This window comes from Ylistrum balloti, unplaced genomic scaffold, assembly GCF_031769215.1.
Source record: "Ylistrum balloti isolate Yb309-2 unplaced genomic scaffold, AGI_CSIRO_Ybal_v1 Utg369758, whole genome shotgun sequence".
NCBI lineage: Eukaryota > Metazoa > Mollusca > Bivalvia > Pectinida > Pectinidae > Ylistrum > Ylistrum balloti.
The window spans coordinates 826,629-898,717 of NW_026781958.1; the positions used below are offsets into that span (position 1 = coordinate 826,629).

General features: G+C 36.7%; 2 protein-coding genes across 2 annotated transcripts; both read left to right on the forward strand.

The window, feature by feature from the left end:
• The first annotated feature begins 26,595 nt into the window (after nt 1–26,595).
• LOC132543519 (cdc42 homolog) lies at nt 26,596–44,522 on the forward strand. The gene is made up of 3 exons (XM_060207030.1): nt 26,596–26,952; nt 29,477–29,535; nt 39,999–44,522. The coding sequence occupies exons 1-3, from the start codon at nt 26,766–26,768 to the stop codon at nt 40,488–40,490; spliced, it is 738 nt and encodes a 245-aa protein (XP_060063013.1). The 5' UTR covers nt 26,596–26,765; the 3' UTR covers nt 40,491–44,522.
• Nucleotides 44,523–54,895: 10,373 nt separating this feature from the next.
• On the forward strand, nt 54,896–56,353 carry LOC132543566 (putative protein FAM47C). The gene has a single exon (XM_060207081.1). It carries the CDS (start codon nt 54,896–54,898, stop codon nt 56,351–56,353), a length of 1,458 nt encoding a protein of 485 aa, XP_060063064.1.
• The last annotated feature ends 15,736 nt before the right edge of the window (nt 56,354–72,089 follow it).

Sequence of the window (72,089 nt, forward strand, 5' to 3'; positions counted from 1 at the left end):
CACACCTGTCTATATAACAAATACCTGTTTATCAAGGTCACCTGTCTATATAACAAATACCTGTCTATCAAGGTCACCTGTCTATATAACAAATACCTGTTTATCAAGGTCACCTGTCTATATAACAAATACCTGTCTATCAAGGTCACCTGTCTATATAACAAATACCTGTCTATCAAGCACACCTGTCTATATAACAAATACCTGTCTATATAACAAGTTCCTGTCTATCAAGGTCACCTGTCTATATAACAAATACCTGTCTATCAAGCACACCTGTCTATATAACAAATACCTGTCTATCAAGGCCACCTGTCTATATAACAAATACCTGTCTATCAAGGTCACCTGTCTATATAACAAATACCTGTCTATCAAGGCCACCTGTCTATATAACAAATACCTGTCTATCAAGGCCACCTGTCTATATAACAAATACCTGTCTATCAAGCACACCTGTCTATATAACAAATACCTGTCTATCAAGGCCACCTGTCTATATAACAAATACCTGTCTATCAAGGCCACCTGTCTATATAACAAATACCTGTCTATCAAGGCCACCTGTCTATATAACAAATACCTGTCTATCAAGACCACCTGTGTATATAACAAATACCTGTTTATCAAGGCCACCTGTCTATATAACAAATACCTGTCTATCAAGGCCACCTGTCTATATAACAAATACCTGTCTATCAAGGCCACCTGTCTATATAACAAATACCTGTCTATCAAGCACACCTGTCTATATAACAAATACCTGTCTATCAAGGCCACCTGTCTATATAACAAATACCTGTTTATCAAGGCCACCTGTCTATATAACAAATACCTGTCTATCAAGGCCACCTGTCTATATAACAAATACCTGTCTATCAAGACCACCTGTGTATATAACAAATACCTGTTTATCAAGGCCACCTGTCTATATAACAAATACCTGTCTATCAAGGCCACCTGTCTATATAACAAATACCTGTCTATCAAGGTCACCTGTCTATATAACAAATACCTGTTTATCAAGGTCACCTGTCTATATAACAAATACCTGTCTATCAAGGTCACCTGTCTATATAACAAATACATATCTATCAAGACCACCTGTCTATATAACAAATACCTGTCTATCAAGGTCACCTGTCTATATAACAAATACATATCTATCAAGACCACCTGTCTATATAACAAATACCTGTCTATCAAGACCACCTGTGTATATAACAAATACCTGTTTATCAAGGCCACCTGTCTATATAACAAATACCTGTCTATCAAGACCACCTGTCTATATAACAAATACCTGTCTATCAAGGTCACCTGTCTATATAACAAATACATATCTGTCAAGACCACCTGTCTATATAACAAATACCTGTCTATCAAGGTCACCTGTCTATATAACAAATACCTGTCTATCAAGGCCACCTGTCTATATAACAAATACCTGTCTATCAAGACCACCTGTCTATATAACAAATACCTGTCTATCAAGGCCTCCTATCTCTGTAATGAAATACCTGTCTATGAAGGCCACCAATCTCTGTAAAAAAAACCTGTTTATCAAGGCCACCTGTCTATATAACAAATACCTGTCTATCAAGGCCACCTGTCTATATAACAAATACCTGTCTATCAAGGACACCTGTCTATATAACAAATACCTGTCTATCAAGGCCACCTGTCTATATAACAAATACCTGTCTATCAAGGCCACCTGTCTATATAACAAATACCTGTCTATCAAGACCACCTGTCTATATAACAAATACCTGTTTATCAAGGCCACCTGTCTATATAACAAATACCTGTCTATCAAGGCCACCTGTCTATATAACAAATACATATCTGTCAAGACCACCTGTCTATATAACAAATACCTGTCTATCAAGGCCACCTGTCTATATAACAAATACCTGTCTATCAAGGTCACCTGTCTATATAACAAATAAATCCACCTGTCTATATAACAAATACCTGTCTATCAAGCACACCTGTCTATATAACAAATACCTGTCTATCAAGACCACCTGTCTATATAACAAATACCTGTCTATCAAGACCACCTGTCTATATAACAAATACCTGTCTATCAAGACCACCTGTCTATATAACAAATACATATCTATCAAGACCACCTGTCTATATAACAAATACCTGTCTATCAAGGTCACCTGTCTATATAACAAATACCTGTCTATCAAGCACACCTGTCTATATAACAAATAATACCTGTCTATATAACCAATACCTGTCTATCAAGACCACCTGTCTATATAACAAATACCTGTTTATCAAGGCCACCTGTCTATATAACCAATACCTGTCTATCAAGACCACCTGTCTATATAACCAATACCTGTCTATCAAGACCACCTGTCTATATAACAAATACCTGTTTATCAAGGCCACCTGTCTATATAACCAATACCTGTCTATCAAGACCACCTGTCTATCAAGACCACCTGTCTATATAACAAATACTGTCTATCAAGACCACCTGTCTATATAACCAATACCTGTCTATCAAGGCCACCTGTCTATATAACAATACCTGTCTATCAAGACCACCTGTCTATATAACAAATACCTGTCTATCAAGGCCACCTGTCTATATAACAAATACCTGTCTATCAAGGTCACCTGTCTATATAACAAATACTTGTCTATCAAGGCCACCTGTCAATATAACAAATACCTGTCTATCAAGACCACCTGTCTATATAACCAATACCTGTCTATCAAGGCCACCTGTCTATATAACAATACCTGTCTATCAAGACCACCTGTCTATATAACAAATACCTGTCTATCAAGACCACCTGTCTATATAACCAATACCTGTCTATCAAGGCCACCTGTCTATATAACAAATACCTGTCTATCAAGACCACCTGTCTATATAACAAATACCTGTCTATCAAGACCACCTGTCTATATAACAAATACCTGTCTATCAAGGCCACCTGTCTATATAACAAATACCTGTCTATCAAGACCACCTGTCTATATAACCAATACCTGTCTATCAAGACCACCTGTCTATATAACAAATACCTGTCTATCAAGACCACCTGTCTATATAACCAATACCTGTCTATCAAGACCACCTGTCTATATAACAAATACCTGTCTATCAAGACCACCTGTCTATATAACCAATACCTGTCTATCAAGGCCACCTGTCTATATAACAAATACCTGTCTATCAAGACCACCTGTCTATATAACAATACCTGTCTATCAAGACCACCTGTCTATATAACAAATACCTGTCTATCAAGACCACCTGTCTATATAACAAATACCTGTCTATCAAGGTCACCTGTCTATATAACAAATACATGTCTATCAAGACCACCTGTCTATATAACAAATACCTGTCTATCAAGTCCACCTGTCTATATAACAAATACCTGTCTATCAAGGTCACCTGTCTATATAACAAATACCTGTCTATCAAGACCACCTGTCTATATAACAAATACCTGTCTATCAAGACCACCTGTCTATATAACCAATACCTGTCTATCAAGGCCACCTGTCTATATAACAAATACCTGTCTATCAAGGCCACCTGTCTATATAACAATACCTGTCTATCAAGACCACCTGTCTATATAACCAATACCTGTCTATCAAGGCCACCTGTCTATATAACAATACCTGTCTATCAAGACCACCTGTCTATATAACAAATACCTGTCTATCAAGGCCACCTGTCTATATAACAATAATACCTGTCTATATAACAAAAGGCCACCTGTCTATATAACAAATACCTGTCTATCAAGGCCATCTATCTCTGTAACAAATACCTGTCTATCAAGGCCACCTATCTCTGTAACAAATACCTGTCTATCAAGGCCACCTATCTCTGTAACAAATACCTGTCTATCAAGGCCACCTATCTCTGTAACAAATACCTGTCTATCAAGGCCACCTATCTCTGTAACAAATACCTGTCTATCAAGGCCACCTATCTCTGTAACAAATACCTGTCTATCAAGGCCACCTATCTCTGTAACAAATACCTGTCTATCAAGGCCACCTATCTCTGTAACAAATACCTGTCTATCAAGGCCACCTATCTCTGTAACAAATACCTGTCTATCAAGGCCACCTATCTCTGTAACAAATACCTGTCTATCAAGGCCACCTATCTCTGTAACAAATACCTGTCTATCAAGGCCACCTATCTCTGTAACAAATACCTGTCTATCAAGGCCACCTATCTCTGTAACAAATACCTGTCTATCAAGGCCACCTATCTCTGTAACAAATACCTGTCTATCAAGGCCACCTATCTCTGTAACAAATACCTGTCTATCAAGGCCACCTATCTCTGTAACAAATACCTGTCTATCAAGGCCACCTATCTCTGTAACAAATACCTGTCTATCAAGGCCACCTATCTCTGTAACAAATACCTGTCTATCAAGGCCACCTATCTCTGTAACAAATACCTGTCTATCAAGGCCACCTATCTCTGTAACAAATACCTGTCTATCAAGGCCACCTATCTCTGTAACAAATACCTGTCTATCAAGGCCACCTATCTCTGTAACAAATACCTGTCTATCAAGGCCACCTATCTCTGTAACAAATACCTGTCTATCAAGGCCACCTATCTCTGTAACAAATACCTGTCTATCAAGGCCACCTATCTCTGTAACAAATACCTGTCTATCAAGGCCACCTATCTCTGTAACAAATACCTGTCTATCAAGGCCACCTATCTCTGTAACAAATACCTGTCTATCAAGGCCACCTATCTCTGTAACAAATACCTGTCTATCAAGGCCACCTATCTCTGTAACAAATACCTGTCTATCAAGGCCACCTATCTCTGTAACAAATACCTGTCTATCAAGGCCACCTATCTCTGTAACAAATACCTGTCTATCAAGGCCACCTATCTCTGTAACAAATACCTGTCTATCAAGGCCACCTATCTCTGCCCCTATCTCTGTAACAAATACCTGTCTATCAAGGCCACCTATCTCTGTAACAAATACCTGTCTATCAAGGCCACCTATCTCTGTAACAAATACCTGTCTATCAAGGCCACCTATCTCTGTAACAAATACCTGTCTATCAAGGCCACCTATCTCTGTAACAAATACCTGTCTATCAAGGCCACCTATCTCTGTAACAAATACCTGTCTATCAAGGCCATCTATCTCTGTAACAAATACCTGTCTTACTAGGCCACCTATCTCTGTAACAAATACCTGTCTATCAAGGCCACCTATCTCTGTAACAAATACCTGTCTATCAAGGCCTCCTATCTCTGTAATGAAATACCTGTCTATGAAGGCCACCTATCTCTGTAACAAATACCTGTCTATCAAGGCCACCTATCTCTGTAACAAATACCTGTCTATCAAGGCCACCTATCTCTGTAACAAATACCTGTCTATCAAGGCCACCTATCTCTGTAACAAATACCTGTCTATCAAGGCCACCTATCTCTGTAACAAATACCTGTCTATCAAGGCCACCTATCTCTGTAACAAATACCTGTCTATCAAGGCCACCTATCTCTGTAACAAATACCTGTCTACCAAGGCCACCTGTCTCTGTAACAAATACCTGTCCAGGTCATCTGTCTCTGTATCAAATACCTGTCTATGAATAAAGAGGCCATTTGTATATACCAAAAACCTGTCTGTAAAGGTCACTTGTATATAACAAATACCTATGAAGTTCACCTGTATTAACATATACCTGTCTACTGTCTGTAAAGGTCACCTAAATAACATATACCTGTCCACAAAGGTCATAAAGAATACCTAAATAAATAAATAAAAGTCACCTGTACATATAGTAAATACCTGTTTATAAGGACCACTATTATAAGGTTAAAATACATTAATTTATGGTATTTGTACTTTGAAGTCTGTATGAAGGTGACCTTTCTATAAAGACCACATTTCTCTGCTCCATTGAGTGGTCTTTTTAGACAGGTTTAACTTTTTATTTTAGATAAAGCTATTATTGCAGAATTTAATAGGTGATCAAACTGCAGAAAGAAGGGTTGTTTACCATTATATAGGATGTAGTTGGTAATTCATTACGTAATAATCTTAATATATTTTAATTAAGGAAGTTTGTATTGAAGTGACATAAATTAATGTATAGGATCTTAGAATACAAACAGCGACAAGATAAAGTGAAGGATTTGAAGTAATTACAGATATATCTTCTTGTGGATAAAATACTTAATGAGTCACTATTGACTGGTACAGCTATATACTGTAAAGTCACATGAAGTTATGTCACTAGAATTGAATACTGTTGTAAAGCTGGAAATATTCATTCCACCTTAGAAAAACCGAGACGTTTTCAAACATGAGTCATGTGGATGACTCAAGTAGAGCCTAACTGACAGTATTGTCTTCAAGGTGAAGAAAATATTGGTAGTTATGGTCTTAATCTAGGACAAATCAAGAGATTACTTAACCTGACTAATATTCATTGAATCAACTTTTAAATAATGCATTGAATTTAAAAAAAAATACCCCTACTTCCTCAATGACCTGTTGAAATCATAGGCTTTTGAGAACCAGAACACCAGATTCTATGCAGCTATTGGTTATTTTTTCGAATATTGAGGGATTTTTTTTATCTATATTTTTGTCAGGGAAAGAATTAAGTGACTGGAATCAATTAGATTAAGTATGTAGTTACATTTATCTCTACAGAAACATTGCCACTGAGTAAAGTTTTCCAATTCACAAAGCCCTGTTGTATAGTGTGAGTAATGCACAAACAGTTAAAATACATTATCAAAGAACCTTGCATCTCTCCGTTCAAACTAAACGTGATAAGGAGTAGTGCTGGCCATCAATGACAGCGTTCATTTATGTATAGATACAACACCTGAAAGATAAACCCGAAAATGAACGTTTTCCTGCATTAACTTACCATTAAAAACAACACAGGGGGCAATTGTCATTTGAGCTGCAGTGCATTGTGGATCTTTCAGAGAAAGATAAGTGGGACCGGTCTTTTTTTTTAAATTAATCTTAATTTCGTTCCATTTCAGATTGCCTTATAATCATGAATGACTCGAATTTTTATTTATGTTAGAAAAAGGGGAACATATAGATATAGCTCATCTCATATTTTCAGACAAAACAAAAACCGTTATTTTTTTTAAACAAGTTTCTGAAGACGGAACTGTGTGAGTGATCAGTGTGAACACAGGGACCTGTGGACATTTGCGTAGATACTAGAAAACAGTCAGTAGTTTGGGAAAAAAATAGGCTACTCCTGAAACGGAATCAGAATTATTTTAACGAAACGTCTAAATTAGCATGCCCCTGTGACTGAGCACGACAACAACAGGAAGACAGAGATAAATAGACTATGTATACATGCCTAACAATAGCCAAGTAAACAACCCAGACGACAGTCAGATCAAATTCTTCTGTTCTACAATTTTAACCAATTTGCCGTAAAACCACAACAGACAACAACGACATCCCTGTGTGATGATGATGGACTTTCTATGTTAAAGACCCGCGTCTGTTACATACAATTAGTGTTTAATCAAATCCTTCCACAGCAAATGGTTTGTTTCTACTAAGGGGAGGATGTAAACTTCAACTCCAATTTCCTGTATGTTTTAAAAGGTTACGTTCAATAATAAAATGGCACATGAATTATGTTTACTTTGGCCAGACAGACGTGTGATTTAAGATGCATGATTAACGTCCACCACGTGACCAATATGACGTCAGTATCCGTCACTGGAATAGAAATGGGGACGTTTTACCGTCAAAATGATCGGCATTATACAGGAAGGTGCGAAGAGAATGTAAACTTACATATATAATCATTTGGAAGATGATGGTCGTGGGGTGTGAAATGATAGACTTGTTCATCTAACAATACAGTAGAGAGGTAGAGGAAGGTGGGGGTATTTGATCGACAAAGAGTTTCCCCTCGCTCCTACAGCCGACGTTACATTCTGACGGGACATATTTGGCGTGGACAACTTAAGTGTCTAACGTCTACTGTAGAAGACGGAGGAAACTCGGTCGAACCGGGTTTGATATATCATTCTTAAAAATAGCTGCACGTGGTTTTTTTAATTGTATTAAGAAAAACAAAGACAAAAGCACGTTAATTTATCTTGTCCTTGCCGTTACGTCACAGGGATCTGGTCCTCGTCCCTGCCGTTACGTCACAAGTATCTGGTCCTCGTCCCTGCCGTTACGTCACAAGGATCTAGTCTCCGTCCCTGTCGTTACGTCACAATGATATTGTCCTCGTCTCTGCCGTTACGTCACAGGGATCTGGTCCTCGCCCCTGCCGTAACGTCACAATTATCTGGCCCTCGTCCCTGCCGTTGCATCACAAGGATCTGGTCTTCGTCCCTGCCGTTGCATCACAATGATATTGTCCTCGTCCCTGCCGTTACGTCACAGGGATCTGGTCTTCGCCCTTGCCGTTACGTCACAAGTATCTGGTCCTCGTCCCTTCGTCCCTGCCTTTACGTCACAAGGATCTGGTCCTCGTCCCTGCCGTTACGTCACAAGGATCTAGTCTCCGTCCCTGCCGTTACGTCACAATGATATTGTCCTCGTCCCTGCCGTTACGTCACAAGGATCTGGTCCTCGCCCCTGCCGTTACGTCACAAGTATCTGGCCCTCGTCCCTGCCGTTACGTCACAAGGATCTGGTCTTCGTCCCTGCCGTTACGTCACAATGATATTGTCCTCGTCCCTGCCGTTACGTCACAAGGATCTGGTCCTCGTCCCGGACAGTAAGGAATTCTGACTATTTCTTTACAAGTAATCATTCTTCGTGTGAGATAGATATAAATTGCTTATGTATGTTTTTAGGCCATAGTGTTGAAGTTTAATTGTAGGTTTGGTGGTGTTGTGCTGTGTTCGCCTCTATAAGTGATAATGACACTTCCTCTGTCAACTCGTCTGGTCCTGGTACAAGTACAGGCCAGCTTTATCACTGAAATTTTAACATTTTATTAGTTATATTTCCTAGTTGTTTTGCCCTCTGCCTCACCCACTCCCCCCGAATATTTTTTTATGTTACTGTATGGTTATCATTAACCATCATTGTCACATTTTCTATAATCATATTGGAGTGTGACAGGGTTCTCTTTTTAGAGACCGACTGTTCCGCTCAAAAAGCATATTCTCCAAAGATAGAAAAGTTAATGATGGGTTGAATTATAACGGGATCATAAATCAGACCAATTTTTTTTCAGATGTCTGGACAAACAATAGTATATCCTACCGAATTTTAAAGTAAATTATGTGAACATTTCTGTTATGTATACGGAACCTAACATCTATTTTGAGTCCCTGCCTGTGTAAGGTAACTAAACGGTCGGAGTAACGCCTCCTGAGTTTTGCTGTTTTTGATGGTGTTTGTGTCCGCTTGTCACCGGCACCTGCCCGGCGATATCACCTTATTAAGGATTTGATTAAGTGTTCCAATCACCACCGTCTAGTCATGAATATTGATCCCTATGGTAGCTACGGGGATACACAAATATACACAGCAATTTACACCCTGTCTTCACCCCCAGATAAGAGAAGAACTTACTGCGCAGACGACAGATAAACGAAAACCATTTATTACATAATGTGTAGCAATAAACCTTGTTCGCCACCTCATTTAAAACATTATCATTCGACAACGGTTCCAGGATTTTGTGGTCATGTGTTATGTTTGTTGAATTACAAGTATATCTATAAAAAGAGAGGGGGGCTTTTTAAAAGAGATGATCAAAAATTTGGTATATTTATACGTGAGGATTAATTCAGGTGTGGAGATTACCCCCCTTAAAGCGGGGTTATTTGTAATGTATGAAGGACTGCCGTATATTCACATCGGGAGATGACATGACTTGCAAAATACCAAAAACCACTTCATACTTAAGGTCAATTGATTAGGGAAAAATCAATCACGTTTTATATCTCTGTATATAAATATCAACTATAAAACTTTTCAAACATTTCTTAAAATATAAACATCACGCAATGATTTTAAAATGTAAATGAAATGTAAACAGTTTTTAATGTAAGATTAGATTCAATCAAAACGTTATAATGCCCGTTGTTGCGGGTTATTCGGATTTCGTGTACTTTTAATAGATATTCCCATAGTAATATAAGAATGAAATGATCTGTGTTACTCTCGTCAAGTACCCTGTTTCGGTCTGTAATACGTCAATTAATCATTTTCCTGTGGGTAAAATATACACAATTTAATATTCGGGCCATAATGACAAGGGGCTTTCATCAAAGGAGTATTATTGACAGACCAACTTATCAAAGGTATCTATGGACTGATTGCCGTCTTATGACTAATGGAAATCTCCTAATTGTCTATTTTTATCTTTTAATAGCGATGTATTGTTTTGTGTCGTGTCTATTAGCGACTTTTGTTTTGTGTCGTGTCTATAAACGATCTCTTGTTTTGTGTCGTGTCTATAAACGATCTCTTGTTTTGTGTCGTGTCTATAAGCGACTTTTGTTTTGTGTCGTGTCTATAAACGATCTCTTGTTTTGTGTCGTGTCTATAAGCGATCTTTTGTTTTGTGTCGTGTTTATAAACGATATATTGTTTCGTGTCTTGTCTATAAGCGATCTTTTGTGTCGTATCTTGTCTATAAACGATCTCTTGTTTTGTGTTGTGTCTATTAGCCATCTTTTGTTTTGTGTCGTGTCTATAAACGATATTTTGTTTTGTGTCGTGTCTATAAACGATCTCTTGTTTTGTGTCGTGTCTATAAGCGATCTCTTGTTTTGTGTTGTGTCTATTAGCCATCTTTTGTTTTGTGTCGTGTCTATAAGCGATCTTTTCTTTTGTGTTGTGTCTATTAGCCATCTTTTGTTTTGTGTCGTGTCTATAAACGATATTTTGTTTTGTGTCGTGTCTATAAGTGATCTCTTGTTTTCTGTTGTGTCTATTAGCCATCTTTTGTTTTGTGTCGTGTTTATAAGTGATATTGTATCTTTTGTTTTGTGTCGTGTCTATAAACGATCTCTTGTTTTGTGTCGTGTCTATAAGTGATCTCTTGTTTTCTGTTGTGTCTATTAGCCATCTTTTGTTTTGTGTCGTGTCTATAAACGATATTTTGTTTTGTGTCGTGTCTATAAACGATCTCTTGTTTTGTGTCGTGTCTATAAACGATCTCTTGTTTTGTGTCGTGTCTATAAACGATCTCTTGTTTTGTGTCGTGTCTATAAACGATCTCTTGTTTTGTGTTGTGTCTATAAACGATCTCTTGTTACGTGTTGTGTCTATAAGCGATCTTTTCTTTTGTGTTGTGTCTATTAGCCATCTTTTGTTTTGTGTCGTGTCTATAAACGATATTTTGTTTTGTGTCGTGTCTATAAACAATCTCTTGTTTTGTGTCGTGTCTATAAACGATCTCTTGTTTTGTGTCGTGTCTATAAGTGATCTCTTGTTTTCTGTTGTGTCTATTAGCCATCTTTTGTTTTGTGTCGTGTCTATTAGCCATCTTTTGTTTTGTGTCGTGTTTATAAGTGATATTGTATCTTTTGTTTTGTGTCGTGTCTACAGGCGATCTTTCGTGTTGTGTCGTGTCTATAAACAATCTCTTGTTTTGTGTCGTGTCTATAAACGATCTCTTGTTTTGTGTCGTGATTATAAGCGATCTCTTGTTTTGTGTCGTGTCTATTAGCGATCTTTTGTTTTGTGTCGTGTCTATTAGCGATCTTTTGTTTTGTGTCGTGATTATAAGCGATCTTTTGTTTTGTATCTTGTCTATAAACGATCTTTTGTTTTGTGTCGTGTCTATAAACGATCTCTTGTTTTGTGTCGTGTCTATAAGCGATCTCTTGTTTTATGTCGTGTCTATAAACGATCTCTTGTTTTGTGTCGTGTCTATAAGAGATATTGTATCTTTTGTTTTGTGTCGTGTCTATAAGTGATCTCTTGTTTTGTGTCGTGTCTATAAACGATTTCTTGTTTTGTGTCGTGTCTATAAGTGATCTCTTGTTTTGTGTCGTGTCTATAAACGATCTCTTGTTTTGTGTCGTGTCTATAAGAGATATTGTATCTTTTGTTTTGTGTCGTGTCTATAAGTGATCTCTTGTTTTGTGTCGTGTCTATAAACGATCTTTTGTTTTGTGTCGTGTTTATAAACGATATATTGTTTCGTGTCTTGTCTATAAGTGATATTGTATCTTTTGTTTTGTGTCGTGTTTATAAGTGATTTTGTATTTTTTGTTTTGTGTCGTGTGTATAAGCGACATTCATTACACAGAGGGTTGGCTCCTCTACGCATCTGACCCCGGAATTCAAGATGTTTTCAACCGAGGAAATTTTATTATGGTAAAATTCCTTATGTTAATCTTATCTAGTATATACAATGGTTTTCTGTAACTAGTATAAACAAGCGTTTTCTGTAACTAGTATATACAATAGTTTTCTGTAACTAGTATACACAAGCGTTTTCTGTAACTAGTATACACAAGCGTTTTCTGTAACTAGTATATACAAGGGTTTTCTGTAACTAGTATATACAAGCGTTTTCTGTAACTAGTTTATACAATGGTTTTCTGTAACTAGTATATATAAGCGTTTTCTGTAACTAGTATATATAAGCGTTTTCTGTAACTAGCATACACAAGCGTTTTCTGTAACTAGTATATACAAGCGTTTTCTGTAACTAGTATACACAAGCGTTTTTATGTAACTAGTAAATACAACGGTTTTCTGTAACTAGTATATATAAGCGTTTTCTGTAACTAGTATATATAAGCGTTTTCTGTAACTAGTATACACAAGCGTTTTCTGTAACTAGTATATACAAGCGTTTTCTGTAACTAGTATACACAAGCGTTTTCTGTAACTAGTATATAAACGTTTTCTGTAACTAGTATACACAAGCGTTTTTATGTAACTAGTAAATACAAGGGTTTTCTGTAACTAGTAAATACAAGGGTTTTCTGTAACTAGTATACACAAGCGTTTTCTGTAACTATTATACACAAGCGTTTTCTGTAACTAGTATATACAAGGGTTTTATGTAACTAGTATACACAAGCGTTTTCTGTGACTAGTATATACAAGCGTTTTCTGTAACTAGTATACACAAGCGTTTTCTGTAACTAGTATACACAAGCGTTTTCTGTAACTAGTATACACAAGCGTTTTCTGTAACTAGTATACACAAGCGTTTTCTGTAACTAGTATATACAAGCGTTTTCTGTAACTGGTATATATAAGCGTTTTCTGTAACTAGTATATACAAGCGTTTTCTGTAACTAGTATATACAAGCGTTTTCTGTAACTAGTATATACAAGCGTTTTCTGTAACTAGTATATACAAGCGTTTTCTGTAACTAGTATATACAATGGTTTTATGTAACTAGTATATACAATGGTTTTCTCTAACTAGTATATACAAGCGTTTTCTGTAACTAGTATAAACAAGCGTTTTCTGTAACTAGTATATATAAGCGTTTTCTGTAACTAGTATACACAAGCGTTTTCTGTAACTAGTATACACAAGCGTTTTCTTTGCTCGTAAATACAAGCGTTTTCTGTAACTAGTATATATAAGCGTTTTCTGTAACTAGTAAATACAAGCGTTTTCTGTAACTAGTATATACAAGCGTTTTCTGTAACTAGTATATACCAGAGTTTTATGTAACTAGTATATACAATGGTTTTCTGTAACTAGTATATATAAACGTTTTCTGTAACTAGTATATACAAGCGTTTTCTGTAACTAGTATATACAATGGTTTTATGTAACTAGTATATACAATGGTTTTATGTAACTAGTATATACAAACTTTTTCTGTAACTAGTATATACAAACGTTTTCAGTAACTAGTATACACAAGCGTTTTCTGTAACTAGTATACACAAGCGTTTTCTGTAACTAGTATATACAAACGTTTTCTGTAACTAGTATATACAAGGGTTTTCTGTAACTAGTATACACAAGCGTTTTTTGTAACTAGTATACACAAGCGTTTTCTGTAACTAGTATATACAAGCGTTTTCTGTAACTAGTATATACAAGCGTTTTCTGTAACTAGTATATACAAGGGTTTTCTGTAACTAGTATATACAAGGGTTTTCTGTAACTAGTATATACAAGCGTTTTCTTTGCTCGTAAATACAATCGGTTTCAGTAACAAGTATATATAAGCGTTTTCTGTAACTAGTATACACAAGGGTTTTATGTAACAAGTATATATAAGCGTTTTCTGTAACTAGTATATACAAGGGTTTTATGTAACAAGTATATATAAGCGTTTTCTGTAACTAGTATAAAGAGTTTTATGTAACTAGTATATACAAGCGTTTTCTGTAACTAGTATATACAAGGGTTTTCTTTGCTCGTAAATACAAGCGTTTTCTGTAACTAGTATATACAAGGGTTTTCTGTAACTAGTATAAACAAGCGTTTTCTGTAACTAGTATACACAAGGGTTTTATGTAACAAGTATATATAAGCGTTTTCTGTAACTAGTATATACAAGGGTTTTATGTAACTAGTATATATAAACGTTTTCTGTAACTAGTATGTACAAGCTTTTTCTGAAACTAAGTTATACAAGTGTTTTCTAAAGAGCTAGAATTTGTGTTAGAATTGATTGTAATGTACGCTTGTCAGCCGGGATGTACGTAAGTCTTGTATAAAAAAAAAATTTGCTCGTGACCCTGATTAAGATAACACAACGTCAGAAATGATATATATAATGCATGTGTGGTGGTAATGCTATTCTTGCTATATGTAATTAACCTTTTACTCCGCATTGTGTTCGTGTATAAGTAATAATTGATAGCCAACCACTGACTCGGGGAACAAGATGATAATATACAGCTGGCTTGCCGTCCACCCTCCCTCTCCTTTCCTTTCCCCTTATCAGTTCTCCGTCCTCCCTTTGCTTTTCCTCCCCATCATTAATTATCCTCCCTCCTCTTCTCCTTCTCCCCATTAGTTCTCCATCCTCCCTCCTCTTCTCCTTCTCCCTTTTGGTTCTCCATCCTCCCTCTTCTCTACTCCTCCTTATTAGTTCTCTGTCCTCCCTCCTCTTTCCCTCCCCTTTATTAATAATCAATCCTCGTCATTATCCCCTCCGCCTTATCAGTTCTTCATCCTCCCTCATCTTCTCCTCATCCCCCTACTTCTCCTCCTTCTTATTAATTCTCCTCCTATTTCCCTCTCCATTATTTATTATCCACCCTCCACCCTCGTTCCCTCCTCCTTATTAGTTCTCCCCCTCCCTCCTCGTTCCCTCTTCCTTATTCATTATCCACCCTCCACCCTCGTTCCCTCCTCCTTATTAGTTCTCCCCTTCCTCCTCGTTCCCTCTTCCTTATTCATCATCCACCCTCCACCCTCGTTCCCTCCTCCTTATTAGTTCTCTCCCTCCACCCTCGTCCCCTCCTCCTTATTAGTTCTCCCCCTCCCTCCTCGTTCCCTCCTCCTTATTAGTTCTCCCCCTCCCTCCTCGTTCCCCCTCCTTATTAGTGTTCCCCCTCCTTATTAGTTCTCCCCCTCCCTCCTCCTTCCCCCTCCTTATTAGTTCTCCCCCTCCCTCCTCGTTCCCCCTCCTTATTAGTTCTCCCCCTCCCTCCTCGTTCCCTCTTCCTTATTCATTATCCACCCTCCACCCTCGTTCCCTGTTCCCTCCTCCTTATTAGTTCTCCCCCTCCCTCCTCGTTCCCTCCTCCTTATTAGTTCTCCCCCTCCCTCCTCGTTCCCCCTCCTTATTAGTTCTCCTCCTCCCTCCTCGTTCTCCCTCCTTATTAGTTCTCCCCCTCCCTCCTCGTTCCCTCCTTCTTATTCATTATCCACTCCCCCTCTCATTCCCTCCTCGTTCCCTCCTCCTTATTAGTTCTCCCCCTCCCTCTTCGTTCCCCTTCCTTATTAGTTCTCCCCCTCCCTCCTCGTTCCCTCCTTCTTATACATTATCCACTCTCCCCCTCATTCCCTCCTCGTTCCCCCTCCTTATCAGTTCTCCACGTTCCTTCCCCTCTCCCCTTCCTTATTGATTATTTACATCGACTCTGCACCGCCTCAACAGTCCGTTTCCGAAATTAGAATTCTATTTTGGACAAAACCTCTCCAAATAGAATTGATTTGGACCTTATTATACAGATTATTATCTTGTTTGTGGTCTGTTTTCTGATGGAAGGTAGACCACATATATTGACGCAAGATTCTCTCCTTTATGTTAAGATGCCACTAAAATGTTGGATAGTGACTGTGTCTGGTCGTATCCTCCACGCGCAGATGACGTCAAAACTGAAATCGGGAGCATGTTAAAGTCACCTCTGACGTCACTGCCCTGTGTAATATTAGTGCTCCATGCTTCATGCTCTCTATAGATGGTGGATTTTCGTGGTGTTAGACACAAGATCGACGGTTTTAGATACTCCGTCTTGATGCTGTGTTATGAGATACGGCTCACGAGGCTTGTATTCTGGGGGAGGCGCCAGTTACCAAAAACATTCGAACCACGGGAAAGAAATGTAACAATAAAGTTTCTAAGAGTTTATCTCTTTCGAGCCCAAGTTGAAGAAACCTTAAGATTCATGTGGTTCCACATTAGTTGCCTCCTACGAAAGTCTACGTAGAAGTAGGAGATCTAGAACAAAATTATATCAAAGAATTTTTCCTAAATTTTGCTACGAAGTGGGGACACAACAAATCGCCAAGCGTATTTATCACTTAGTGTCAGATGAGTTCCGAAACTGCTTTTGCCGAAATATTTGATTCTGGTACTCAAACTGCTTTATTGTCTGCTATCTAATATAACGTTTCTTCGAATCTGGGCAATTTTCTTTATTATTGGTTATGAGGAAATTATATTACACGTGGAACCGAAAAGCTAAAGGAAACATTGATTTGTTCTGCTATCACTTTAAGTTGTATCAAATTATCCAGTAATCATGTGACAAGCAATGGAAAAAACAGTCAGATAATAGAAATCTTTGCTTTGTATGGTTTAGATCATGAAACCTATGGACATAGATTTGGACGCGCCACAAACGAAAAAATTGATTTTGAGTTATGTTCAGGAAGCAGGGGTTGGGGAAGGGTACGGAGAGTCCGTCGGTTTGCGTACTTTATAAAACCATGGTGTATCACTGTACGTTTATGTTCTGTCACTTAGATTGTTTGTGTGTATGTAATGCTATTCACGGAATCCATGTGCACCTCATTAGTCAGGAATGTTGTCCAGTGGGTCAACGATACACAAACAAGACATATCTGATGCGTCGAGTTATCTTTAAAGTGTCTGTAAATCAGACAGGACCTGAACGTTTAAAGAATTGTCAGCTTACCGTAAAACCAACTGAAAATAAAATATTTTCTAAATATGTTAAAATTTTCATTTGTTTGTATTTTGTTATTAGTCAGCTGCTTTCGTTAAAAATATTAGTTATGTTAGAATAACCGCACAATTAATTCCTGTTTATATCCTGCAAGCTTACCATCCTACACGTGATAGTTTCCGGATGTCTATTCAGCAATGCCTGTACTGTTTCAATTATGTTATGACGTCATAGACATGATGCACTATCGGCGTTGCTATAAGGAAGTGGTCCTGTGATGACCATGGTATATTACTCGATTGACCAGTAACTTACTGTTTATAATTAGAGTGAAAATGTCTTCGCCTGTTTACTTTTATATGATATGTAAGAGCTCACATAAGTTCACAGGTATTCGAAATAAGGCGATCGAGTCCAGAAAATGTCATATTACAAACTCCGCATCCATCGCGGAACGGGTCGGGAAATCGAAATTCCGTGGTCAACGGTTTTCAGTACATAACACTGCATTTTGGATGTTTGGGAAACTAGAGTTACATCAAAACCCTTGGATTTTAAAAGTGTCTTGTCTTGAGAAGAGTGGTAGTGTTGTTTGTATTAGTAGCTAGTTCTCATACTCTGCTATCCCTGACGGCAGAAGTCATGGTGATGGACAAATTCCGCATCAGACACCGTCGACACGTCAAATTTATGAAGTTTGGGCCAGGAGAACGTTGGGCTTTTTCGCTACATCCTGTTGTCATCCCCTGATTTAGCTGTGACCCTGTCTTTCATTTCGATCGGTCATTATAAAGGGTTAGATAACTAACGGACATTTACACCAGTATCACAATCTTATCAACTTTGTAACTCTGTTCGGATGTACGAGCAACACGTGACGTCACTTAGCCTACCTAGTAAATGAAGGTTAACATTCGTGAAGGTCAAATTTTGTTGTTATAGTGTCTGGCTGTCGGTAAGAGGTGTTTTTTGCTACACAACAATCCTCATTACCCGTCTTTCTGGCAATAATTTAGGGCCATCAGTCAATTTCCATTACCTGGTATCAGAACAGTCCTCGCACCATCCTCGATCCCAGATTAAAATCGCACAAAGGACAAGGTTGTCCTCGTTTTGCTTTACATTAAAAACAAAAACAAAAACAAAAAAGAAAATGGTAAGTGTGTGTGTGTGTGTGTGTGTGTAGGGGCGGGGGGTATGCCAATAAAAAAGTAATAGATAATATCAAGTTTAGAAAAAAGAAATGAAAAATCCAGTCAATTTTAATATCTCACGTATCTGGTCACTTGGGGAACGTCAACAAAGTAACTTAAGAAAGCCGTTTTCTTATGTTTTCTGTGTTATTTCCCTTCGCATGAGTTTCGTCTTTCGTGTTGATGTACCTGTGCCGCCCTTCCTCATTCCGTAACGATATCCTAGACTACTGTAATTCTATCGTCCTCATAACACGTCTTTTATACCCAAAAACATGTCGAAATTACGTACTTTTCGTGACGTATTCGCCGACATTGTTACCCTTCAAAACAATAGGATATCACCGTATCATGTGTAGCCTTTATTTATAATCTTGTAACACAGAGTCTATCACGTGTAGGATTCGCTCGTACACCGACCCCTGCCAGTGTGTCGCGTATCATACCCGCCTGTTTACGGAAAAGTCGGGGGCGGAGTGACAACAACATAATTATAACTCTTTGGCCCGTGTCATGATTATATCCTACCAGTATGTTTGTTTTTCCCCAGTAATATGTTTTCATCGTAATTAGTAGCCTGCTTATAGTAGCATGCGACGGATGATCAAATACCAGATTCAAACATACAGTTTCAACTTTTAATTTCCAAAATAGGATGTTTAGATGACTCTGTTTATGATAGCTTTGGCCAGTCCATTTGTTCAACATCCATCCAGGTACTGTAAATGTTTGAACTTATTCCGAAACAACAAAGAAAATACCAACATGTCAACAGATTCATAATCAAAATTGAAACTCACTCCAAAACAAAATATGAACAAAAATAGAGATTTTCACGGAAATTCTTAAACAAGTGCAAGGACAATGAAACCAGGTGTTCCGGAAGAATAAGTGTTTTCTGCTTCATCGACGACACCCGCCATGTAAATATTGGTCGATCCCAACTAGCACAAACCATGCCTAGCTTCATACCCCACAAGGAAGAATATTTCCCTGTGAGATTATTATGACCGTACTGAATTTTCGCCCTGTGTTAATCTGTCGGTTACCGATATCTTCTACAAAAGTCGTCATGAATTAATTACAAAAGTATTCATGATGAACTATTTTGTCAAAAGTCGTTTTAAATCTTTACGATAATTATATCTATAACAAAATATAGTAACGTTTTCAAAGCTTCGATAGTAAGATGCGATTAATCTCTAAATCTTTTCATCTTCATTTTTTTTGTTTTTGTTTTTGTTTTGTTTTTTTTTGTTTTGGTTTTTTCCTAACGTCTGCTTCGACACCGATTGACATCTGACTTGGACATTCGCCCTTGTGAGGCACAACTATGAGAGTTCTGTCCCCAGGCTGTGACACACTGCTTGATGTTCACCGCTTGACACGAATTAGATCCTCAAAGGGTGAAATTGGTCCATTTTGGAGTTGTCGGTATACTGGGCCAGGTAGGATATGCTTATGTGTTAACGACATGACATTTTAGTGAATAAGAATCTTAAAAGTATTGGCAGGGCGAAAACACGAAACAATCTATCTCAAACGAAAGAAGCACATTGGTGTCTAAAAAACAGTTTATGTTTCTTATTGACCTTGACACGATGGTCGTTAAAATTGTAAATTCTGACAAATCAACTCTTTTAACATCTTATAGAGGCTGTCAATTAAATTTCTTCAACATAACATTTTCAGCTTTCGTAGTCCCTTACTAAAATTCATAAAAACCTGTAACATTGTATCGAAATGAAGTCAACCTGCTTGATGTTTTAGTTAGCAATCAGCCAATGTCTTTATATTGTTATATACTGCCATGTTTTTCTGTGTGTATAATTTCGTTTGACTTTTTTTCACGACGCCATCACATTGCAATGTGGCACCGAGTCCTTGTAAGAGATTTTCAAAAAACAAACTTTTTTCCTATGGGTGAAATTCTCTGTACCACTATATTTCATGTCTCCCTCGCACTGAATCACCTCATGATATCCGATCTCCTTCCGGACCAAAGGTCTTATTTTGAGTTCTAAAATTGAATGAAGTTTAATTGATAACGATGATACAGCAACAGATGAATAATAAATTATCTCAAGCTTAATCAGCACATTACCAAATGTCAGGTATAGTTTCTTATTTTCGCTCAGGTAATTGCAAAACAGAAAAAACAAACACGACATGTTGGTAACAAAAAACACCCTAAATTGAGAAAAGCATCAAAAAGTTTCGTTTCGTGAATAAATGGGAAATGAAATTTTAATTACCGTATCATTAAGCTCATTAGACTAAGTACACCTGGACACAGCTGGGAGCACAGGTGTCTGAAATACCTGGCCAGTGTGCCTTGGTATGCGAATATAGTAGTGATATGAGTAAGGTGTTGATATCGAGGTATTCTTCACCAGTCACATGTCAAAATGTCGCGTCCTCCGATCTCTAAAGTTATAATTATTTATAGTTTCCTGACAATAGAAGCTATCGGCGAAACACCACCAGCATGGAGTGTCAGGTGTCGCGAGCGGTCCTCCCGTGGTCCGACATGTACGCGGAACACATGCAAAATGGTGGTCACGGAGGAGAAGCAAAGCGAATCGGTTTCATGACAACGGGGTGGGGGTATCGACGTGGGAGGGGTGATGTTTCATTTGCATAGCTCATTCACTGTCACATTATGACATCAGTCCGTTCACCGGTTGATTTGACCAGGGACGTAGATAACTGTTATATATACGTCCCTGGTTTCACTTTGTCTTGTCCGCGTGAATATTTACGTTTCACGTCTTTTGTAAAATCTAAGTCTTAGTCCCTAGCTATTCTTAAATGAGAAATTGCGAATAGATGGACTTAGCTATTCTTAAAGAGAAAATGCGAATAGACGGGACTCGAAAATGGCATTTTGTGCGACAATCAAAACAAGTTTACAGAATTTTGTAAATGTATCATAGTATATATTTTATTCCACTCACGATTTTTAAAATTATGATATTGGGATTTTCAATATGGCATATTAACAACTCACCAAAAAAAGGTTGGTTTTTCCTGTTGACAAATATTGCGTGGTCTTAAATATACTTGAAATATAATGAATTTGTCACGGAGTGATTTTCTTATCCAAATATTTTGAATTTAGTTGTTTTTCGTATCACAAACCTTTAAAGAATTAAAGTTTCATTAGTAAAAATAGTTACTAATATGATAAATGCAGGTCTATGCTGTAAATGTTCACGGAGTTTTAGACAGCACTCCCTTACGAACCACCGACAGGTATTGTCATACTTTTGTCAGAGATACCAGTTACCATGGACGTCAGAGAAGAGCGTGTTAATGTCATTGTTCCTGGATATTGATGTCGGCTTAATATTGTAACTACATATCTTGTTGATTGTCTTAATCCAATAACGCCGTGGCGTTTTGGTGACAATGCTAAAAATATACCAACACCACGAAACCTGAATCCATGTTTACGGTGTATGGCACGTAAGGGGTTTGAACAGACCCGACCTTTTGTAACAGTTACATACCGGTACATGTATGGCTATGGGAAATTCAATTACACAAAAAAAAATTAATGTTTTAATTTTGTCCGAATTCCGGTTGTAAATAGATTGGTAGATATCCTGTTTCTTTTCTCAATGCAACGTGTTAAAAACACACGTTACGTCCCTTCGGCAAATGACTTTTTCCATTGTGAATTTTGGTCAGTAAACAGGTTTTCACTATTGAGAAAATTGCTTTAGTATAGTATACTGTTTCCATTTCGTAACTTTAGAACAGGATACAGGTGCTTAAATTGATATTTATCGCTGAGCAATTTTTGAGTTTTACAACGTGTTCAGTATATACATACAACAGATCATATGTACTCTCATGTACTCTAGGTAAACGGGTTGTCGTAAAGTTTTTAAAAAGTTCAATAAAATTTTCCGATATCTCGGTGCGTATCAATTGAGATCGCCTAAAGTTCGGCCATAATGACAGCTGCTCGTTAACACCGAATTGTGATCTCCAACTAATTGTCGTAGTGTCAATTAGTCGTAATTAAAACCAGGTACACGATGTTTTGTTCAAACTAAAGCGATAAGTGTCTTGTTCGTACTGAGCTTTGACATTTTCAGATCTGCGAGTTACTCAAATGACACTCGTACTTCATCGAAATGATTGATCAGCTTTAAATCCGAGTTTATCAGGAACAGGTTAATCAAGGGGCTCCTAACTTCATCGTTAAATAAGGGTGACTTTAGAATCTCCTAAATTTCGTGGATAAGAGTAAATACCACTATCTGTAACAGTAAAAATATTTTAATTCTGATCAATATTATATTTTTCTTTGTTTGTGAAAGAACTGCTGTAAGCTAAAAATGCATTAGAAAGAGACGGTATGAAATACAAACACTTGTTTCGATATCAACACTGGGTTATCTGTAATCTGATAGAGGCTCACAATGTTTTATAAAGGCAACGCTTTATCAATTAGTGCCTGTATACAGTGAACTATGTACTCTAAGATAGTACGAATTAGTACTACAAGTTACTATCAGTTACCCGACTATTACTAGAGATCCATTCCTGGTGATAGTCGGAGGTACTGCAATAGGTCTGGTGTTTGTTTGAATCTAATATTTATTTATTTTTGTGTTTTTATTCCTTCAGTCATTTATTTCCGATAAATAGCAAATAAAGTAAAGCACTGAAACAAAATAAAATGCTAAGAGTAAGTAAAACACTAAGATAAAGTGAGATATAGAGATAAAGTGAGAGATGTTGAGATAAAGTGAGGTATTGAGATAAAGTGAGAGATGTTGAGATAAAGCGAGATATTGAGATAAAGTAAAACGCTAAGATAAAGTAAAACACTAAGATAAAGTGAGAGATTGAGATAAAGTGAGATATTGAGATAAAGTGAGAGATGTTGAGATAAAGTGAGGTATTGAGATAAAGTAAAACACTAAGATAAAGTAAAACGCTAAGATAAAGTAAAACACTAAGATATAGTGAGAGATTGAGATAAAGTGAGATACTGAGATAAAGTGAGATATTGAGATAAAGTGAGAGATGTTGAGATAAAGTGAGGTATTGAGATAAAGTAAAACACTAAGATAAATGAGATATTGAGATAAAGTGAGAGATGTTGAGATAAAGTGAGGTATTGAGATAAAGTAAAACGCTAAGATAAAGTAAAACACTAAGATAAAGTGAGAGATTGAGATAAAGTGAGATACTGAGATAAAGTAAGATAAAGTGAGACATTGAGATAAAGTAAGATAAAGTGAGATATTGATATAAAGTAAAACACTAAGATAAAGTGAGATATTGAGATAAAGTAAGATAAAGTGAGATATTGAGATAAAGTAAAACGCTAAGATAAAGTGAGATATTGATATAAAGTAAAACACTAAGATTAAGTGAGATATTGAGATAAAGCGAGATATTGAGATAAAGTAAAACACTCAGATAAGGTGAGATATTGAGATAAAGTGAGGTATTGATATAAAGTAAAACACTAAGATAAAGTGAGATATTGAGATAAAGTGAGATAAAGTGAGATATTGAGATAAAGTGAGCTATTGAGATAAAGTAAAACGCTAAGATAAAGTGAGATATTGAGATAAAGTATATTACTAAGATTAAGTGAGATATTGAGATAAAGTGAGATATTGAGATAAGTAAAACACTAAGGTTAAGTGAGATATTGAGATAAAGCGAGATATTGAGATAAAGTAAAACACTAAGATAAAGTGAAATATTGAGATAAATCTTTCCCATCCATCAGATTCCAGTATCTTGTCCGGGTTGACAAATTGGCTTGTGATTTTCCTAGAAAATTATTGTCCATCATTATGTTTTAGATTAATCATGGACTTTGCTTTATCAACATCTCAGTCCATTCTAACAATATACCATCTATGTTTCTATTACACGCTTAGAAAATGTGAAATCTTCAACAACACACCGGATTTCAATATTCTGTTTCTGATATTGAGATATCGACTGGTAAATATGACTAGGTGTCATGTTACTGGCCCAGTTCTTCCGTTGTGTGGGTTGATATCAAATCTGATTCTGTACTTTTCATGCCTGTTTTCCGTGAGTCCCTATAGTACAGTGTATTTAACATTAAAGTACACGAACAAGTGTTAAACTATTCCGTCAAAGGTTTATAAGTATACCTTGGGATTGTTGTGTCGACAGTATCACAGGGACCATCGGAACGGCGCGACCTTTCTTTTGGGACGGGCGTTCGGAAGGAACTATCTCACGGAATTCACGAGTATGTGGGTCGCAAAATTCCTGCTGTATAGTAAGGACCTATAGATACACTTGTAACACCGTACATTCCAGTCTTTCCTTTTTGTTTTAAGAATAAGATATTTTCTTTGATTCTTCCCACACGTCTATACTAGATACAGTGTTTTACTGTATCGTAGACTGTCCGTACTATACCCACATTCCCGAAGTCTCTGATAACACGCGCAACACCTCCGAAATACTTTTAGGTAATCTCACGCACTCTTTAACAGAATACCCTGAATAGACTTGAACCTAGATAAAACCAATCTCACTTTTCACAACATTCGTTCGTTTATAGGACTCCTTGCTATCATTCACACAGATAACATGGTTTTGTACTAAACATTTTCGGATCCGTTTCGGCTATTTTCAATGAGAGTTATGAGGAATACTTTTGAAAATGGCTATTTACACCTTGAAACCAATACGAGCATAGTTTCCGTCAAACATATCGATTTCTTCACGACGAACACACGTGTGAAGTTATCCGGGTTGGTTGTTTATCATAGGTTTTGATAATATGGCGTTGCTCTCTAAATTTCCCTACCTTTCGTCGAAGGTTTTCTAAGTTTCCCACAACTAATATTTCTTTGCCCACCTGCTTCTGACAAAATGGCGTGTGTTTTTCGTGAACGAAAACAACTCTGTAAAAAATTCTCAAGGTTATACAAGTCCTTAACACGAAAAAAATATTGTAGCAAACATCTATAGTCTGACTTGTAGATCTTAGTAGATCTGTAGATCTAGACGTATCATATACTATTTGAACACCCCCCGCCACCCACCATCCCCACTCCCGTTAAATAAATCCCCAACTCCCCCACCCCCTCAAGTAGGAAATAGGGGTGTTGTGTTAAATTCTAAATTGCTAAAGTCATGCACAGTGTTAGTATATTCTGGATAAACTGATCATTCAACTTTCAGTCATTATTAGAAACGGACTTATGTGAATCAGGTTTGGCAGCAACTAAATTTGAATTCTTAAAAATGAAAATCCCATTTCATACCTCGATTCAACGTTTCATGTATAGGCAAATAAAGACATCCTACTTCCTATTTCGGTATAAAACTTCCTTTTTGTTTTAAAGAAAAAAATATTCAGTTGTTGTTGAATATTCTTTATAAATTATCAGCTGTTTACTCGACATTTCTTCGCTAACGGAAAATTTCAGTTTCGAAACAGAGTTATAGAGTGAAAAGTAAACACGAGGCTTACAACATGTGAAATTTGATAATTTCCTGCTTGTGGTAGATCTAAACTACTCCGTGGTATCGGAAGGGATTTTATCAAAGTTAAGCCGGTTTACGACTGTTATCATGTACATTAGGACTGGTGTGCAAATCCAGCTATTTATAATTCAAAAGTGAACCTAATGTACGTAACAAATGAATTAATTACTATTGCTCAATGTCTACCTGTCTCGCTTCTCACGTGTTTCAGAATACGTCATCTCCTTTGCCCAGGTAGATATATGCTATGTAAATAAAGAAAAACTTGAATGGCTGTTCGGACGAGTGTGTTACATGAGGTAGTTGAGAGAACGTTTTCAAAGAACTCGGTCATCCGCTCTCATGGACCAAGACTGTACTTGAAAGTACCTGTTGAAAACTTCTGTAAGGCCGACAGCGCACAGGTATATATAGAAAATATAATACGGGGTTTGAATGAACGACAATGTTAGTCATAGCGTTCAGCCAATCAGAAGCCGCGACACAATGATTCATAGATTGACGTTCCTCGAGGTACAAGGCCATTCCACGCTCGGCGCTGTCAGAGTAAGGATGTGAACAGGGATTTTAACCAGAAACAGATATGATATTAATACGAGCATCTGTTTGACAAGTGAAAAAAGTTTTACACAAACTGTATATACCTAGTGTACAGGCACGTGAAAACATATTTGGAGTCGTTACGTCTATTTGAACTTTAGTTTTAGTAGATAGACTAAAATCATTTTTTCCTTTGACCAAGTTTTTGACCATGCCTCCTCAATCAATGATGGACCATAATACGAATTTGTTACCGGAGCCTGACGAATGTGGCCAGACGAAAATTAAATGTGTTTTAGTAGGAGACGGAGCCGTAGGCAAAACTAGCCTTGTGGTCAGTTATACGACCAACGGATACCCTACAGAATACACCCCCACAGCATTCGACAATTATGCAGGTAAGAAATCCACAGGTGTTACAGGTATATATCTATTGTTGTTTGTCTTATAACCCTAAGATGTTAGAGTGTTCTTGTTTGGTGTAAAAATTAATGTAGGTTGTTTTAAAATACATTACACGACCTGTTGTACAACTATAGTTACATAACAGATTACAATAGTGTTGGTACATTTAATCACTTAAATGTATAGCATGGACTTTAGTCAGCGATAATTACATGTAGATTTAGTTGTGAAGTTATGTAATTTTTTATTTCGTCTACAGTGCATTTATACAGGGGTGTACTCACCTTTGACTAGAAAACAGATTTTGTGTGAATCAGCTGTTTTTAATTTACATAAAGAGCAGCAAAGGAACATTATACTAATTAAATTTTGAAATATGCTAATTATTTTCAGAAATATGTTTAAGTGTTTGTCTGGGTCACATTTGTTTAGAAGTGGTTCCAGGTTAGATAAGATTTGTGTAAACATTGAGAACCAGACCTTGTGGTGTCTGAGAGCTGGCTTGAGATGCTGGCAGCACCCACTGCAAGTCATGTGTATTAGGTGTCATTTGAGCCAGCACCAGCATCCATGGCCTAGCTCAGAGGTTACAGCTGCTGGCAAAGGATTCTATTAATACAACATTTCATAAATAAATAAAAGCGAGAGGACCTTGTATCCAAGGCAGAGGTACCTATTTTATTCTATAGAACTTGAGGTATATGTATAGAGACAGAAAACGCCTAGCTTATTTCCTGTTATAGAAGATAAAACAATATAAAATTGCTTACATACATACTGATTTCACTGAAAGGATACTTTTTGAACAATGTATCTGCATATTGTATATCATGCTTGATTTTATTGTAGGGTATATCTATGTAAGTAGAACTGCATAAACTGTCACAACCAAACTTTTTGTTACCATTCAAAGGGCTCCTATAGTTTTTGGGAGGTGGGGTTGGGAAATGGACTACAAATATTTTTACTTCAAAATAGATAATTTACAGTTTTGAATTTTTACAAAACTATAGTTAAGTAATTTTCACTGGTTTTAGTGTTTCCTTTTATAGGGAGTGTTTTTGATACTGTGTAAATAGAATATGATAGTCTAGAGATAGAAGGGAAGTAAGATAGATAATGGTGTGGATAATTAATCCTAGACCGAACCTCTGATTTCTAACACTCTGTCTTATAGATGTCCATTAGTAGGGGGTGGGGCACCAATTGGGCCACTTATCAGAAACACCTGGTGGCTAAATACACTAAAAGGAAATATACACCACTGTTTACCTGTGTAGCTCATTAGAATAATTACCTGAGTAGGAAGGGGTTTTTTATTAACCCTGTCAGGTAAAAAGTCATGACATGTTCAACTGACCTAAATAATCCAGATTGGTTAAGTTTAACTAACGAATGAAAAATAAATAAGTCAGTTGTATTTTAAAATTATCATTTTTACTTGTCAGAAGTTGAATTTTTTAAGAAAAATAAATTACCTCAGTTTAATAGTAGTGTATTTTGGTTTGTAAATGATTACAGTGTAACTTCGCTCCCAATGTGTAGACGATAAAATTTTCCAATATCACATTCAAAGTTTTAATTCATTCAGAAAACTCCTGAATACGTCTTGAATCTAGGTCATTTTTTGTAGGTAGACACTGCTTGTATAGGTAGGTAAACAAGATCTCTGGTTTTATAGATCGTAACGCTTTAAATATGAATGATTTCATTTCACAAAAGACCCTGTTCACTATGTATTTACTTTATACACGAATTCATTGATATAAACCTGCCATTTAAAAATCGTCTCTCTGAAGTCTACAAACACTTAAAATGAGCTCTCCTTGAAAAACAAACCTGGGAAGCAGAAGTAAGATCTCCTTTTTGTGACGCGAGATTTATAGTGTATATCTCCTCCACACAAATTTACCAGCATTTTATTGATGTGGGTATATTTGTTAAAGACAAATTTGGCCAAGTGTTAACAGTTGGCTAAATATAACAAGGAGGATTTTAGGGAGATTGTCAGACTTGAGGCGTCAGGACTGAAAATTCTTTGGACAGTCATAAAAATCTTGAGACACTGGACAAACTGACCACTGTTTCAGTGTATTTACTAAACAAAGAGGGGACTTGACATCAGGTTTATTAATGTCTATCTGATAGAGATTATAAATAGCAGATCAACAATGTAATTTACCTGTACAGGTATAAAGTAAACAAGGTGATAATAGAGGGTACGAATTTCTTCTATGCCTGACGTATTTTGTAAACAAGACCCACTGTTTCTGATAAGTATATATACTGGTGACATCATATTTTTATAAATAAAATATTCAAAGTTGTGTTATGTAACCAAGGTCAGATAAGAGAATGAAACCAAGAAAGTTTAAAATACTGCTGTCGATATCATAGACTGGATTTGCAAATATTTTAATGCTTTAATCCAAGACAAACCGTGCATTTCTTGCAAATTTTTATTTCAATATTAGTTACACAGTTGTTATTTGAATTTTATCTTTATTATTTTGACAGTTGTTGTGACAGTAGACGGATCCCCAGTTCGACTGCAGCTTTGTGATACCGCTGGCCAGGTGAGTTGATAACACGTTACACCTATACACAATCAGCTGACATTGTGTAATCAGATGATTCACACTTACCTGTTCGGAGCAGGTGCCCTGCCCCTATATCAAACCGTGACCAAAATTAGCAAACAACATTTGTAATCATGCTTCGTAAGCAGTCTTTGTCTCTTTCCCTGTATGGTCATATGTATATAAGAGCCGAAATGCTATTTATACATTAGTGACTCATGTTTAGGCTACTCGTACCTATTGACAGATTTTGTCGGTCAGTCCCATCGTCCATCTGCTACTGTTGTATAACGAAAGATAAAAATTAAAGACTATTGATAATGATGGCAACAGATTGTGGGAATAGGGAATATTTCTAAAAACAATTAAAGAAATCTCCAGTCCTTACAGAGATGTGATACAGACATGTTAAGTGCATTTGAATGATTGTAATCACACGAGACATCACACATAATCAGACTGGCTTTATGAGTTAATGAGATAGAAAATCGTCATTGATTTTCATGTAATGTCATAGAACATGACTGGCTGAATATTATCTGAATATAAGGGAAATATTTTGAAAAATTAAACGTTGCTAATTGGGTGCGGTTATTCCGTTTGAGTACAGGTGTAGAATGGTAGCAGTAACAGTATGACTCATTTCACAATGGTGACCGGGTGTTTACCTTTCAAACTATACAATTCAACAAGGTAGCCTCCTAATTATGTACGGGAGCTTGACAAATGCTTGTTTCCATGGTATCGATAGAAGTCACGACAAAACCTCAGTGAATTTGAAAATTGACTTGTCTGTAAAAGTTTGTTACTTGATGATTCACTGGTGAGGAAAAAATTGTCCCATAAAGATTTTTTCAACCATTGCACATTCAAGTTCACCATGAAGAAATAACTTGAGGGGAATCTTTTGTGAAGTTCATATAAATCTATTGTGGTGCTAATGTGATTTACAGATAAAAAAGACATTCCCAACATAACAGATTATTTGTTCAGTGTGCTTTTGATATCAAATTCAAATTGATCCATTAACTTGTGGCATTTGATAATGGAGTACATTTAATTAAATTAACATTGTAAATGTCACTCGATACACAGATGTATGTATGTATATCACAGTTCAGTAAGTCTGCAACTGATATACTATTTAAAGCAAAACCATGTAAGCTAAAATTCTGAAGTCTTTGTCATTTACAATGGTATGAATGACAAATCAATATGATTTTACATACCAACGGCTTTCAAACAAAATGTGGCAGTCATGTCAACAAGCAAACCTATTTTCTCTCACAGGATTAAATAGTGTTCGTTAAAAATTCCAGTGTATCGTTAAGTATGGATAGCCCTCTAATTAAGCATCATTACATTTCTCATTACATGTTGGAAGTTTTATGTCAAATTGTCCGTTCTAATGATGGCGTGTGGAGGGCCAGTTGTTGTTCTGTTTGAAAAATTTTTAAACAAGGACACAACACACTTACAAAAATCACAGATAATCATCTCATTGTTTGTTTGGACAATTCAGTTTGAGGAAAATGTGGGGCAGAGAGAGAAACAAAAGAGGAAATGATAAAATTAGAAGGGAGATCAAGAGACGGGGCAAAAGTTTAAACTTTAAAACCAGACTTTTTTCTCATCGCTTGTTTCATAAATTTTAAACATGTCCTAGATCTAAGACATTTAACCGAAAAAAAAATGGGTTTTAACTCATTAAAATAAACTTCATGCAATGAAATTGTTCACAAATCAGTGAGTTCTGTGTATTTATATATACAAGTATGGAATAGGTTAGGAAAAGAAAGTATTAAACAAGGCTGTTGCTTGATTTGGGCGCTAGCCAATGGTTTCATTAGCTCTGTATAATAGGCTAGCGAGATAATGTGTCTTTGTTATATTGGCAAACTTTCTCAGCGACGACCGTATATACATATGTTTATATCTACCCCACGACCAACTTCAGCCTTGGACACGCCTAGCTTAGTTGGGAATAAAATCTGGTTTCTTACCTCTTTAACTGTGATTAAGGTATGCTGGACAGGTGTATATGGCTGTACTCTAGAATACACCACAGTCTACCATACAAAAAGCTGTCTCACCGATATACTGGTATATACCAGGATTCGAATGAAATATAACTATATTTAGGTAATATTGTAACTTAATATTCCATTCAAGAATAGCAGCAATTCTTTAATATAACACTGTGGCCTTCAAGTTTTCATTGATTTTAAATTATTCTTTCCATCGGTTTGACATTTTTTTAAGTCGGTTATGTGGAAAGTTTGCCAAGAAATTCCTTCAAATTCAGGTCAAGATTTACAGTCATCTTAACACAGTAAAAGGTCCCTAATAGGCTACAGGGTTATCAGATGAAAAATCTCCCTATTAAAAAACGTTATATGTCAGAAATCTCGGGTCATCATCAATTTCTTTATTGCCTTCAGGTTGTCTTTCATATTTCATGTAATTTCAAGATCAACTGATATTTTTTTAATAAAAGTTCAGAATTCAGATAATGGTAGCAGAGTATATGGCTAATTTTTCTGGAAAGGAATGTCTTTTTCTGGCTTTTATCGTAAACATAAATATATATTTAACAACTTGGACAGAATTTGATTTTATCAATGTAACCCTGGGCGCCAATGTAACAGAGGTCATTATTTCTTTGCCTCCGCTGGGATTTGAACCTGGGACCCCTTGGTTCCTAGTCTGATGCTCAACCAATCTGAGTGATACATTGCAGCCAGTATGTTACCAGGGTTACATAAATTTTACTGTAAGTGTGGTATTTGGTACCAGTATCAAAATTGATACACGGACATTGTCCATCTGATTCATATCCTGATAAATACATTTGACCACTCCAACCTGTTTACCTTAGTGTTTTTGTCCACTTCTTTGCCTGGTACTGACTGGTCCATGAAGTGTTAGTACCTTAGGCTGACCTTTAATACTAGGTTATATCGGTCATCGATTATATAGATGTAGCCTTCGGCTAGCTGTTTGCTATTTAACCAATTATAGCCACTTGACAAGCCACATATACTAGTGTGAAAATTGAAAGTGAAAACATATTTTTTCCAGTGTAAACTTTTGAACCGTTTTATTTTTTTTCTTAACAACTGAATTTAATGACAAGTATACAAAGGTGTTTATTTTCTGGAGAAACTAAATCAATATTTTAACTACAGTGTAATTACTTACTCTGGTTACAAGTACATATGACCACACACATTATTCATAAATACTTAAGTGTTACACAAATCCCGACCAAGTTGCCATCTTGTCTGATCTTTTAATGCAAAATAGATGCATTTCAGTGGAAATAAGAATTGGCTTGCGATATAGAATGTAGTATTTAAAATTGATATTATCCTTCAGATACATTGATTATTTGACAAGGAAACTAATATTTCACCTCACCTAAACATGTGTCAGAAAGTATGAGGTTTCAAGTGTCAAAAGTTTTTCCTAGATAATAAATATGTCTTTAAATAGATTGGCATGGACACAGAACAACACTTCACACAAAGTGATGGCTTGAGTAGTGGACGGCTTCACCTGGTGACTAATTAGGTTCTGTCCTCATGTTTACCTGGAGAGACAGGTGTTGGACAGTCAGGTATCTGTAGTTACAGGTCAGTTATATTGACCAATGGTCAGCAAGTCATTGGACTGTGTCTCTACAACTGTTGTGCCTTAGATAAGTTGTGGTCATCTCTCACCTCAGGTGATAAACTACCTAGGTCATCTTGTGTGTCCTCACCAGACTTTTTAATGACCAATCTGTGTCCAACACCTCAAATTTGTTTGAAGTTTAAACCCCAAGGTTTACTTATTATCTATAAATGTCTTATTATCTATAAATGTCATTTAATACATAAAACATTCTCAGGATCAAGATCAAGCAAATTTTGCTGACTCTGCTTTTATTAAAACCAATTCCAATTCTTCCAGTGTTGTAATATTTCCAGTTTGAAATTAGCTGGCTCATGGTGTTCTACACAGACTTTATATCAATTGTGACTCTGCTTTTATTTGTTCATCGATATCCGAGATACCAGGTCTGCTAGTCGTCTACGCTTTTCTTTATCATGAATATGCTTGAAGCATTAAAATATGCAATTCTGTCCCAAGTTAACTGTCTGGAAGAGTAACCATTAGTCTGCCCCAAGTGTAAAATGTAAAACTGGAGCCGTCTGGATGAGAAATGCAGAAATCCTGCTTATTTTATTGAGTTATCGAGGACCCGCTGGTAGTCTGCACTTAGAATTGTACAAAATGTCTTTCCAGTGCAATATAACCTACCCTGATCAATGTCATGTAGTATTCTGGTTCTTCTAGTTGCCATGCGTTTAAAATGAAGATATTTAACAGAATCTGTTTTCTAGGCTTTCTTGCTTCACGTCTGGGAATTTCTTTATAATGCTCGACTATTTCATCTGTAAATTATTTTAGGAAGTGTATTCTGAGTCCAGATTTCTAGAGATCTGGAATCTTGTAAGTCTCACTGAGCTTTCTCTTGAATGTCAACAGAATCTCAGGAAACTGGGATATAATATAGTTATGAGTTTTTTTCAAATTCAACAATTATTATTTCATTCCTCTCAGACAAATTCATGCATAGTGGAAATTGTACTTCATAATTCTCAAAAACAACTTTAGTATTTAACTGAAAATTGAATTTTTAATAAAGTATTTGGCAAATAGCAAAAGTGGATTGTCTCCTCTGCTGTTAATGACAGTTGTCATGTCCAGAACACTCGTGACCTACCAACGCCTGTAGTTGCTTGAACTTTTGAGACACGTGAGTTCACAGGTTCACGGGGACAGAACCATTACATGTCCTGTTGATGTTTAAGGCTTGGTCAATGAGAGACTTGACCTGGTCACTATTGTCCACTTTTATTTTTATCCGTGATATCCAGGGTACATTAAAACAACTTGAGTGTCATAAGCATAAAATTTGCCCGGAGTGGTACCAAGTTAAAAGTGGTACTAGAGGACAATCCCTTAGAAAGTTACTTTTGTTTTCTTAGAGGCTTACATAGGATTAAACACTGAATACACCTGTTTAAGCCAGGTTCAGGCCTCAACGAACAGCCATTCAATATATATTCACTATACAAACCATAATTTTATGTTACGAACACAAGATTTTGCTTTGGGATTTCAGTTTTTGAAATGATGTGGAATTATCCCTTCAAAGTGGAGTTTTTATTGTGTTTTAAAGTTATGTAACTGTGGGCTTTATTAAATGTCCCTCAAGCTGTTGGATTTTAAAACCATAGATTATTGCCCGATATGATTCATCCGCTATTTCAAATGTTATTCTTCAATTTTTTTTAAGATTGTTTGAGATTGAAACAATGTTAGTACAAGGTATCTTGGATTTGGATGGAAACCACATTCAAATGTTCTGGATAGTTATCCAGTATGCATAATTCCTTCTTATCAAAATTGTGATTTCCTGGAGGAAATAAAACTGAGAGAAATCTCACGATAATCCTTTTTAATGCTAAGTATTCTGTCTACATCCAGTCTCCTCAAAACTTGATTTGCTATAAAGCTTTCCTGGATTTGAAAAACCTAACAAGATGTCTTCAGTAATCCTGCTGGTATATGTTTGTTTTTCTTAGCCACAACGTCTTGTAAAATTGTTTTTCTTTGATAGATTTAACTTCATTCATGTCTCTCTTTGGGGTTGATATAACAGTGACCTAATTTAAGTTTACTTGATCTTGTTTTAAATTTAGACATGTTTCGGATACGAGCATGATACAAATCTGACTGTACTGAGAATTGTTGATGATGCTGAGGCATTGCTTGGTGGTATAAGGCTCTGATGCTGGCATCGACACAATCTAGTAAATATCTCCTGATTCAGGATGTAGAGCAGTCATCTTTTATACATAAAACAGCTTAACCTGATATTTACAAGAACATTTCTTACATATCCAAGCAAGGAACTTGATACAGAGATCAGGTTGCTGTTTTTCTCAAAGTGTGATTGAAAAGTACTGTTGGCTTGAAATTTAGATAGTGATCATTACCCTTGAATTTTTGAGGATTCTATTGAAAATAGATGAAAGAGTGTTTCTGTTTTCAACACAGCATTTCCCTCAGAAATCAATCTCACAAAGTTCTCTGTGAGTGGTCTGGGGGGTGGGATCCACAGTGTATTGGTTAAGTGTGAAGGTGTACTGACCATCAATCAAGTCCATGTGACTGATGTTATGATGACGGCCAATGACGGCAATTAAAACTGGTTCCCTCAGGGGTCCAGCCAATACATTGTATATATATAAAGGTCAAATAAGGTCACACAGATCTTTATTAGGGGCTTCAGGCCAACATCAATTGTCATCAAGCGTGAGACACACTTTTCTGAAACACACCTGTCCATTTTACTAATTAGCTTTTACCTGTCAATGCTTTACAGGAAAATTTAAAACAAATGTTTAAATTCTATTTTTTGTTCTAGCATTCACACACTTCTTTGTTTCATAATATTGAATTTATTTTGAAATAAACCTATTACAAAGAATTCTTTTTACACTTATTAAGTCATTTCCTTCCTTTGTGTTATTAAACAGACATTTTTCTGGCACAATACAACTCTTTTGTGTCTGAATTAAGGCTTCTCAACATCCAAGACTTTTCCAACTTTTTAACAAATTTCATATTTGCTGAAGTACAGTTTTGTGGTTGAAAATGGTTACAGTTAGGTAAACATTGAGAAGCTTATCCTAGGACTACAGTGATTAACTGTGCTATTCTGTAATCAGTGACAGTATACTTTTATCAACCAATTAGCTTATATTCCATCACATATAAAAGATAGTTGATGTTATCACACATAGTGGAACATTGTCTTTTTAACAATATGGCTATTCTGAATAAAATTGAAATTGATAGTAAATCTGGTGGTCTAGCGATTTTAATAAAGAGCATAACAGTAATCTTAGGTTTGATATCTTCTATAAGTGATCATTGTCAAACTGTTGATTCAATTAAGTGAATTAAAAGTTTGGTTAAAATACACATTGATGGTTTATAACTTTACATTTGTGCACTTGTATATAAATCCATCCAAGTTGAATGGTTCTAGTGTCCAGTGTTGGTCTTGGAATTTAGAAAATGGTCTTGTACAAAAATGGGTTGGTTTTCAGGAATGAGGTTCTCATGTTTAGAAATGCTTGATATTATTTCACAATGCGTTTCTTAGCTCTTCAATGCTTGTCACAGAACCATTATATACTACTAAATAACTAGGTCTAAATTCAATTATCAAAATCAGTAAAATTGTCCTCACATTCTTCTACACTGAATGATCTTTATGGCAATATAAGTTTGGTATTTTACAACCACAAGAATGCATTATCAGCTGTGAGCAATGCTTCAGTACTTGTCAATCGATACATCTTGAGTACATGAATAGGCGATTGGAACTACACGGAGCAGTTCCATTGTATCATTGTGGTTTATATGGAAATGGGCAGTGATTTTCCTACCACTGATGCCAATGTCGTGTTATGAGTCATCACCAAAAAGCTTACGGCAATCATCAAACTGTGGATGTTAATTACTTGAATACGACACACACGCAATATATATATATAAATTGACAGTTATTGGATAATGAAAGGGCATTGAATCTTTTCATGAACTCGTTACTGAAAAATGTCAGTATGAACAAATGAGAGATATTGTTTCTCAAGAATTTCATTTAGTCCTATAAAAAGACATTATGTATTTTCAAAAAACGTTTGTACACAAGAAGAAAAAAGAAATCAGGGGATTTGTACCTGGAGGGAAACTTCCCGTTGAAACCATATTTAATAGGTTTGGTATTTCACTTCAATGGATATATAACATGTATTCATCCATTGAAGCATTTGACAGACCCGGAATAGATCTGTTGTCGGTGGTAGGGGTATTGTGGTAGGCTACTGGACCACACAGCCAAGCACCCAACACCGCTATTGTTAACAGGTCAATTTCCCCAGGGGAATTTAAACATAAACAAACCATATGAAATGCTACACAGTGCAAATCTTGGTAGCATTAAATAGAACAGGTACCTTGTAATTGTGTGACCTCTCTCCTCCCCCTTTTTTTCTTTTTCACTGTGACTCTATGGAATGGACTACTACATAAGAACAGTTGTAATCACCTCCTGAAGATTGTTCGTGGTCCTAATCAGTAAAGCTTATTTTATATCTTGTGGAATACCTTTAAACAAGGTTTTCATGAAATCTTAGGTATTTTAGATTACTAGATACATACATTTTTACCTGAAAAGTGAAAAAGAGGAATGGATTTATAGTTCATAAGATTTAATCAAGAGAAAAACAGAAAGTTCATAACTTTTGATATAGCAATATTGATGTGAAATGGTATGGTAAATTATTTTTAACATTGATAAAACATCCTGTAGACTATCAAACAGCTCTGGATGCTGATATTAAAACTATTTTCATTTTGGTACTGGATAAAGGGTTTTTGTGTCAAAATGTTAAACTTATCAAACAGTCTCCCCTGCCCTCCATCTTTCCACAGCCATACAGCCATGTCCCCACTACCTCCTGTAGGGACCTGGAGTCAAGGAGCTGCATTGTAATAAGCTGCAGCCTCTTACTTATGATCATTTCCTGTTGGTCCAGAGACAAGGGAATTTGTTGTGTTAATGTTTGTTGTCGTGAAAACCCCCAGGTCTCCCAGAATCCTACACAAAAACATAGATATGCTCTCGCATACAGTACCTGGCAATGCGAGGTTTGGCTCATGATGGCTGATCCTTAGAGAGATGTTGAATTAGTCATGTAGAGAATTTTGTCGTGCACAAATAACAAGCTAAACCTGTTTATATTTTAGCTTTAACACCAAACATTTTCTTGTTTCTCCTTTTTGTCGTTTTTCCCTTCTTCTATTAATTGTTAGGTATTCAGGTATTTTTTTTTGCAAGAATATTTTGAAATTAATCTTAAGGTGTTAATGAAATTGATACAGATTGTAAGTGTATCTCTCCAGATAATGAAATGACAAGGCTTTGAAAATTTTGCTCCGTGGATTGATAGAGAATGGCAGTTCATCTGTTGATAACATGCTACTAGGTTATTTTAAAGAACAGCATGAACAGCAGTGTTTTTGTACCAAGAAAGCAATTAAAAACATTCATATATGGCAGATTATTTCTTATCCAGCAGACACAAATAACTAAATTGACATATCTTAATGCACAATTCATCACATTTATTTATGAGTGAGTGCAAAAATGAATTGATGAGATTTAATGATTCTGGGGTTCGATAAGTGTAAGATTGTGAGTGTTTCCTCTGAGTCATCATCCCTCCAGAGTTTTGCTGTTTTTGTTATGTATGTATATAAATATACTACCCATCTGTTTAGCGATGCTGTGTCTTGATAAATCTTTTGGCTAGAGAGTAGCTGGCACAGATATTTCTGTTAGCGGATGTGTTTATAGTGTAGTACATATAGAAGTTCACACTCCATCTCTCGGGGACGCATGCAGAGCTGGCAAAATTTCGTATATCAAAACAAGAATACTTATATGCTGTTAGAAGTATCTTTTAGTCGTTAACCTTGGTCCCAGCTTCAGCAGCTGGCATGCTCCTTGCCAACAGAGATAGGCTTTCATCTGATAATCAGTATAAACTTTAAAAAACCATATAAAAACACAGATATAACTTGACACTATAAAACACCCTCCAATTGCTATGGAAAAAATCTGCAAAGTATACAGAGAAATTTTGTAAGATGGCCTAAATTTGGATGATTATAAATTGGCACGGTTTTCAAGGTTTGTTTCATAAGACTATAGAAAAAGGTGGGATTATTACACCCCAAGTGTCAGATAATCCAGCTGAAAATTACCATGTGACATGTCGGTTAAGTTATCAGAACCAGATGATAGTTGTATAGGAGCTGTCAGAGTTTCTGAAACATATCAGCACTTTGTTTTTCTTTACATTGTATAACACTCAATTTAAAAAAGATTTTTAGAATCAGCTGCCAACTTTATGCAAGCTACAATTATCCAGGATGAAATCTGTCGACATTTAACCAGCCTTGAACTTCCGTAATTTGAAGTATAAAAACTTATGGGATTTTTTTCATAAGTTTGGATTGACATTAAGAAATAAAGAAACTTGCTGCCAAATTTTAACTAACCTTGACATGTCATGTTAAACTTCATACTGTAGGAATATATACATATCTACATACATACTGAAAATTTGTTCTTTTCATATGAATCATCTTGTTCTATGAAGGATATTTTGACATTTGTCAATCTTAAATAAGTGTTTTGTTGTGAAAGTTTGATGAGGATGATATTTATATTGTCAATCATTTAGAAACTAATTTTTTATATTTTGTTTCAAATTTTGATGAAAGAATTTTTCCATTAGATATGTAATATCAAGTTTTCTTTCTTTCAGGATGATTTTGATTCATTGCGGCCGCTCTGCTACCCAAACACCGACGTCTTCCTCCTGTGTTTTAGTGTTGTCACACCAACTTCATTTCACAACATTTCTGAAAAGTGGGTTCCAGAAGTGAGAAAACATTGTCCAAAGGCACCAATTATTCTGGTGGGGACACAGTGTGACCTTCGCAATGATGTCAAAGTTCTGATCGAGCTTGCCCATTACAAAGAACAACCAATCCCAGAATCGGAAGCACAGGCACTTGCTGAGCGTATCGGGGCAAGTTATATTGAGTGTTCATCACTTACACAGAGAAACCTCAAGGAAGTCTTTGACACAGCATTACTGTCTGCCCTTAAACTAACAGGGCCTCTTAAAAGGACAAAAAGTTCACGGAGGTCGAAAAAGGGCAAAAAGCAACATGAACAATCGCCACCACCAATGGTGTCGGGCAAGCCTTGTGCCAAAAGGACAGGATGGAAACGATTCTGTTGTTTTATGTAAAGTAGTTTTGGATTGCATGGAAAGCAGAATTCAATTGTCATTCAAGGATTTGTTGAAAATGAAATAATGTGCACAGATTTGCAACAGACACATGATGTTCAATCCTGCAATATTGCAATACAGACTTTGGCTAATCAAATTGTGTGACACATGATAGATTCACCAGACTGCCGCTACAGGTGATTTGTGTATCGGTCATTTAGAAGTAATGAATGTATACACACCTACAGAGATTGTGATGAGTCTCTGTCTGTCAGTGCAGGCCGCAGTTTGCATGATAGCACTGACGAACTGTCAACTGTCGTTGACTCACAAAACAGAAGACAGATGAAGTCGCTTTTTTAGGCAGGTTGATTGTGTACGATCATAAATTAATTTATCATTGAGAGAGAGCGAAAGAGAGAACACATGCTCATACAAATTTGCATGTTTTAACAAGGAGTGTGTGAGTCATGCAATGTTGATGTCTGCTACAGTGATAGAGGATGATTTTACTGAAATTAAACAGGAGAATCTTTTGTCACAAATGAAGGGTGTTGCACATCCATTGTGGTGTGCTAATGTATTGGGCTCAAGTGATATTTTTTGGGCTGTGTGTTTTACAGATCAAATTATGCCATTGTTGTGAGTTATGCATCCATCTTAATTGTTTCCATGTAGATTATAGATAATTCTGGCATCACAAAAGAAACAATTATGTAGCGCTTTTCAAATACTTGTGACATATTTACTACCCTGCTACCTTTCTTGTTTTAGGAAATCAGTTAATGGTGTAGAAGAAAAATCTTTTCAAAATTAGAAAAAAAGGAAAAAGAGATTTGATTATTGATAATGTTGTTCAACCTTTAGGGTCATTTGGCATGGGAAATGCGTGTGAAAATGTATGGTATGCAGTTTCATTATAACAATTGTCATAATACAGACTTGTATTTTTGGAGTCCTAGTGTCTAGAATAGAATACCTTTTAACAAGCGGGTAATCTAAAGGAGCTTTGTTTCTACCTAACTTGCCTATTAGATCTAGGTATTCTAATATGACTTGTGGCAGTGTTTTTATCGGACTCTTATCAAATTTTTGATGTTCGTTTTAACTTCTCGGACTATTTTATGCTATCAGGACGACTGATATGGATCTTAACATTGTCACATACCCTATTCCCTCACATGAAAGCCTGATACAGGTATGATCACCATTATCACAGAACCATATTTCCTTATCCTGTCAGTGTGGCTTTGTCTTGGCAAGTGTTGGTACTTTGCCCAATCCTTGGTCCATTTGATGAACAGGTTCTCATGACAAGCGTGACAAGTCTTGAATTAATTAACAAAGGTGTTGAAAACCTGAACAAGGTGTACTACTTAAGAGAATAATTATGATTTTTTTTTTGACAAAGAAAGGTCTAGATAATTAGTAGAATATTGACATGCCACTATGATAGCAATTATAAGGCATGGTACTGAATTTTTTACATCGTTCTGGATCGCGACCTCGAACATATTTTACTGAATCATTCCTCATACCACACAAACCACCTCCAATCAGATTACAATAAATCTGGCTTGTCAAGTCTTTGCATAATATACGCCAGGCAAATTGAATATAGTTCTCTCAGTAACAGCAGTTTAAGGACTTATACAATTTCTTATTTTTCATTTTGAACAAAACTGGTGTTGATGGATAGATTTGTATTAATAGTCGTTTTTGTCCCTCAATTTGATTTGGCCTGACCAGATTATCTCCATATCTTCTCATGTCTCTGTATCATGCTCTCAGCTTTTTCCATATTCCCCTCAATCCTACAGTGATGGGAATGAAGGGTAAAAAACATGATATTCCCCACCCATTCCCTTTGACTGTCCCCACCCCACCTCCCTTCCATCCTAACTTTACCTAGTCAATTTCCACCGCGGACATCTGTCACCACGAAAGTGATTCTTATCCACGACTTCTTTCCTCTCCCTGGAATTAGACAAGTATCTTTATTTAACATTTTTAATTAATAATTGTAATTAAATGGTGCTGCTACTGTATAACTAACTATTCCTTTTTTAAGATATTTTATTTGAACCACAAAACTTGACGAAGGTTCTCTATAGAACTTGGTAGCCTACTTTTACTGTCACAAACATGTCAATTTCATATAAGGGAACAAGATAATTCAGCAAGTATGTCATAGTTACAGTTAAGCATAATGTAATATTTTTGGTCAGACAATCAAATCGACTTATCATAAAACTTGTACCATAATTATTCCGAAACACCTTATTTGTAACTGCAGAAGACTTGATCAGGAGAAATGTGCAATTTAGAAATGTGTTGGTTCTTGCAATATGTTTTTTTTCTTCATTCGAACAAAAAGAAACAAAAACAAACGAGTTTGGACAATCATATTGTTAAAACATAATTGTCCTTGTATATGTTATCTCACTGGTACAAGTTATACCTGTTTGACAATTGCACAGGTAGATTTCATGATAAGCAGATTAGATGGAGCTGACCTTTACATTGATTCTGTGTTATGTATGTGTATATATATGTGTGTGTGTGTGTGTGTGTGCGCGCGCATGTGTGGAAATGAGATGCTCACCTGTTTCTTGAAGCATCAACTGTTATTAAGCTCTCACGTCTTTCATTCATGTTCGTATGTAGATTGGTTGTCCTGCAGGCATATCTGGAACTAGTCCCATCGAATTGCTTGCGTATGTCAAGGTCAAGGCCAAATGTTTTGCTTGAAAGGTCAAGGCCACATCTTTCGCTTGAGCTCAGCAATAATACCTTTTTTTAAACAATATTCCTGTTTGTTTTTTGTCAATTGTCTATTAAAATATTACCTGATTTATGCATTTTATTAAAATTATTTTAATGAATTTCAAAGAGAATAAAAAAAATCATTGTTAATATTAAAAAATTATCGACATTAGAAATTATTTTAAAAATTGGATGTTTTACAGCATTGGTAATTATGGGATTGTATTTCCTAAGCCTTAGACATATTGTCAAAGATAATCAGCTAATGAAGATGAGTTCTTGTCAGTTTCTCAAGCAATGTAAGTATTTTGTAAACATATCTGTAGTGAAAAAAGCTTGCCGGAAAATTCACCACAAAAATCTACACTATAAAACTTACAAAATGAGATTTTTTATTATGAATAATTACTGATATGACATGTATATTTATATATTTTGTACAAGAAAAAGTGCCTTTTAATGAGTAGAAGTTTTGACGTTGACGAACTGTTGCCCTTTATTGGAGCCTGCTTGCTTATCTAAATGTATGAAAGAAGTCTACCTACATATAGATATGGTCTTGTGTTCAGGAATTTGGGTTAGGTTGGAAAATAGAAATATTTCCCATTGAAATGGGTAAACAGTTTAAATTCTCTGGATTTGTATGAAAATGGAAACAAAATAATGACCGATTTGACATTTAGGTGTTGAGGTGTCAAAACATTATTATTCTCCGATCGTTTTCACAACAAATACAGTCTACTTAAAATCGGCTACAAGACAAAGAGATTGTGAAATTAACGCATTACATAGGGTCATGTTCGTATCGAGAGAGATAAAACGAAGGTTTGTATTACAGTGATGTGTCGCCCTATTGAAGGGAGCCACGAGGGTAATAAGATCACCATTGTTGGGCTGTTATGTTTATAGGTTGGTGGAGAATGCAATGTTTATCAGATTAAGCCACGAAAACATTTACGAAATGCTTCTGTTCTCTGCCAAATTTACCCACAAATGTACATGATTTTATGTCCAGTGTCGTCTGCCAGCAAATATTACGCGATTAATGGCTTAACTGTGCCGAAATCCAAAACTTTTATTCAAATTCCTAATCACGGACCACAAGTGTACGTAGTCCTAGGGACATTGTAACGTCATTTGTTAAGACTGCTGTCAGCAAAAACAGCGAACGTTCACCACCAATTACGTCATGTGCACGTCAGAGGTTTTGACCTACAGACAGTTTGTCGAGCGTCTCAATTTTTATTGATTTATTGCCTGTTGAATAAAGATTTCTAAAAGAAACATTAGAATTTATTTGTTATTTGTGAATGATAAAAAAAAGCGTCACCTATATGTATACGCATGGACCGTGGACTCTCATTGGTCCACGGAAAAAGTATCACGTCGAAACAAAACGGAATGCACCATGATGTTCACACTTGAAACATTTGTAACTTAGATCCTTCAGCTCTCATGCTTACCAATGGCAGTAGCAGTGGTTTGCGCTTTGTATTCTCACAAGCTTGGTCAAATAAACCATATACCCAGAAAAACATACCAAAACAGATATCAGTTGTGGGGGAAGAGCGCTCTGGCTGTTTCATTGATAAAAAGCCACCCATTGAGGTTGTGCTGTTCGTACATTTGTTGTTAAGTATATAGGCGAGAGAAACTGTTACATATCCCTGCCTTACCGACACGCTCCATCTGATCATGATGAGGAAACCAGTATATCCCAATGGATTCCAACACCAAACGTACCATGGTGATAATCGGAAATTTGCTACAGAGCTAGTTATCATACAGATCTAATCTGTAGTGATGTAGATTTACTAACACTGACAAACGGCATGGTTTATATTCAGAACATTCTTGTCAGAAAATCTATTTTTTATAGTTTGTTGCTGAAGTTTAAGCTTCAGTGTGTAATTTATTCAAGAAATCATGTGTGTTGTCATCTCCATTGTGTTCCTTAATGACAGCACCAGCTCTCATTTGATGATGTAACATTTCTTTATAAAGTCGTCTGTGGGATATTATGGCTAATAAAAACACGTAACCATACCAAGAACGATGGCGGAATGCGAAATGTTCAACATTCCCACGGGATGGGGACCGTCAAAGATGCTGGCACAGGCGTAGTTATGGAAACCATATGACGTATGAAAACGAGACCAAAAGATTCCAGTAAACTCATTTCATTAATACCGTCCCGAAATGTTGGCGGGATTGGGGGACAAAGCAGATGGTCGATGCCAGAGCATACAGGGTATATATGATCCCTATATTACTGAAGTAAACAGATCGGCGGAATATATCATTATTTATTAGAGTCGACCCACTTCTGAGGTATTTGGGGGAGTAAGCGTGTACCAATGTGTATCAGGGTTTTATTAAAGGGACTAGTACACCAATAAACTATCAGAGGCTACCAGGTAATTTGGATTAAACGGACAGTGTTACATTAGTGTTCACGAAATCTCACTTTTGTGTGTGTGTGTTCGACAGATAGTTGTAAATTAGTAATTTGTTTTTAGAAAGAAAATATTTTACTGATGAAATTCCACGAGGTTCTGAAAATAGATGGATCATTGGCGGGAATTAAAATATTACTTTCGTCAAAAAATCACCTAGGAATCCCCACGAATATCACTGTAGGCTGGAAGCGGAAGGGGAGTTCAGACCAGAAACAGTGGGTATTTCATCAAGATATCATTTTTAGAAAAAGGTGTGATTTGGAGATGCGATTTATACAAATCTTTGTCTTAAAGTATAGTTTATGAAAAAAATCGGATCATTTTAAGATATCTGATGTCTGGCGGTGTGTAGATATTCGTATATTGCGTGATTAAAGAATTTATCTGAATCAAAGAAATTCTATCCAAATTGCACAAGGCGTAATTACATTAAAAAGAATGCGTGAGATTGGATCATTTTCAGAAAAAAGTAATAAAGTCACAGTATGTATTATATTATAAAATTTCCATTACGCAACTAATTGCACTTTTGGTGGATCAAAGCGCAGAAGAAATCCTATTACATATAAAATCATTTACGTACTTGTAAGCGAAATGCGTGCATACTGTCATCCCCACGCAAAGCTGCCATATCGTCACGGATTCACTCGGACCTTCTGTTAGAGTAACAACATTAAAACGTCAACTTAGTCATCGTTATGACCTCTTTCCATCCAAATAGATATAATATGTTTGAAAGTGTTTGTCCTTAAATCTCACGGACACGTCGGTCAAGTGTGGTCAACTTTTTACTGCTTTTGGGACAACCTTAACGGTATTTATGGTCCGGATTGGACAAGTTTCACATTATAGAAATAGAATATACAGATGATGACTTAGTGGACAATACTGCCCAATACAGTGATCACATAAACCTGACTAGACAGGTACTCGGAATGCACAGGTTCTGAATGACTTGGCTTAGTAAATATATTTTCATATCTCAATATATGAAAACCGAATGTTCCTTTTTCGGATTTTCTTTCCACTTGAAATGCGTAATACAACATTCGTATTGGCTTATAACTCGTTACGTCATTTACTTTTTGAGAAACAAAAACACATACCGTCAAACTGACCAGCCTTTGTCACCTTGCTCCGTGCCGCACATGGCCGTTTATCACCCAACTGGCTACTCTTCGGACATGTCAGTTGTCACTCAAGTAGTTACACATTCCTGTCAGTAATATAGTCATATCGTTCAAGTATGAAATTGACATTCCATGAAAATTAGAAATTCGTCAGCATTCCGAACATATTATTAGGGCGCTTAAACATCAAAACAATAAAGAAAAACGAAACAATACTAAAAAAAACATAGCGTTATCATGTTCATGTTATACTAAAAGAGAGCCCGGCCCGGTTTACTTTTTGAGTTTGGAGTAGCGGACAATGTTTGAAAGGTGCAGAAAGAGTACACTGACAACATTCTACTTTCGGTTTCATTTCTCCTTAAGAGGACATTCAGAAGAAGTCTCGCAAACATTAGAGGTGTGTCAAAGAAGAAAATGTTTACATTTTGAAGATGTTTATGACACGATTCTCACGCGCCGTCCGTATCTATATGATTTATGTTTCCCGGCTCGTGTGGTAAAACTCTCACTATCAATAAGTGAAACGTTTGTTTGTCATCTTTACAACACTTAAACACCAACAAAAACAGCGTAAACGTCGAGGTGTGCTGTCTTGTGCAATGTTGGCTTGATTAGTAGATTTGACACGCTCGGTACTAACAGAACACGATTGTTTGTAAATGTGCAGACATGTGCGTAATTGAATTAGATATATTTATTCGTCTGAACATATCATACATGTACTATGTACATTACTTTAAAGTAGTTCATGATTTCATCATCAAATTAATTAAACTCTGAACTGGGAATCACTTTGCATTATACCCATTTTATATAGTTTATTTGTTTATTGGATTATCGCTTTGTAAGGCGGGTAACTTCATCACTGAATATCATGCGAAAGACCCGCCGCATGATATGTAAAATGTCTTGAGACGCGTCACATTATTGATTTAGTCTCTTCACAATTGGCTGAAACTAGTGTTTATGTTGAAATTCCGTAAACCCGGATCCATATGTGCTGTTTTTAAATTTATTCTGAAAAAAAGGAAATATTCGGAATAACGATTAAGGATTCGAAGTGCAGTAATTCGGGCACTTACTAACAAAAAAAAATATTAATTTTTTTGGGATAAAATGTTTAATTAATGTTTTTTTATAAACATGGATCAATGGAATACCGGCTGGAATTGAAGCACGTTTACATCTATATATTTCAAACAATGCCAAAGTTTCCCAATAAAAACTGACCGAGCTGAACTCAAACAGCTGTGTTAAACAAAATATTGAAAAACAAATTGGAAAAATTGTCGAACTGAATGGATAAGAGGATATATTAGCACATAAATGAAATCACTTTGAGGCTTTTGGTGCACATTCCGGATTAAGGGATTGCAAGCCACGTGCAGCTGTTTGATCTACCTAGACCCTCTGGTATTACAGATCACGTGACATGTTTTGTGTTTCATTTCCTGTTTCTGGGTCTCTGTATTGTTGTTAAGTTTATTTATATATACAAATATCACCGGCATCTGATAACTAGATTAAACAAAACCGACTTTAGCCACCTTATTTCAAAGTCAAACTTTTTTTCGCCAAGTACGACCTAGGATCTCGGAAGATGATTGTCGCCGAACAGGGTATTCATTCTTAAACATACTCAAGGTTCAAGCTTTTTTGTCACCACGTATGGACGATATGTTACAACAAGTGTATGACGTCACTAGCGGCTCAATGTCAAATGAAAATTGTGACAGGTGCTCTCATTTGATTCAGTCCAAATGATATTTGATTGTACATGAAATATTGACAAAACACCAGAAATGTATTGTCTGCCATCAGTGTAACCTTTGTGTCCAGGTAATTGTCGCGATATTTTTCTTTGAGTTCTGAGAAAATTATACAAAACAGCTTCGCAATAGGGAAAATTCCCTTTACCTCAATCAGTAAGTATGGACTGCTGAGAATCGTGGCAGCACACAACTCGCTTTCCCGTTACGGCCATCATTTTGGGGCATGGATATATAGAACGAGTTTTGAGTGTAGTGTTCGTGGTTGAACTTGCAGAAAATGGGAAAGATGAAGGGAATATTGACAATACCTAGAATTACGTTTCCCATCCCGGTAGATCAGCTGACGGTGAATCAGGGGTTTCGGGTTCGATCCCCGGTGGGCGCGCATTACTGGCCTTTCTTACTACAGGTTTCTTTTTATAGCCGACTTTTATTCCTCTATTGTTCCCTTGTCACACAGCATCAGAAATCGGTCACTTTTATACAATAGCCAACAAAAGGTCAACACCTACCTTTATGTATTGAAGGTCAAGTTTTTTATTATCTATTTACAAAGGTAGGAGGATGACCTCGCTACTCATAGTAGGTAACAGTATATCAACTGGAGATGACCGTTAAACCAAATTTCAAATTTTCAAGGGATAAATTTCGGACAGATATCCAGAAAATTGAGACATTTATAATTTGTAACATCGATAGGGATTGTTTTAAAAACAGATTCTGGAAGACAGGTTCTTACAACTGTTTTTTACCAATGCATTCACTGAAATAGATGCTATTTTAAGTTGATTCAATTTAATCTAAATGTACTTGTAATAAACAAACAATGATAAGAGACCTGTTGATATCCGTTTCACCCAGTACCGGAATCTGGCAAATGCAAGCTATTCTGACACCACACACACCTAAATGGAAAGCAATTGTTTGATCAATGGTGGTCAATTTTTAGCGAATTATGGAAATTCTTTTATGTCCGCGAACAGTAATAAAGATAACGAAGGGTTGGGGTTTTCTAAATATGGTAAATTGGCGAGTTGTAATTGCATGAAGAGTAAAGTCCCCTGAGTGTGTATGATATATTCATGAACTCTTCTACTACCGATAGTGTTTGGTCGACTGTATGACAATCAAGCATCTTCTTTTTCCATACACAAAGCTTATTCATTACTCTATATCAGAAAAGCTTTAAACAATTCGTCTTCAGTAATCAGCAAACACACTTCTTTGTAATACGTCAGTACATAATTATCGTAGCGTATTTCTGTCAAATTCAAGAGATGTCTCGTTGAAATTATAGAATGAATATATCTTTAATGTCAAGCTGACCATGCACGCGCCAATTAACAGTCGTCATTAGTGGTGTGTGTTGTTTGATTGGTTTATTAGTCTCGCGAGACTTTCTTTTATTTCCCTGGCCTTACTGATAGTCGTGTGTTCTAGCGTCTGCTTACAACACCGTGTTCGTGGACCAAAGTAATAAAAAATCCCCAATCGCCGACTGTTGCCATCTCTGGATGATCGCCTACACTAGATACCTCTCATCTCTTACAATACTATCTGACCCAAATGTAAATATCATTGTTTATGTGTTGTATTTTGACATTTATTTTGTTTTTATTAAACACACGAAGGTAATGGAGTAAGCGCTTGGTAGTACTAACATATGGAAAATGACTCAAGTTAGACTTTCCATATTTTATGATTGTACAGAGGTTTAGAAACGTCTCTACCAGGTTGATTTACATTAAACCCGTTTTATAACACCGTATACAAACTTTGAATACATCATCATCCACTATTTAAGTTTCTGTATCATTAGCTCGTTGCTTTCTTTCCTTCAGCACAAAGTTATCTAGTTGAATGTTTCCTATTGATCTTATATACTCTCACCGGATATAAAAGGAAATAACGAGTAGGGAGGGTGGGAAAGTAAAAAATCTTCGGGGAAATGATGGTGGATTCAAAGAATAAGCATAGATGGCCTTTGGGCTCCGTAAGAAAGAATATTTTTTGTCAAATATATCTGAATTTTTATAATTTCTTTGTGAAACAGTTATCTGATCATTCCCTCGAAGCGGTCAAAGTTGACCTTCTCCGGCGTAATTTGAGACTTTCTCCGCTTTACTCGTTACTTCCGTTTATACCCTATAATTCTGCGCAGTGCGAAGAAGAGTTAAAATAACCACACCTCTACCAATGCAATTTCCTATGTTGGATGTTAAACAATAGAGGTGTCTAAGAGTTCACTTGTACTTATATTACGAGGATTGGATTTTCGTAGTAAACAACTGCATAATTAAGAACTGAACTCAGCATGAGCCAAATAGATGTGAATTGTTTAAAATCGGTTCTTTGATGGAAGAAGACACGCAAGGAAAACTGAGAAATCACGACGTGTCTTATGAAATATACGGCTTCTGCATAGATGTGTGTCAACATTGTTAACGGTGTTGATCACCGCCTGACGGGTTTACCGCCCCGTGAACGAACAGGAACATTTTGAGACGGTTTACCATAACTAGTGGCTACATCGCTGGACACCACCCGGGAGGACCTAAACTCGCACTGTCGGATAAAACGTCTGGAGAGTCCGTAATCCATTGTCACTGATGCACCTTTATAGACCTACATTCAGACTAATTACTCACCGGGAGCTCGTTATATAGTTGGAAATACACCCAGCATTTAATCATTCTTTTTTTGAAATTGGTTCGCTGACGTTCTCTGAAGCCCCCTCTACCTTTGTGAAATTCTTCAAGAATATTCACTGAAAATATTTTCTTCTCTATAAGATCACTTAGATGTCCGTTCTTTCCGCGAAATACACCTATCCTACAGCAGATCTGACGTGAAATTAGTTTCAACTTGAATTTTAATATGTAAAATGTACGACTTGTCGGTAAAGTGATATATCATTTTCATACATATACATAAAATTTGTTATTTTAATGTTTATATATGTCATACAACATATTAACAAATGTTTCGCAATTAAATTTCATAACTGAATATATGTATACGAGATAAAACAGAAACCTACAGTGATAACGTATATACAGTCAAATTATATTCAAGCGAACGAAAAACAAAAAATACCAGGAAAATATTGAAGCTTTCTACTCATTAACAAAGTTATTGTTTTTCTCAATTATATCACTCTTTTAATTAAAACAGTTCCATTGATTTCTTCGAGAGTTGAAGATAGGTGCCTCAAGTGTCCTGAAAAGACCACGGCAATGAATTAAGTACTCCCAATCGCCATATAAGTACCACGCGATGCATAACAATAGCCTCATTTACGTTGTGTTAAGATATACTCAGCACTTCACGGCATTTCGATAAATAAGTTTTATAAGTGCACTGCCTCATGGCCTGGAGAAATATGATGTCTCGGTAAGCGGCAAACTGCAGGTGTGTGAGAACGGCGCGGAGAACAGTTAGCTTTATCAAAGTTTAACGTATTAAATTAATGATTTTTGTTGAATCTTTTCTTGATTTTTTTTCTCATATCTGTGATTAGTGGTAGTCTACATTGTTTTATTTATACGTTAAAAATAAAATAAAATAAAAAATGATACCGAGAGTAACATCAAAATGGAGGATATACGCAGTTTATCAAAGTATATGAAATATTAAGAAGTTGTATACTACTGAAGTTTTTTAAGAATGTGCAGTTATCATGAAAATAAACACAAAAACAAAACTAAACTAAACAGAAAACAAAATGTCAACGGAATTACTTATAAATAATGATAACTTAATGCGAGATTGTTCTTTGTAAAAGCTGACGGTTCTTGAAACATTTTCGGCGCTGAAGAAGAGGTGAAATAACGAGACGTTTATTTGAATTACAATCCACGAGACAAACACTACTGAGGGGCCCTCCGCAATGTAAACCGATATTGTCCAGTTAATACGCTCATTGTCAAATAAAATACGACTCCTGATATCTATAACTCTCGACACAGGCGATCAGACGACATTTCTAAATGTTGGCAGGAACCAGGGTCCGCTTTGGTCTCTTTCAAGATTTTCCGGGTTCAAAATGTCCGATTCGTTTCTTAGTTACGCGAATTTAAGGTTTAAAGATTATGAGATTTATTTTCTAGTTAAAAAAACTTATTTATGGTATTATGATGTTAGGAAATCACGAGAAGTCGTCTCATACTCCTTTTATTGGTGTACATTACATACATGTTTATCATAATGTACCGTAATATGTACTTATTTGGAAGTCACGTCATCAATATGAATTCATCAACACTGCTTTATACTGACAGAGTAAGATTTTTATATCCATACATCACTACAGCCTCGCTTTGAGCTTTAAGATATTAATATTTTCTCAATATTGGAGACGCCACTTCCCATGTAATGTACCGTACATATAGCTAATTATAGTCTCTAATCTTATCTCAGGAACCAAGGAACCATCCATTGGTATTGTATGGAGCCCAGTGTTAATATAAAGAGCCGATTGTTAATATATGGAGCCCATTCTTTTGTTTTATTCCATTTAAGTAAAAGTTAACTATGACGAATCAGTGGTGTGTTCTCGCCTCGAATTAAATCGGTATGATTTCATTTTTTCATTAACACAACAATGATTGTTATTTGTTTTTATGTTGTTTACGTCCTCACAGTAGCTAATATTAAAGGAAACGACGGTCTTCACGGATTATGGAATCACTTTTGTACGCTTCTGTCATACTGAAATATCATATTCTCGATACGATAGTACCATCCCTCTTAATTCGGTTACACTATGCCAACGACAGGGACACATTTACAGTGTCATCACACTGAAACGTCATAACATAAACATAGTAGAATGACCCCTCCTCTCCTGGTTATATCATTGCTATAGGGACATATTTATAGTGTCGTCACACTGAAACATTATAACATGGACACAGCAGAATGGCCCCTCCTCACACGGTTATATCATTGCTATAGGGACACCTCTGTAGTGCCATCACACTGGAATGTCCTAACATAGACACAATAACATTTCCCCTCGGTATGAATGTTTTAAGAATAACATTCATTACAGCTCTAACAGAAGTAGGCTACATCGACAAGGACATGTCCATATGTTCTTCATATTCAATTTAATACGTATCTTTAAGACAGTTTTTTACACTATGATTTTTACCTGTTTGTAGCAGTTGAATTTCTATAAGCTGTCTCATGCAGCATATATACATGGTTTTAGCATTTTGCAGAAAAATTATTTTGTAGAAATTGAAACTGAAACTGAAACCAAAACCAAAAAGTCTGTTCCCGTTCCAATAATGATATTGCGTCATCCAATATCAAGTTTCGTTCATATCATAATGAATGTTACAAGCGGATGTTTTCACACGCGGGCTTGTGGTGATGATACTAGAACATAGAAGTGTTATTTTTAGAAATAATTTAAAACCTGGGACAAATGTAGATGTTTTTAAAATCGGTAAAATCACTACTCAACGTACATTTTCCTTTCTACTTTTTTTTCGTCGTGCAGAGAGCTGTTTGAATGACTAGGCAATGTTTAAAGCAAATATATTTCAAAGAGCGCCGGATTGGTGATCTAAAGCAATGGTTTATTGATACGGAAGGATATGCGTTGCATGAGACAAATTGTCACGGCTAAGACGGGGGAGGGGATGTTCGTTTTAAGGGGCGTGGGTGTAGGTAGCATTGAGGTACCGAGATTTGGATAAGATGTCGGTAACTAGGATTAACAGTATGTCAGATAGAATCTCACCGAAGTTAATTAATAACATTTAATTACTCAGGAGTCTGTTTGACTGGAAACACGAACATATTAGATATATATATATGTGTGTGTGTGCCACACCTCTTTTCTGTTAAATGCTTCTAAAACTCTAATAACTTGCTAGGTGTGGAGAGGTATTTTCAGTTTTAACAATTATTTTGAAAATGTTTTGTTTGTTTGCTGAGTTTATCGACCTGTCAACAAACAAGCAAATTGAGGCAGGGTCACCTTGTAGCAGCTGGTTCCCTCCACACAGAATACCATACGGGAGGTCCGTCGCATGCTAACAAAAACATTCTGGGTAAATATTCTTGCCAATGACACAACCACTACAGCAAAGGTCGATCTGTGATGTCACCTTCCTGATAAATACAAACCTCGATCCCGGGATCAAGATATACAGCATTACAAACCTCGACCCCGGGATCCAGACATACAGCATTACAAACCTCGACCCCGGGATCCAGACATACGGCATTACAAACCTCGACCCAGGGATCCAGACATACAGCATTACAAACCTCGACCCATGGATCGAGACATACAGCATTACAAACCTCGACCCCGTGATCCAGACATACAGCATTACAAACCTCGACCCCGGGATCGAGACATACAGCATTACAAACCTCGACCCAGGGATCCAGACATACAGCATTACAAACCTCGACCCAGGGATCCAGACATACAGCATTACAAACCTCGACCCCGGGATCGAGACATACAGCATTACAAACCTCGACCCCGGGATCCAGACATACAGCATTACAAACCCCGACCCCGGGATCGAGACATACAGCATTACAAACCTCGACCCCGGGATCGAGATATACAGCATTACAAACCTCGACCCAGGGATCGAGACACACAGCATTACAAACCTCGACCCCGGGATCCAGACATACAGCATTACAAACCTCGACCCCGGGATCGAGATATACAGCATTACAAACCTCGACCCCAGGGGGACATACAGCATACAAACCTCGAGATATACAGCATTACAAACCTCGACCCCGGGATCCAGACATACAGCATTACAAACCTCGACCCCGGGATCCAGACATACAGCATTACAAACCTCGACCCCGGGATCGAGAGATACAGCATTACAAACCTCGACCCCGGGATCCAGACATACAGCATTACAAACCTCGACCCCGGGATCGAGATATACAGCATTACAAACCTCGACCCCGGGATCGAGATATACAGCATTACAAACCTCGACCCCGGGATCGAGACATACAGCATTACAAACCTCGACCCCGGGATCGAGATATACAGCATTACAAACCTCGACCCCGGGATCGAGACATACAGCATTACAAACCTCGACCCCGGGATCCAGACATACAGCATTACAAACCTCGACCCCGGGATCCAGACATACAGCATTACAAACCTCGACCCCGGGATCCAGACATACAGCATTACAAACCTCGACCCCGGGATCGAGATATACAGCATTACAAACCTCGACCCATGGATCGAGACATACAGCATTACAAACCTCGACCCCGTGATCGAGATATACAGCATTACAAACCTCGACCCATGGATCGAGACATACAGCATTACAAACCTCGATCCCGGGATCCAGACATACAGCATTGCAAACCTCGACCCATGGATCGAGACATACAGCATTACAAACCTCGACCCCGTGATCGAGATATACAGCATTACAAACCTCGACCCCGGGATCCAGACATACAGCATTACAAACCTCGACCCCGGGATCGAGATATACAGCATTACAAACCTCGACCCATGGATCGAGACATACAGCACTACAAACCTCGACCCCGTGATCGAGATATACAGCATTACAAACCTCGACCCCGGGATCCAGACATACAGCGTTACAAACCTCGACCCCGTGATCGAGATATACAGCATTACAAACCTCGACCCAGGGATCCAGACATACAGCGTTACAAACCTCGACCCCGGGATCCAGACATACAGCATTATCTTCACATGAGGTTAAATGTCCAATGCTCTTTTGACTTGATCGAGGAACGAGAATTTTATTGTTAATAAAACTTTTATTTGTTCAGTATTTGTTTGCTTACGGTTTCTTTTGATTTTAAACTAAATCTTACATTGATTTTTATTTAAAACTTTATACATATGTTTTAATCAAAGTACAGGCAAATATATCGAAAACATGTGAAGTTTGAAGAGGACAATGGAGTGTGTCATACAGTTAAATGTAGTGATCAGCGGATCGAGTCGTAAGTTACTTAAAACGAAGTCGGTACATGTACCAGAATTAGACGGGTAGATATGACTTGTAACCGCAGTATTATCCCACAGGCCACAAAGTCGATCAACCATCCCGTGAGTCATACGCTTTTAAATAAACATCTACAAACACCACAATGAATTGTGACGAAATTTTAGCTCTGAGTAAAAGTCATTTTTGAGAAATTTCTAATTGTTAATTGTCACGGAAAATATCAGTGATACTGTCAGAAAAAAAACACTGTATTCATTACATACGTGTAATTGCGTGCATATTGTTCTATACTTTTTCAATTCAGGCTTAGATATTTATCGTTATGCTGGTAATATAATATTTCTTTTAAGTGCAGGCGGTTTTTTTTTTATTTCGTAATATATCGACGGCTTTATCAGTGTGTGAGGCACTGGCGGGAAAGGACGGCTTTATCACTGTGTGAGGCGCTGACGGGAAAGGACGGCTTTATCACTGTGTGAGGCGCTGACGGGAAAGGAGAGTTCTGGGTGAGATGTGGTTGGAGGTAGTAGGTTTGTTTGTTTCATATAATCACTTCTTGGGAAAATATGTGGCGGATATTGGATTTGGCGGAAGTTGCTGTATAATCTCTAACCAATGTTTTCGATGTTATGTACTTTGCATAGGTTCACAACAACCTTTAATTTCATTTCTTGACATGTCAAGGCAAATTTATAGTCTAATACCACACTTACTCACCGTAAACATGTGTCATTTCTGCGGTAGGATAAATGACCAATGCTTTCCGAACTTGTCATCATTGTCACATGGCAGTAAAACATCTTCCGGTTTTAAAAGGGTTGCTTACTCATAACAGCAAATAATCGTTTGACTAATCGACATTAAATGGCATCACAGCAGAGTATATATCCGAGCAAATCATTGATTCTCTCTCATTTAGTTAAGACATTGAGAGCTGCTTGCAGGCTGCTCTCTGATGGAGTATTTCACACAAGCAAATAAAAAATGTATATTTAAAATTTACATCTTATTAAATACTTTGAGCAATGGCTGATATTTAAAGTAAGCGGTGCCGACTAGGAACGAACACATTTTTGACAAGGACATGAGGCAATGTTGGTTTATCTTCAGTTTGAATATTCAAAAGTAAATATTGACCTACATAGAGACCATTGATATTTAAAAGTAGTTACATAATTGTCTCGGGTCTTTTCCTAATTAATCCGTACACCTTTTTCAATGATAAGCAGAGAAATGTTCTATTTTTAACGGAAATATATCACATCGGGTTAGAGTTTCCAGCGGCAGAAAAATATTGTAACATTGTCAACTGACTTTATTCCGACGTCATGACCAAACAACATAGTTCAGTGTACTAACAGCAGTAAAAAGAGGTAACTGTGGCGTAAAGTAACAATTAATATAACCTATAAGTCAAGGTAAACCAAACAATAGCCAAGTCAAGTGAAACTTAAATAAGAGAAACGACACCGGACTGGATAGTGACAAAAATGTGTCTGTGAAAACTTATATGTATCACTTATACACTGCTATGACCTTTCAATTCAATATGCATACAAACAATTTTTTTCATTATTTTGTTTTTGTTATTTCTATCAAAAACATTAATGTGATTGTACCAAGGTAAGTGACAGTAATACCAACAAACACGTATCTCTGTTACGAGTAAAACTATTACATTCCTGTGAATAGATTAAAGTTTTGCACCTGCACAAGTGTAACGCGTACTGGACCATGTGTATATGTGATTCTTTCTGACAGACCAGTGGGTCTAGGAAGTTCATGTGATATTTATGAAATGATTGTAAGTTTTCAATTAGGCGTGTCTTTGGGGAGAAAACGTGTGAATAGAACCAGTAAATACTGTATAACATGGGAAATTTGAATCGATTAAGTACAATTTTTTACTGTATTAAATATACAAAACTTAATTAGTAAGTCACGTTCCTGACAAAATAACTTGATTTTACAACACGGTAACAATTCACGTGATGACGTCATCACAATTGAAAATTTATCTATTGTGTCTATAATGTTGGGACCTCTTTTTTTCATACTAGTCATAAATTAGCCATTTTATCTACTTAACGAGTACATTTTATATAACTATTCTACTTTCAAAATTTGTAGCCTTGGGTCCACATCAGAAAGGTATTATATTCCATTTTCATTAAAGCTTTAATTATACACACGTCTAGTCTTGTTGTTGGTGTTGTTGTTGTTGGTCAAGAAACAAACAAATTTCACCTGTAAACAATTGATTAATGCGCAGATTATCCGGGTTTTCGTTAAATCCCGCGGATCGTCGTCGCTTTGGTTATTTTAGATTTTGAATGTTTTCATAAGAAACAGATGTTTTCCTTATTCAACAAGCGATTGACTTTCGTTTCATTCAATATTATGAAAATTTTACACCTATTAGGGAAGAATTTGTCGTTGAGCTGTTTTTCCCGCCCTTGTTTCGTTTCCATTCACATTTTAAAGCTAAACCCTTGTGACTAATCTGTAAACTTCACACTTCTTATCAAGCTAAGAAACTTCTTAGTATCTGAGCATTTTTTGGTCGAAGGACAGTCTAATCATGGTATGGTTAATTGCACTGCATTGTGACTATCGTTACTAAGAACTAACACCTTTAAGAACTAAGCTGCTTGTTTACCTAGGTAGACATACATGTATGTTGTTATTTTATATTTTAAAGGGAATTTCTTCTGGTTACAACACAATAACGTGTAAATTGTTTGTTTTGAAAACAGAACCAGGAGTTTGAACTCGAATTTAATCCCTCCCCCTAATTTACTGTGGAATGTTTGGAACACGACTAAAATCCTTTGCTAAATACACAACCATCTTAACAATCGTTTTGATTAACTCTTTTTATAAATTGGGAAAAGCATTTTTTCGTATACTTTATCACTTGAACAAAGATAATGAGTTTATTGTGACCTCACACGATGCCAGAACAACGACAGCTATTGGTTTAGGATTAGTGTAAACCGTTCCGACAGCCAACACTTTTTGTTCAGGGACGTGCAAAAATGTTACCTTCGGCGTTTCTCGAACTCATCAATTTCGCTTTTAATGCATGGTTATCTTTTTAGCTCTGAAATCCACAATTAGAACTGTCAGCAATTGAAATGATTCCACATAGCTGTCATAATTATACCGTCCCAATAGAACAGAAATACTTTATTGATTGTCATCGATATAATTATGGAGAAATGTTATAAAAGTTTTTTGTTTGCTGGCCGTCTTTTTACAATAGACAATGTGAATACATATTTAACTGCTGGTAACCATGTCAGGAATTCCACTCATCAAATATCCCACCAGCAAATTAAAGAAAACAAATTAATTTTACACAATGAAAACTGAAATATGGGTCAGCATTCAAAACGCTCAAAGCTGTCGTGCGTTCGGGTCGTAAGTCCTTGTATGAACACTAACTAGATTTCAGACATAAAGGTTTCAAGCTTAGAGCGATATTTTAATTTTCAATTACGTGTTAAGAGATTTGTGTTATACTAACAACAGGTTAAATTTTCCGCTGGTTGTGCAATATGTTATTTATTACTCAGATACATGTTTTTAATTGGGGTGTACACAGGGACGTGCGAATTCGATTTGTTTTCATGGATTTTATTAGGACATAAAGATGAACATTAAATTTTGAAAATGAGGAAAAAAAAAAAAAAAATCTTGTAATCAAATATGTCTTTTGTACATGTTTTACATTGGAGAGTGTTTGAGTATCAAAATCTCCAACACAAGCTTCTGTGTGTATTAAGTTAGCGCCGGTCCTACTGGAGAGATAGTGGTGTTTTAGCTATTTTTACAGAAATTCAAAAGTTTTTTTCAAATTGCATGTTTAACATAAACGACTGCTTTGATGGATTTTACAGGCTTGCTTTAAAGTTTTTAAGAAATGAGTGTTCATACCAAACAAGACCTAATTGATTTCAGCCATGCCGATCCACGTGTCCCTGTGCTTTACTCTTCGCGTGACCATGATACATAACGATTCATGTTCACTACTGGGAAATGAATCTATTCACGGCTTTTTATCGCAATGTTTCAGACTAAAGTTCTTAAATAATAAAAGCATATTTCCTTGATTCAATTGCTCAGTGACATGGAAAAGTCGAGGTTTTCTAATTGTCACAAAATATGACCTGGTTCGATTTTATATAATTATCACTCCATCGTCACGCAAGGTGTTATATCTACACACAATTGTTATATCTGTGAGAACGATACCATGAACAATATTTAAATTACCATATGACGAATGTATACTTGGAACAAAAAGTCGTGAGAAACAGAACGTAAATATCCGTGCTGAATATTTCCCAGCGGCCTGTTTTTCATTACTCTTGATTTACCATAACTTTATTTCGGCACTGAACTCAGCTAACTTGATTGAAGCAAGCCAAATTAATGGAGAGATCGATAACGACCGACTGATAAAAGATCAAATGATTGATTGATTTATTGTTGTTTCTAAATAATTACAGTTCATTCAGCGATCTTAACCTGTTTGTGTTTATCAGGAAGCTGAGACACGGACTGGTCCGTGCTGATGTGGTTGTACCTTGGCTAACACACTCTTCCCTAATCAATCTGGATGGCATGCAACGGACCTCTCGCACGTTGTTCAAGGAGGTAGTCACCACCTGCTTATAGGAGACCCCGCCTCACTCTGGGTGCTCAACATACAAACAAACAAACAAGCAATATTTCATAATTGTTTACGTTTATCTTCCTAACGTATCGAGACTAGGAAAGGCTTACGAGAGAAACTGCCGGTAGCCGACGATTTTTGATATATACAACGAAGGTTAAAAGTCATAAGAGATGGCCTGTATGTGAACCATGACGAGAGGGACACACCAGCATCTGGTCTAGTCTAACTAGTATTTATACATGTTTACAAGCGCTAAACATCCTATATTGGATTTATAGATTGTATACAATAATAGAGAGCGAGGTTCGGTTACAATTAATGACATAGTATGGGGTGTGACGAGAGGTTTATGTACCACCGGACACCGAGAAGAAGGGCGTGAATGGACATCTGCTCGTCCATCGCTTTATTTCCTTGGTCAATACGCAGGGACACAAATTGTCCCCTTGTTGGTGATGAAAGGATCACAATACTGATAACTCTTTGATCACAAAGGTATCAACAGATCTGTTTCCATGGTGATGTATATATAATCCAGTCGGTAACAATGACAGGCAATTTCTCAGTAGCTGGACAGAGGTGAATGTACACGGTATTGAATTGATAAAAAACATCAGTTTGATATGAAAGCTATTCAAAAGTTCGTTACCTAAACAAGTCGAAATCTCATTTTCCAAAATAATGACATTTTAGTCACAGAAAAGGTGTTTTAATCTTATTTTTTTGCATGTATAGTATTTCAATTGCCAACAACAAACAAATATGCCGGAGAGAGATGTCCTCATTAGGATAAGCTACCTTTACCTGTCAGAGAGTGGGGTTCACAAGGATGAGTCTACTGTACCTGTCAGAGAGTGGGGCTCATAAGGGTGAGCCTACTGTACCTGTCAGAGAGTGGGGCTCATAAGAGTGAGTCTGCTGTACCTGTCAGAGAGTGGGGCTCATAAGGGTGAGCCTACTGTACCTGTCAGAGAGTGGGGCTCATAAGGGTGAGCCTACTGTACCTGTCAGAGAGTGGGGCTCATAAGGGTGAGCCTACTGTACCTGTCAGAGAGTGGGGCTCATAAGAGTGAGTCTGCTGTACCTGTCAGAGAGTGGGGCTCATAAGGATAAACCCACTGTATCTATTAGAGAGTGGGGCTCATAAGAGTGAGTCTGCTGTACCTGTCAGAGAGTGGGGTTCATAAGGATAAACCCACTGTATCTATTAGAGAGTGGGGTTCATAAGAGTGAGTCTGCTGTACCTGTCAGAGAGTAGGGCTCATTTGGATAAGCCTACTGTACCTTTCAGATAGAGTGGGACTCATTAGGATAAGTTAGATGTGCCTGTCAGAGAGAGTGGGTCTCGTTAGGATAAGCTAACTGTACCTTTCAGAGAGAGTAGGACTCATTAGGATAAGCTAGATGTACCTGTAAGAGAGAGTGGGACTCATTAGGATACGTTAGATGTGCCTGTCAGGGAGAGTGGGTCTCCTTAGGATAAGCTAACTGTACCTGTCAGAGAGAGTGGGTCTCCTTAGGATAAGCTAACTGTACCTGTCAGAGAGAGTGGGTCTCCTTAGGATAAGTTAGATGTGCCTGTCAGAGAGAGTGGGTCTCGTTAGGATAAGCTAACTGTACCTGTCAGAGAGAGTGGGTCTCGTTAGGATAAGTTAGATGTGCCTGTCAGAGAGAGTGGGTCTCGTTAGGATAAGCTAACTGTACCTGTCAGAGAGAGTGGGTCTCGTTAGGATAAGCTAACTGTACCTTTCAGAGAGAGTGGGACTCATTAGGATAAGTTGACTGTACCTTTCAGAGAGAGTGAAACTCATAAGGGTAAGCTAACTGTACCTTTCAGAGAGAGTGAGACTCATAAGGGTAAGCTAACTGTACCTTTCAGAGAGAGTGGGACTCATTAGGATAAGCTAAGTGTACCTTTCAGAGAGAGTGGGACTCATTAAGATAAGCTAACTGTACTTTTCAGAGAGAGTGGGACTCATTAGGATAAGCTAAGTGTACCTTTCAGAGAGAGTGAGACTCATACTGGTAAGATAACTGTACCTTTCAGAGAGTGGGTTTCATTAGAATAAGCTAGCTGTACCAACAAGCCAATTGCACTTGTTTTTTCCGAGCTCTGTTCATTGTTGGTGGGGGTCTCTCCTCTATACCCCTTTCAACCGTAATAAAATACATAATAAGAAATTCGAGTCTTTACAATACATTTCGTTTTGATATAATCTTTAAACGACCACTTAAGACACAGAAACAACATATGTATACGTTGTAATCGTCACCCAGGGTTCGGGTATCACCTTGGTGTCGTTTTCCAGTATATGTCCGCTCTGACCCTTGGTCAGCCTTTTGTGACGAGGTTAGCAACTTATTTCATGATCAATAAATTCAAGGTCTACGGATAGGGTTACATTGATATGTTTTAATGGAATTCGTCATAGCATGTTTTTCTTGTCCTGGCTCCCAGAAAAAGCTATTACGGATATGAATACAGTCCAAATTGTGTCGGATTAAGGGCGCCGTGCCTTAAGTCGGGTGTATTTAAGACCTAGCACGCGATTAGATGTTGGAGATTACATATTATATACTAATTCAGTCTTTCGATCATCCTACTGTATCGTGCACAATGATTCCTCGTACGTATTTTCATCTTCCGTCTACGCAGATGAAACAGATGAAACAGAAATCAATAAAAAATCTTAAATCCATATCAAGGTATATCTAGCGTGCTAGAAAATAAGTATTATTCATGCACGAGTTGTATTCGCCCACGCGATCGAAATCGTTTCTTCTTCGCAATCACGGTATTACCGATTCAAACTCGATAGACGTTTAGTTGCATGTGTACTTAACACAAGTAGTAACTGTCAATCAAACGAACCATTAACGCTGAACTGTTATACATACAAGTACTCTTCAACCAAACTCTAGTGTCCTAATGGTGATCTATTCAATTAATGCTTAGTACTGTGACCAATGTCATGTTTATACAGAGTACCGCGTTATAACATGTAGGGTTGGTCAGCATAAAAGTTACAACATTTTACTGTCATGTGACAGGGCCCGGTTAGTCAACAGACATCAGAGTTATTCGGGCTAGAATTTTACTAGTAAGTCACAGGGCCTGGTTAGTCAACAGGCATCGGAGTTATTCGAGCTAGAATTTTACTGTAATGTGACAGGGCGCGGTAAGTCAACAGACCTCGGAGTTATTCGGGCTAGAATTTTGCTGGCAAGTGACAGGGCCTGGTTAGTCAACAGACCTCGAGTTATTCGGGCTAGAATTTTACTGTAATGTGACAGGGCCTGGTTAGTCAACAGACCTCGAGTTATTCGGGCTAGAATTTTACTGTAATGTGACAGGGCCTGGTTAGTCAACAGACCTCGGAGTTATTCGGTCTAGAATTTTACGGGTATGTGACGTAGTCTGTATCAAAGTTATTGTAGTTTTAATTTTTTCAGTATGTGACTTGGTAATCAGTATCTTCGACTAGATTAGAGACTTTGTAGAGAAGTTTGTGAATTTTTGGCGAATGTCACTACAGGGCGTCACGACAGGGCGTCCAGTATTCTGAGATAAACAGCGCTGGATTTATATTGATAAATGACAATACAATTAAAATACTGGAAGACCATTAGTTTTTGTCGGGATCTATTTTCATTGATTTCGTGGTAACTCCTTACCCACGAGTTCATATGTCCATGAACTGTTAATATTAGTACAAGTAGATTTATCGATTATTTCATCCACAAAATCAAGTGTCCATTAATAGTTTTAAAAAAACTTCGACAAATGAGTACCGTGAAAATATGTGATTCACTGAATATGTCTGTAATGCGCTGCAAGGTGAATCATTTTTCGATCCTGTAAATACAACTCGGATTATATTTACATTTGTTATGTGTGACGTTTCCCCATGTCTAGAGTGTGATGGACTTGTCTTTGTCACTACCTTATCAAGGACATGACGTTATCACACAAATTCATAAACACGTGCTCATATAGAACAACATATATCTCGGACAGGAGAGCACAACACACAGCTCATATTTGACGCACTCTGGAGAAGTAGATTTAGGCATTACGTCATCGTATACCCTATGCACAACCATTCGATAAAATTTACATTGCGGATAAAATAAACACTGTTTAATTCAAGTGATTCATCACAAACAAACATCATTTTTATATAATTGACGTCTATCAAGTGTTATCACATGCTATCTGTACATATTCAATCATTAATCTGTTTTAATTTCATCAGCTGATTTGACAAATCACCTGGTGTCATCTCGCTCTAACGTCACATGGTCGCAGTTATCAGACAGAGGAAAATTACTGTTATTGTATCGCGTGCGGCCTTAGATGTGACGAATCACGACACTCGATACATCACTGCCAATCATTTTTACATGTAGGTTTGTTATCATTTCGTCTCAAAACCTTTGGTTTATAAGATAATTTTACAAATACGGTCATATAATAGTTTATCATAACAATCTCCCTATTCAATGACGTATAATCAGTTTTTTTATTTTGTATTTCGGTGAAAGTATACAAATAATTATCGTCAAACAGTTCATAATTTACGAGACTCGTATCAAAATTTAACATTTCATGGGAACTTATTGGGTTCAATGTACTTGCACTATAGTCCAGACTTCATGCCATTTCGTTTAAAGTTTAAACTTAGTGTTACAACGACAGTCAGTTACTTTTGTATTTGGATACAGTCAAAGATGGATACAGCAGACGTATTGCTGTTTTTATTCTGAAATCGGAAGTGATCACCGACTTTGATCAATAAATATCGTACATTTAAAGCCCCAATATACGTAACATTCACGAAAAATTTAGTGTAGAATCACACATAATTATTGAGATATTCTCTAAGATGTAGTTAAAATTAAGTTATTCAAACAATAGTTACCATGACTTTGTGCATAAAGTATTGATATATCAGCAGTTGAAACTCGCTATTTGTAAACACACCTCCATTTTAAACACGCCGCCATCGAAATTACGATTATTGCCGAATCACGTCGGAAAGTTCATGACCTGATCTCGCGAGAGTTGATGTTTCTACTTATAGAGGAAGAACATGCAGATATGTCTTCGGTAAGTTTTTGTTTACAAACATTGTTTGCGAAGTCTTGTCGTAGACTTGAGGTATTCCTGTGATAAACATTCAGTTTTTGGGAAATTAATAGAAGGAATAATTAGTTTAGAAACGATACGACGCACAATTATAACGTAAGAATTCAGAACTGGCCTGATGTATGATTGGAAAAAAGGAAGCGACTGGTGAACGTCTGTACTGTGTCTGCCATGTTTACACACGCGGAATATGCGCAATGTCATCGCTACGAGCGGTAATGTATGAATTATTGTGGGTCCCACCTTGTTTATTTTCAATTTTTATTTAAACTGAAAACAGTCAGTTTTATTTTCCTTAATTAAAGGAAAGTATTTGTTTTGTTACATATATTACGGGGAAAATAAGATAAAGTTTGTTTTTTATATTTTTATAGTGATCTTTACGTATATTGGGGCTTTAACAGCGGCCTCAGGATTATTATCGTCTGACATTTCATAACAAAAATCGCTCTTTAACCTGGTGTTTCCAATCCAACTGACACGGAACGGAGCACGGTAGCAACACTTAGCAACACTAATAGTCTGTTCCATCACAAGACAAACATTTTGGCGACTAAGACAAGACAGACTACGATTCCAAGTATATAATGCACGAGATGTTTGTTCTCGCTCATGCATATCGACCAATTATCTTTGAGTATCTAAAAAACATGCAGGAATGTTTGGCGAAATCCTGTTTAAAAGAAAGTCGAGCTAGAAATAAAGAAAGCATATTGGTCATGAGTCATTTAAGTTGTGTTTTTTATATGTTATTTTCCATGCAAAGAATGGATACTGACAACTTTGGCTAGAAATCAGATACATATGATAGACAGGTATCGCCAAACACGAATACGTGCCATCGAGAAAATGTCGTGTGGAATCGAAGGTCATTTATCATAAGCAAAGTTGATTTACGCAAATAGTACAGTTGTAAGTCTGTAAAGAATTTTTGTAAAATGTTCTGTGTATTTGATTTGACATATTTGCTGCGGAATGTCGTTATCTCGAGCTCGGCTTATACAGTATGATATGATACTGGCACTACACAGCACGACCGCCCTCTGCCAACAATGTGTGCCCAAACAAAATCTCGTTTCCAAATCCATCACACTTCAATTGAATCAAAGCTGAACTGCAAATCTATCGTAACGAACTCGTCTGAACATTTTCACCCTACCCCTACTTTACCGTTTACGTATATAAAGCTTTGCCGTAAAATCTGATTATACGACTTTGGCGTCAACAACGGAATTTTAATTTCACGTGTTTCCAAAAAATGTACTCATTAAAAACAATTTGATTGCAAATATTACAACTTTAGAAAACTTAACGAATATATGCATTTCAAACGTTACATTATCTGAAACAAAGTTTATATGTTTTGATTCTCTCCGGGTCGTGTTACTTGTATAGGATAAGTCTTCTGAAGTAGCTAGCCTCACAGAACTTATGTTTGTAAACATAACAGAATTAAAATCGTTTTGTAAATCGTTTTTCCATCACGCAAAAAATGTATATCATTTGGATTTTCTTTTATAAGTAAACTTGGGGTTCTTTGATGCAATGCTCTGTCAAAAGCAATTATAGAACATTATAACACACCATATATCTTACTTGAAATTAAGCATACGGAGACAAATATTTTGGAACAGAGGTAAAATTTACATTGTTGTCATTAAAACAGTACATTAGTTTTTTCAGACTGGTCAGTGTGCGTCATCCGTCGTGTAAACAAACCTTCGTCGATCACCAAAATAATGTCACCTTCTCAAAGAGATAACCGCGGTAACTTAGAATTAGAGACTGTTTGGATTCAACATAGCAATATGTTACAAATGCCTGAATAGACCATTACTGGAGTGTCCGTTCTAATGAGATGTCTAGTAATAATGCTATTTGGTTCCTTTCAAAATCGGCGTCTAATTTGCTGCTCTTTATACATGCAAAGCCATAAAATCTCTTAGGTTACATATGTTATGTGTATACTCCATGCGTAAAAACCTGTCTTCGGCGTTGTTTTAATTATTAGCTTGAAATGACTTGTCCGCGATGAGAGAACTATATGGATACGTTTAGTTTGACTCAATTTAGAAAGCTAATTTCCGTAATGCAACTGGAATGGTGTATCAACATAAAAAATAATCTACTCTCGTCAGACACGAATGCATCTCGGATCCTACGCGCGGAACTTTGGAAGACTGTATGCATGCTGTTGGAAGATCGTTTTGATTTAGAATGTGTTTCTAACTTTCATCACTTTTTCTACGTTGGTAATGTCAATAGAATAATAGTCTTTTTATAACACGACCAGTAGAAGACTCGAGTGTGACGTTTCGATGACTAAACGACAAATGGCCAGTGTGAAGCGTACTGACGTACGGAGTGTAACAGACGGTAAATCTTCTACCGGTTGTGTTACAAGAACTTTTAATTTACGGTATCGAATGTTGCATTGCGTAATTCTGGTGAAATCTGAAAACGACATCGTCAAGATGGGAAACACGTTATAGCGCATTATCACGCATTCTAGAGCTGCAAATCACATCGTAAAATATGCATAAGTTCATCACTATGTAGTAGAATGGTATTAGCAATTAGCGCTACATGGGTGAAAACATATTAGTCTGTTAATTATGTATCTCACAGGTGTTTCACGAAAATCGAAAATTTTCAAGCTAAATGTCAGCTTCCGAAAATCTAATCGTTTACAAAAATAGTTGATTTGATTTAAACATATTTTATTATCAGGAACAGATAAAAAGATCAGACCAAGTTCTAGCTACTTATTAAATCTTCTCCACAAATAAAATTACAAATTTAATTTATGTACTGCACGTGACACAAATTTACACTACAAACATGAAAATAGGTAATTACTAGACGTACAATTGTAAGTTTAAATCATTTTATCGAAAGCAGGAAAAGATAAGAAGATAGAATGAAAAGATGGGGAAAGTGCTTATATAGCTTTTATATCAATTCAGTTCGTTTCCCCAGTATGCATTTAGGCGTTATTAAAAAGCACGATGAACTACTGAAAAGTGCTTCGTATCTGTAAATTATGCTGACTAAATGCAAAGTCACGGACGACATGCAATAATCCTGTTTGATAAGCAATTTGTCTAATTGAGAGGATGTGTTCGCGCCGATCGTAAAACCGCAAAGAACAACAATTGTATCCCTTCCGAAACAAGGCGGGTCGGATATACATCGAAACCTGAGGTTTCGTCAACTCACATGTCACAAAAAACGACCTCAAACTTGATGTCTTTGTAGGTACATCCCTGTCACGTCATTACGTATCCATATCAAACGAATTTCTTAGCGGAATGTCGTCTGCACATCGTTAAAGGGTCGTGCGCACCAGTGCACGCGACATAATTGCTATGTCAACGCGATCATTGGCGCATTGCGGGTTTGGCAAGGGGTCACGTGAGGTCATGAAAGGTCATTATGATCGATTAGTAACAGGACCGTAACATTCTCGTCGTTATAATAGCAGTGTATTGTCTTTGTCACAGGAATATTAGACAATTAATGATGATCGTTCGCATGGTCAACTTGTCAGCGGAGTGACAATAGTTGTGATTGCTGTCACTCAACAGACCTTCTTACCTATGTTATCTATTTTTGCCTTTGTTTAATGTCAACTTCAATGAAAAACCTTCATGTTTTCTTGATTAAACTTTTGCGTGATGTGAATTACATACTATTTCATGTATTTAATATAATCTTTTTTGAAGTCGGCCTTTAAAAGATATTAATAGCGATTTGTTTGTGTTTTAAAGTACATCATTAATGGAGGGGAGGGGCATACATTATCTATTTGAAATATGATATTATCAATCATTCCTCTTGTCACCAGTTATGCCAGAACAAAAAACCTCAAAAAGTAAATAATGATTTTGTACTATTGTGTTATTTGTGTAATATTACCTATTTTTGTGTGAATAAGGAATATATTTGGAGGTCAGAGGTCAACGTCTATATACTGCATTAATGACAAGCGACCGTGATGTAAGTTTTTTATCTTCCATACAGACAAAACGTACCTGTGATGTTGTGTTACGTGCGAAAAAGTATTTAGAATAGGAATTCTATATCCTGCTTTACTGAATGAAACTACTGTGAATAAATTCTATGCTTATCGTTACAACCGTGACTTTGCATGATTTTTGTTTTTCAAATATATGTCAAAAGTCGCAATGTACTTTAATTTTAGACAATGAAGATTTTTACCATTCATGAAATAGAGAAATACTTAAAAACTCGCTGATACTTCGGTTTCTTAACTCAGACAGATTTCCCAACAAAGTTGAGTATTAGTACATACAATCATTCGTAACAATGTTGATTTCCAGACAGGTCGACATATTTGTAAAGACAACGAGATATCAGCAACTTGACGTCCAGAGTCCACGGGCCCTGCCCATCTTCAGTTCACACCAGCGCTATTAGGGGTATACATTTCGTTCACGAGTTGATTGACGATACTAAAGATGAAAGTGATGACCCGTAGGTAAACTTGATTCCGGCGTTGTCCGCCATAACCTCGTCAGATGTTCTACCCCAGCAGGTCGTATACGGTGTTGGTGACAGTGGCGCCAAAGAATGTCCGATGTCGTCTGCTCACGACATCTTCCGGAAGTATGTTGATGATGACGTCGAACTTCGAATTGTTTTGTTTGAGTGTTGTTTCAGATTGGTCATGACAAATATTAACTCATACACTCCATAAAGAACATCGTGTGTAGTGATATGACGTCACACGACGCCAGTATCACGAGTGTATATTTCTATCAGGCTGAATCCAGGGAAGAGTTCTACCAACTAATGATTCCACAAGGAACACCAACTCCAACCTAATAAAATAATACAAAGAAAACGGTAAAACTACCATTAATTAATGTTTTGTTCACGAGACAAATCAATTAAGTTTCTTGCTTGACGTCACGATTATATAATTGTGTTATGAGAAATGCAAGAATCTATTAATAAAACATGAAGAATGCGGTTTGCATATCCTGTTTGGGATTGGACGGCTGTGCTGATTAAACAACGAAATGTATTCAATGAAAGCTTGTATTTCTGAGGCGGATCATCCGGCTGTATCCTGTATATAGAATTATAGATTACAGAAATAGCGTTTTGTACTGCCACATTGGTTAATTATGGGTGTGAACAATCTTTAAACAGACGATATAGGAAATCATGTGGTGTTAAATTTCAACCAGCCCAGTTTACCGTCTTGTAAAGGTCAAACGGGGTCATTGGGCACACTTGTCAACTCCATACATTGCACCTTGCTTCAGCGTCATGATGGCGTCTGTGTGCTCATGAAAGTTTTTCGTGCCGTCTTCAGAATCATTACTTTGATATCAAATCGTTTTCGGTGTTTAGCTTGGTCGCGTGACAGTATTTCTCATGTCTTATCATTACATGGTGTCATTTGCGCGAACACCATTTGTAACCGCCCATCACGCAATGACGATACCGACGTACGAGTACCGTTTACGTGTATCCGGGTTTACACTAGGATTGCACAAAGAAACATAAAAAACCTGTGTCCTGGAACTTTTCTGTCTCGGTAGATCTCCATCTGCGGAACACTTTTTTTACTTTTAATTTCGTTTCTGCTGTGTAAAACCCAAGGATAAAACTAA

Bases quoted from the DNA above. Each gene is read 5' to 3' on its own strand.
- LOC132543566 (XM_060207081.1), top strand. From the start codon at position 54,896: ATGGATCGAGACATACAGCATTACAAACCTCGACCCCGTGATCCAGAC.
- LOC132543519 (XM_060207030.1), top strand. From the start codon at position 26,766: ATGCCTCCTCAATCAATGATGGACCATAATACGAATTTGTTACCGGAG. The intron at 26,953-29,476 runs GTAAGAAATCCA...TTATTTTGACAG, and splicing joins AGCATTCGACAATTATGCAG to TTGTTGTGACAGTAGACGGA. The intron at 29,536-39,998 runs GTGAGTTGATAA...TCTTTCTTTCAG, and splicing joins TTTGTGATACCGCTGGCCAG to GATGATTTTGATTCATTGCG.